Source organism: Pelophylax lessonae (genome assembly GCF_965119305.1).
Source record: "Pelophylax lessonae genome assembly, chromosome: 1".
NCBI classification, from domain to species: domain Eukaryota; kingdom Metazoa; phylum Chordata; class Amphibia; order Anura; family Ranidae; genus Pelophylax; species Pelophylax lessonae.
In genome coordinates, this window is record NC_138768.1 from 737,335,523 (window position 1) to 737,407,611 (window position 72,089).

The window sequence follows — 72,089 nt, forward strand, 5'->3', positions numbered from 1 at the left end:
AAGCATGCTAGCAGTTTCTTAGAAGTATAAAATCGATATTCTGACATTTACCCCTCAAGAGATCTATATAACAGATCGTCTTGGAAGTCCAACCATAGCCAAAACATTTAATGCATTTGTATATTGTGGGAAGGGGTTAGAATCTTTGTCAGGTTTTTAATGCCATGTCCCTGCTGGCGAGTTTCCATCTAAGTTTTTGTGCTGATGACCACATGGTAGGGAAGGGAAGTCATTCCAATGGGGGATATAGACTGCAAAAAATTTGGGTAAACCCGACAATAAAAAAAAACAACAAGTTTTAACTCTTCACCACTCCTTTTGTCTTGGGAAAAAACAAGTTTTGGCTAAAGTCAGCTTTAACCACTTGCCATCCTGGTCAATTGACATTTCTCTCATATATGAAAAAAAAAATCAGTTTTTTGCTGCAGACATAATTCAGATATCTCCACTTAAAGACCAAGATCTCATAAGACGGCCTCCCGGCAGGAAGTGCTTAAATACTTGTCTGCAAGTGTAACAGTTTTATTACGATCCCTTAAAATAAATATGGTATGAAAGCTTTCCTGTGAGCAGGATAATTGTCAAACTTCTCATGATAGAATTCATGACATAAAATAGCAGCCAATGACTGGTTAAACAGCACAAACATAACCACCAGCCACCATGATGTATGACCCAATCCAAACAGAAGAGCGATAGATACATATATCAACAACTCTGCAAAATAATGTGGACAGGACACCCTCTCAAACCAGTCTCCATTGGGCACAACATGGTTCATGGTTACAACTTTTCCTGCAACAAAAACAAACAAACATTAGTAAATTGTGTGCTCCTTTAAAGAAAAAAAAAAAAATGTGTGCTCATCTCCTGCAATCAAGTTTGTCTTAAAGGAAGCATAACATTTCTCTGCAGTCTAATAAAATAAGTGTGCGTCTATCATAAGCACCTGAAGGGGGACCAGGACAAACCTCTGGTAGCACCATCATATTCAGGTCCCTGTAGGTGGGTGCCAAAATACAACTTCTGACACTAATCTATACTAAAAGGGTTAATGATTGATCAGACTGTGGTCCTGTGTATATACTTATGAGTGTAATTATTTATGTGGTAGGAAGTATAAAAATCTAGATGATGCCTGTACATCATCCAGAGATCTTCACTCAAAGTCAATGACGTCATATGATGTCTACCCGGGGGAAGTGGTTGTATCGGACTTGTTCAGGCTAACCAACCAACCTAACTTGCGGATCCCACTGTTGGATTTACTGTAAGTCCTTCTCCAACTGATCTGTCAATGAAGGGGTTACTAAAAGATCATTAAATATGGAATGACTGTTAGAACCTGTAACCTCAGGAGGTATTAGGGGCCTCTGCCCGCACTTTGGAGAAAATTCTGGGGGCCAAGGATAGGCTGAATGAAAGTGCTCTGCACTGGAAATGATGTACACCTGTACCCTTGCTCAATGCCAATGTAGAAATTTCTGTGACTCATCCCTTCTTAAGATATGCAGAAAAGCATCTCACAGATCAAAGGTTGCCATATAACAATTCTGGTGAAGAAAATTTCCGAAAGTGAAAACAGAATCCATTCTGAACCTCTTGTACCAGACTGCTTTAAGGGTTTGAAATTTAGAATAAGGCGAAACCTCCCAAGTTTTTTCACCATGAAAGTAAAATCTTTCCCCTCTTTCTTTTCTTGGAACCATAATTAGCATATCCAGGTCCATTATTCTGAAGCGGAAGAGCCTTGATGACAAACTCTAGAATTGAACCTGCGGTGCCTGGATGTAGCTCTTCGCACCATGCCACCCGAGATGCTGCACAGTGCCCTGTCTGATTCCTTGGCCAATCTCACCTTGCCTCTTGTTTCTGGTGAGCCTTGACCTCTTTGTTCCTCCCATTAACGTCCTGATTTAAGCCATGTCTTTGAACTTTCTTATTGCCAGATTATTGTGCTACCTCTCCAGCCAATATCTTGCTCCTTTGCATACCTACAGCTCTCATCTTCACTACCAATCATTTCAAAACTTTTGGCTTGTTTCTTAAATAGGTGTCCACTTGGTCTTAACCTGTAACAGCTTGATACCATCCTTTGGCTTGTTTACTGACTATGCTTGTGCTTGATCCCTACCCGTTATATCTGCTACTGGACCCCAGCTTGCCTACCTCCTGGTAGGGTGATCCTGAGGACTGCGACATGGTACTAACATGCAGAAAAATTAATAAAGACCGTCAGGAGCTCTGGTAAATACTGTATAGTGCTTAGACCCCCTGCCTTTGATGAGCCCGGGTATTCCACCAGGGTGACCTGCTCGTTTACTTATCCTGCTGGCCAGTGACAGCCTCTCTACTACTATAGCTACTGGTCTCTGAGCCTGACCCTGACACTTGGCTTTATCTGGATGCATTGGAAGATCTGTTGCCATAAATCTTGAGAGTGGCTGGCGATCATACTCCAAAATTGTACCCATGTACTATGTGATCCGGGAAATATTTGGATGGGGATTTCTTTCCACTGTGGGACAAAGTCCTCCAATCTTCCTCCCATGAAGACCAGTCCGTCACTGGGATTTACAGGTTTTGTCAGGAGGGTTAAAGAGAATCCCCGTTTTATCGTCAGCTTCTCCAGAGCGTTCATCTTCTTGTAAAATTATTTTACAAGTCATGTGTCCACAGATAGCAGCCATCTTGGCCATGACGTATCCAATTTAGGGTGTGCCCCTATCCTCAATTGACTAATTCATTTGGAAGGATTGGGAAACAGGGATTTCGGGCACAAGAGTTTTTTTTAAAAAAATTCCTTTTATTCAACAAAAGACTAAATATTTTAAAATCATAGAAAAATACAGGCAGATAATTGTGTATTAAGGACACAGTAAGACCACAAAACAATGGTCTATGTTGTACAATATCTCAGTAAATAGAACTTATAAAAGTAATTTACATACAGTTCAGAGTACAAGATCATTAATAGTCATATAATTCTTGGAAACGTGTTACTTGATATCAGAAGAGAACCGCCGACGGACACCCAAGTAGTATGGTGCCGGTCAGCGGGGTCGACTGAAAGCATAAGTTTAACATTCACCATGTAACATATGACCTTTGCTCGACATGTTTCGCTTTCTTAGACAAAAAAGCTTCATCTGGAGCATATCATTTCTTTTGTCTGTGTGAAAAATAACAGTGTTTAAATAAATTACATATACATGTTACCTTATTTTCAGTATGTTATAATTACAATTGCATATCATTTATCTCTCCTTTTTAATTACATACAATCGTCTTACACATCTCAAATAAGTCCTTCTACTTTTGCAATATCAACACAATATAACATTGGGTCTTAGATTGCATTCAGACACTAGAGGGGTTTAGGGGGAACAATGGAGGCTGCCAATAGTGAGTATATGTGGGGATCCATGCTGTAGTTATAGTATCAGCATATATACCCTGTTTGTATACCTAGTATATGGACAAGAAAATGTATACATACCTGTACATATAGTAATCAGGCACATATCTCAATTTCCATAGAGAATTCTTTAACGAGGAGGACTGTGCGTTTTGGGAAGCTCAGAAAACATAGGCAATGTATAGTGACATAGTAGTGAGGGTAGTCACTCCATGTCTCATATCTGAGTGGATAAGAGCAAAAGAACAAAGTTTCTCAGAATAGTAGGCGTTTTTATTCTATGATATCGCTTTAAGGGAGAGCCCATAAACGTGCTAAACCATAAACTCAAGTGTTCCAAAGTGGTAATTGAGATATGTGCCTGATTACTATATGTACAGGTATGTATACATTTTCTTGTCCATATACTAGGTATACAAACAGGGTATATATGCTGATACTATAACTACAGCATGGATCCCCACATATACTCACTATTGGCAGCCTCCATTGTTCCCCCTAAACCCCTCTAGTGTCTGAATGCAATCTAAGACCCAATGTTATATTGTGTTGATATTGCAAAAGTAGAATGACTTATTTGAGATGTGTAAGACGATTGTATGTAATTAAAAAGGAGAGATAAATGATATGCAATTGTAATTATAACATACTGAAAATAAGGTAACATGTATATGTAATTTATTTAAACACTGTTATTTTTCACACAGACAAAAGAAATGATATGCTCCAGATGAAGCTTTTTTGTCTAAGAAAGCGAAACATGTCGAGCAAAGGTCATATGTTACATGGTGAATGTTAAACTTATGCTTTCAGTCGACCCCGCTGACCGGCACCATACTACTTGGGTGTCCGTCGGCGGTTCTCTTCTGATATCAAGTAACACGTTTCCAAGAATTATATGACTATTAATGATCTTGTACTCTGAACTGTATGTAAATTACTTTTATAAGTTCTATGTACTGAGATATTGTACAACATAGACCATTGTTTTGTGGTCTTACTGTGTCCTTAATACACAATTATCTGCCTGTATTTTTCTATGATTTTAAAATATTTAGTCTTTTGTTGAATAAAAGGAATTTTTTTAAAAAAACTCTTGTGCCCGAAATCCCCGTTTCCCAATCCTTCCAAATGAATCTTCTTGTAAAAGGAAAATACCCCCATTGGTATGGGATTTTATATATATCTATTTATCGGGATGATGGCCACCCACACTGGGTACTAAGTGATAGGTCCTACCAATCTATCTTCTTGTAAAACGTATGTTTTATTTTGAGCTGTCCCTTATCAGCTGAGGTCTATTTGATACAAGATGTGTTCTTTTGTTGTACCACATATTGTTATCTCTTAATAAAGTTTGTAGACAAAAAATAATTCACCAATACAGAGGTTTTAGTAGAAATTTTTACAGCTCCTGCTGAGGCATCATTCATATATCCCACTGCCTGTGGCCCAGGGTGACATGAAGGAGGCTACAAGAATAAACAATTCTCTACAGGAACAAAGGCTACTCAGAGACTGCCCTTACCTGGTGCCTGCCCCCACCAAAGCCTGCTGGAGTGAACCTTCACTCTCCTGCTGCTCCTACCGCTGGCATCCCAATAGCCATTGTTGGGTTGGATTGGAAACCTGCCAAATACATGCACCAACTAAAGCCCTGCTCTTCCCTCTGCACCTACAGATGCTGGGACCATGGGACCTCGGCACTCAGTGATGATGCACATCCTCAGGAAGAGACGCCACTGCATGTTTCGGTTCAGGTCCAACCAGCTGCTGCAAGAATCACCCCACGTGCTGGCAGCAGAAGAGCCGCCAATCCACAGTAGCCCTGTGCATCCAAAAATACCCCCTCTCTCCTGCTCACAGAGTGTGCAAAGCCTGCCTGAAACTTACCGGCCAGAACCCGAAAAATGTCACCATAATCATGCAGCTGATGAGGCTCCCCTGAGAACAAACACTGCCAATGACCCCCACCAAGTACTCATGGGGAAGGTGAACAGGCCACCTCCTACCCGTAAAGAGGAGGGAACTGTTGGCCAGAGAAGAAGGCACAGGGGAACAATCCCTAGATCTATCCCATGCAACGCAGTCTTCACAGGAACCCAAGCAATGGTCCCCTCTCTAAAAGGGTGTTCCACAAATGGCAATGCAACCTCTGCGGTTGGAGGAAAACACAAAAACTGAAGAAATGGAGGCTGGAGAACTTTTGTTTCCTGTTTTTTTGGTGGGAGGAGCTCCATATCTCATGGACGATCCTGGAAGTTGAGGAAATCTCTTCGTCTGCTAGAATGTGCAACTTTTTATTGTACAATCATAGCATCACAGCAAGGGTCACGGGGACCCACATGCATTCAATTCCACTTTAGCAGTGTTTAGAGGAGTTGGTTAACCTAAAATGGATTTAAATTTCTAGCATATTAGTGTACATTGTGATCCCCATAAATTTGGCCATAAATGGATCAAAATTTGGCCAGTTCAGCAGGGACTGGCCAAAATATTGATCATGGTGTGGCAACCCCGTTTGACAGAGGTTGATCATTAGATCAACGTCTATTAAAAACGCACAATATAGAAACATTTTGTTGATCAGAGTCTGCAGAGAAAATATATTAAATACAGTTTTGGGGAAAATCCACTGGGGAATACACGGAAGAGTATCCATTTGTGGCTGGTTAGGATTTGAATGTTAAAAAACTCACCAGATTTATTTTTCCTTAGATTGGCAAGAATGATATGACATCTGTGCTGATGTACTGATGCCCAGATGTACAGTACCAACCCAATGATATGGTACCAATGAACTTGAAAAGCAAGGTCCGAAACAGTGACTAGAAGGGGAAAAAAAAAAAAAAAATTTATGAAATAATAATAAAAAAATTAAATATAAACGGAAAATTTATATCAAATACTTACCGTAATTTTCCTTTCCTGATGGACTCCATGGCAGCATACGTATCGGGTTTGGCCCCGCCTCCAAACCTACCCATAGGACCTCACTCCCATAAATCTTTGCTCCTGTTCAGCACACGTGTTCTGTAACTATCCACAGAAATCCGGGAGGGAACTCCTGCTGCCATGGAGTCCATCAGGAAAGGAAAATTACGGTAAGTATTTGATATAAATTTTCCGTTTTCCTGACAGACTCCATGGCAGCATACGTATCGGGAAATAACTCGCCGTACACACAGGGTGGGCAGGTGCTGAACAGAAAAGTTTAATGCATTTTGTCAAACAGACAGGACTTGCAAACCAAAATTCACAGATGAAAGAGCCGCTGGCTCAACAGAGTAATGGGATAAAAAAGTGTTAATAGAGGACCACGACGCTGCTCTGCAGATGACTTCAGGAGCCACATGTCTGGATACTGCCCAGGAGGTAGAGATGCTCCGCGTCGAATGAGCTGTAACTACTGCTGGAGGGGTCAAGCCCTTAGCCCTATAAGCCCACTGGATGGTCTGGATGATCCAAGAGAAAAAATGGATCTCGTCGAGGCTCTTAAACCTTTGTTTTTTCCATAGAAGGTAACAAAAAGATGTTCTGATTTTCTGAAAGAGGAAGTGGCATCTAAATATTTCTTAATACACTTTCCAACATCCAGCGGATGAACCGAAGATTCTTCCTCTTCCTGTCTAAAGGTCGGTAACACTGTTTCTACGTTTTCATGGAAGACAGAAGTCCTTTTTGGTCTCGCATCCAGCATGGGAATGAGCACCACTGTCAGGAAAAAATGTTAAGAAAGGCTCTTGTGTCCCAAAGGACCCAATTTCCGACACTCTTTTTGCTGAGGTTACAGCTACCAGAAACACTTATCAGTGTAAGCTCTCTTATGGTCAAGGAATCAGACGTGTCTTGAATCTGACCCACCAGGAAATCCAGAACTAGAGGCAGATCCCACTTGGGAAACCTGGGTTTTCTCTGAGGTCTAATTCTCACTGCTCCTTGGAAGAATTGGCGAATTAAGGCATGAGTGGCCCAGGAGATCCCTGTAAAAGCGGAAATAGCCGAGACCTGGACTCTGAGCGAACTCACTGATAGAGGCAAGTCCAATCCTGATTGGAGAAAGCTCAATACTTCCTGGATCTTAATGGAAGATTGAGGATCAGGCCTTGTAGTCAACTGTGCAGAAAATTTTTCCCAGATTCTCTGATAAACTCTGTTCGTTGAGTTTCTTCTAGCACTAAGCAATGTAGAAATCGCCGTTTCTGGACAGCCTAAAGCCTGTAACCTCCTCCTCTCAACATCCAGACCCTGAGATGTAGACGGTCTGGGCACGGATGGAGTACAGACCCCTGGGACAACAGATCCGGTCTGAAGGGTAGCGGGATTGGGTCTCGGACACTGAGTAGCGTCAGAAGGGGAAACCATGGCCTGTTCGGCCAGAAGGGAATCACCGCCACTACCTCCACTGGCTCCGACCTGAGTCTCCGAAGAAACTGTAACACAATCGGAATTGGTGGGAAGGCGTATGCCCTGTGGAATCTCCACTAATCCGAGAGTGCATCCATCCCTGAAGCTTGTGGATCTCTGAATCTTGAATAGTACTTCGGCAGTTTGTGATTGCAGGGGGAGGCGAAGAGGTCTACCTCTGGAGAGAACCCCAATGTTAGGATCCAGTCGAACGTTTCCTTGTGAAGGGACCACTCGTTGTTGTCCAGGTCCACTCTGGACAGGAAGTCTGCTTTGACATTCTGGACTCCTGGAACATAAACCGCTGAAAGATTCGAGAGATTTCTCTGTGCCCAGGACATAATCGGCTCCACTTCCCTCAATAGGGACCAGCTGCGTGTTCCTCCTTGCTTCCTGACGTATGCCACTGCTGAGGTGTTGTCCAGACGCAGCATGACAGGTTGGTCTTTTGTCAGGTGAGAAAATGCCCGAAGAGCTTGGAATGCTGCTCGGAGTTCCAGTATATTGGATACTATTCCTCGAGTGGAAAACTCCCACCTGCCCTGTGCCACCTCCGACAGACAGTGGGCACCCCAGCCTATGTTGCTGGCGTCCGAGGTAACCACTACCCACGGAGCTGGCTTCAGAGAGTGGCAGTTCAGCAGGTGGTCTCTGCACAACCACCAGGGGAGACTCGCTCTCATTGAAGGGGTTAAGAAGATGCGTTGATCCAGATGCCACGTATCCCATTGCTGAAGGAATCCCTTCTGAAAGGGTCTCATCCTCCACAGGGCCCACTTCACCATGGGGACTACTGCGACCATAGTCCCGATCACCTTCAGGCATTGACGTGCCTGAAGATGAGAGGATGAGAGGGCAAAGCGAATCCTGTCTCGAAGTGTCCCTATTTTTTCCTCTGGAAGAGAGATAGTCGCCTTCTCTGTGTCGAACAGAGCGCCCAAGTAGATCAGGGACTGAGTTGGAATTAGGTGACTCTTCTCCTTGTTGAGTAACCAACCAAACTTCTGGAGAGTGGACACGACCTGCTCCAGATGAACTAATAGTTGGTCTCTGTCTTGGGACAACAGGAGAAGATCGTCCAAATAATGGTGAAGATGGATACCTTTCAATCTCAGTAGGGCTACCACGGCCAATAAGATTTTTGAAAAGGTCCGTGGAGATGTTGAGAGCCCGAATGGGAGACAGATAAATTGAAGATGTAATCCTCCCACTTCGAACCGGAGAAACCTTTGAAAATCTTCGTCCACAGGGACATGAAAGTAAGCGTCTTTCAAGTCGATGGACACCATCCAATCTGCCGGCTGGACTGACTGCTGTATGGACAACAGGGTCTCCATTTTGAACCTTTTTTTATGAATTTGTTCAAGAAGGTCAAATCTATTACTGGTCTCCATGATCCGTTCTTCTTTTGGACCAGAAAGAGCGGAGAATATATTCCTTGGCCTCGCTCGGACTCTGGAACGGAGATGACCGCCCCTTGAGCAATGAGAGCTTCGACGTAAGAAAACAAAATCGGACGCCTTCCTTCTAGGCATGGTATGGCAGTAGGCAGGAACCTTGAGCCTGGCCTCTCCTTGAAGACCCACTTGTGGCCTGAGGACACCGTCCTGACAGCCCAGGGGTCCTGAATCGAAGCCGCCCAGACATGCCGGAAGGAGCGTAGACGCGCACCCACCCGACATGTCTGAGCGGGCCCACCTTCAAAAGGACTTAGTGGGCTCACGGTCCCCCGAGGAGACATTCTTTGTCGTCTTCCTGGAAGACTGTCTGGATCTCCAGTTCCGGTTGAACTCCCGACCAGGTCTATAAGAACGAGCTTCCCTGGCCCGGTCAGGAACAAATTTTCTGGTAGGCTGTCCTTTCTTGACGTTGAACTGGCGCCGATCCTGGGGAAGAAACCCAGACTTACCGCCCGTAGCCCGGGTTATGGCCTCGTCAAGTTTATTCCCGAAAAGGGAGGACCCCTCAAAGGGAATACGGCACCAAACTTGCTTTGATGCCGGATCCGCAACCCAAGGGCGGAGCCAAAGAGCTCTCTTAGCTGTGACCGAGGACAGCATAACCCTTGCCAATAGACGGATCAGGTCTATGGAAGCCTCCCCAAGGAACGACGAGCCCAGTCTAAGCTCCTGGATTGGAGCGCTTCTGGCTACGTCCTCCGACACCGATCTGACCGATTCGTCTACCACATCAGCCCAAGACTCCATGGCCTTGGATAGAGCGGCTAAAGCCAGGACTGGCTTGCAGGCCATACCTGCTGTGAGATAGATTCTCTTCAAATCGGAGTCCATCCTTCGGTCCAACGGGTCTTTAAATGAGACCGTATCTTCTAAAGGAAGGGTCACATGCTTGACCAGTCTCATGACTGCTGCGTCAACTAGCGGAGGAGACTCAAGATGTTTCACATCATCCTCCTTGAAGGGATAAAGTTTCGCCATCTTAGATACTAAGGAATTCTTACGTTCCACCTTTCTCCACTCCTCCGAAATAATTTCTCCCAACTCTCCCAGAAAAGGAAAATTAACCCGCTCCTTGTTGAGCTGTTTAAAGTACTTCTTTTGCTTGGGAGGGGGAACAGCTGACTCTTCCCAGTTTAAAGTCTCCCTGACCGCTTTAACTAGGGAAGGCACCAAAGCATATTTGAAACCCAGGCAGGGATCCTCATCTTCAGAGTCGCTACCTGACAAAAGCACTGACTGAAGGCTTGTCTGGGCCGACTCAAAATCTTCCTGTACTTGAAGTGCTACAGGGGAAGGGCTTGGGGAAGCAGTTGCAGTGTCTTGAGAACGACTGACACCCATCTCAGCCAAAGAGTCCTTTACTACTCTCTTAACCAAAGCCTCAATGCGTTGATCAGAGGTATCCCTCTCTCCCGCAGCCTGGGAGAAACATCTGTCACAGAAAATCTTCCTCTCTGGGACACTAGGGCCACAGCCTTTGCAACCTGCTTTGTCAGGTCTCCGTGCGTGGCTGGCTGAAGTGGACGCTTTACGATGATGGGAACCCGAACGGGATTTTCCTGTAGAGTGCTGGTGGCGAGAACTCGAACGTCTTTCACTTCTTTGAGAAGAGTGTCTAGTCTCTGAACGAGGAGGGCTGTAAACAAAGGAAACAAGAAAAAACAAACAGGAAGCTAGGAACACTTGAGTTCCTACCCCCACCCCCTATAACCCACACCCCCACCAAGAAGCCCCCAATATCTGTTAGGGGCGGGCTGACCACCGGAGGGCAAAGTAGCTTCCATTCTGATGCTGACCTACAAGAATGAGCCGGACAGCAATGTCAGAAAACCAGCAAAAGAGGGGGGGGGGGAGAGGGGGGGGGCGCTCCCAAACTGGGGCCAGTACTCACCAAGAACCAGAGGTTAGCAGGCAGAGTGGCAGCGAACAGCAGGCGTCCAAAAACCGATCGGTTGCGGAGTATAGAACGCCCAGTATCAGCAGTGTGTATAAACACAACACTGCTGACAGTTCTGGGGTTTAAATATGGCGCCTGGTGACGTCATCAGCGATCGCCACCGACTCACTGCGCATGCGCCGAGCTCCTACTGCGCATGCGCGAGAGCCAAGCCTCGTTCTTGAGGCGCCGCACATGCGCAGTAGCGTACCGCACCGCCTGCCGGTCAGGAAGTGAACCGCTGACCGGCCCCGGACCACTAGCCACCAGGGAAGGCAGGAAAGACCAGGTAAGAGACGAATACACAAAAACCAGGCAATACATAAGTAATTAAGCATAAAAATAGCTGCCATGGAGTGTTACTCACGAACCGCAGACCACCAGGGATGGATGCACACCGGACTTATCTCTTCAAGGGTACCGGCCACCCGCAGCAGCTGGGCTTTTTGGCCAAGGCTGCTACATCTTCACCCCTACTCCATACCCCGCAGCAGCTGGGGCTTATTGGAGAGCTCCATACCCGACTGGTAGAGCCATCCATCACCCGGAATCCATCTTCAGGTAGGCTATCAGGTAATTCCTTTGGAGGACAAAAAAAGAACACGTGTGCTGAACAGGAGCAAAGATTTATGGGAGTGAGGTCCTATGGGTAGGTTTGGAGGCGGGGCCAAACCCGATACGTATGCTGCCATGGAGTCTGTCAGGAAATTATATATATATATATATATATATATATATATATATATATATATATATATATATATTTAGACTATGCAAATTCTTTCTACAAATACTGTATGCGACAACCAATAGTGCTAACAGAATTTTATTCCAGGACAGCAAATGGAGTATGAAGGATCTGTCAACCAGAAAAAGGAAATCAAAGCTCCAGATGCACAGAATTATATCCCCAGCCATCTTCCCAGACAAGCTCATGGAGAAAATAAACACAAAACTAGAGGCAAGACAACAAACTGGAGGTGTGATCAAGATCTGACAAAGCTGACACACATGTGATAAAAAGCTTAAAGATACACTATTAGCTATGACAGCAGGGTAGTTGTAAATGTTACTAGAATACAGCTGTAGTTATAGAAAGCCATTATCCAAAAGAAAATAGTAACTATAAGCCATAGGCTGCAGACAGAGAAGAAGCATGTGCAGGAATGTCATTTTTCACTTTCTTGGCTTCCTGCTGCAGATTTGTACAAACATTGTGCCCATAATTAATGCTCAAGGTTTACCAAAGGCTGCTGGTTCCAAGTTTGTTTGGAATCATCCGTAACCTCATAAGGGACATTTCCCCTCGCTCCCTGTTCTAGTAATTATGCTGTCACTGGGACAGCAGCTGAGGTGAAATATGATGCAAATGCAAAAAATTGATAGCATCAAGGGGTCATTAAGGGGGTAAAACCTTCCAATCCAGAAGGGGTTAACTACAGTTTTCGCGTAGGTTACATTCCACAATTGAATGGAACAAGTGTTGTACTTCGCTTTGGATCCAGAATTTGATGTGTTATTCACAGTTCTCAGTTTTTCTTTTATAGTTATATGACCTGTATGCTGAATGATGCAATAAAAAGGTATAAATAAAAAAAAAAAAAGTCCCTGAGACACCGCCTACTATTTCAGAACCAGCTCCTATAGCAATGTTGCTGACCACTATATGGCCCCACTAGCTGTGCAAGTCCACTTTGCGCCCACACACACACACACACTAAAGCTGGCCATAGTGTTTTTCAATCAGCCAGCGGACTGATCAACAAAAAAAAAAAAAAAAACAAAAAAAAAGCAAGCAAGGTGGATGGGAAATCCTCCCTGCTTTTCTACTGTATTCTAACAGCAGGGACTCCTCTGCTGTCAGAATATACTGATCAGCACTCAAATTAATATTTGTCAACAGTCCCGCTGAGAGGAGTCAATCATTAGATAAACTGGAACATGGATTGAAATTTGTCCAATCTTTGCGGATCCCACCAAATTTCGATAAACCTAGCTTTACCAGATAGGCTACACTCAGAATGGGAAGAAAAAATGGCCTCATTTTGGGACAGTTAACATATTAACCCACCATGACCTTCTGTGGTGTACAACTGCAGGTCACTACCTGCACTGCTAATTACAGTAGACCTGTACACTGATAAGCCAGTAAAACTAAAGATCAAGCTGCTCTGAAGGAGAAAAAAAAATACAACAGGCACTCACAAGCTTTTAATAGGTGTCTAGCTTATTTTTTTATAACTTTTCATAAGAGGAGCCTCCTTTCTTCATGTGCTGCCATTGTAAAATATAGAGGAAAGTCTGCTTTAGTAACAAAGATGTAACTGTGGAAATATTCACAGTTGCAACATAGAATACCACAACAACAGATTAAGACTTATCTGTCATAGAGGTTCTAAAGGCATTCACTGCATTAAAGCGCAACTCCACTTTCATTGAGAAAAAAAAAAAAAAAAAAAAAAAAAAAAAAACCACAACATTCTTCTTTGGGTGATCTATGTACATTGCAAATTAGAACAACCTTTGTTGCAGATTCCTACCTTTTGTTATTCTAAAGAAATCCCTCTGTGTTTATCTGTGCCTATGTAAGAAAGGGAGTCTAATTGGAATTGGAGTGGTTTCATAATTATCAATCAGCTGTGGCAGCTGCAGAGCTCTAATGAGGAAATCTGCTGGGCCTGCATCCCTTTAGACGTGTTCCTATTGTGAGTAGCTCCACCAATAATGACATTTTTTTGTTGCAGGGGATGCCTGAAATTTACTTGCATCTTAGGCTGGCCATAAATTATACAATTTTCTCACAAATTTCTGTACAATATTCTTGAAATTTACCTTCAACTATGCAGTATAAAGGCCTACCTAATTGGATACAAGTGACAGTGTTTAGCTTTGACCTCATACTATGCGGTTTGTGGTAAATCTAACAGAAAATTGTACATGTATGGCAAGCCTTAGTGCAGACTTCTGGGAAAATCGGTGAGCCAATCAGAAAAGCAGGAAATTAGAAATTATGATTCTGGTGGGTGTTTAGTACACATTCTGTGTACAGACCAACACCAGGTAGCCATATTGCATTGCTTTTTCAAAAAAAGTACAGCGACTGCAGATTGAAAAGGAAAGGTAATTTTTGATAACATTTAAATTGACACTATGACTTGTGTCCCAATTGTATACGCTAGATTATTTTTTCTTTGCCATTTTTTTCCCCCCCACGAAAGTGGAGTTACCCTTTAATCTAAAAATGTTCCATTGGTTATACATCACCTCCTCACCAGTCTAAATACTTACCCGAGTACTATCTCGATCCAGCTTGGTGTCTGTCTGCAGCAGCCCTGCTCTCTGTTCTCCTCACAGGATTCAGTGAGCAGTGACAGCCATTGGCTCCTGCTGTTGATCAAAAAATGGCTCTTTACCATGTGACCGGCTGTGTCCAATCACAGCCGGCCACATGCACGCTGCTCGTGTGTGCCCCCAGGGGCGTGCAGAGCGGCGATCGGGGATGGAGAGTGTCACTCCGACACAGTCCATTCCCGATCAAGGTAAAGAAATTGGCTCTTTACCGCGTGACCGGCTGTGTTCAATCACAGCCGGTCACAGAATGTCAACAAACCGTGGTAACTAGCCGTTACTGGGCTCTCCTCCTCACACACCAATCCGGTGTGAGGAGGAGATTGCATTAACAGCTAGTTACCACCTATAATGCACAGTAAAACACACTGATTGACGCCACCCCCCCCCACACCCCCCAATAAAGAGGACCTGTCACCAGCCCATTAAAGTACCCGAGTACCTGTCCCCAGCCCATCAGGGTACCCGAGGACCTGTCCCCAGCCCATCAGGGTACCCGAGGACCTGTCCCCAGCCCATCAGGGTACCCGAGGACCTGTCCCCAGCCCATCAGGGTACCTGTCTACAGCCCATCAGGGTACCAGAGTACCTTTCTGAAGCCGATCAGTGTACCCAATACCTATCTGCAGCTCTTCAGAGTACCTATCTGCAGCCCATGCCTCGTGTGTGACCATGCGGTGACAAAGTCTCACATATATGTGGTATCGCCATACTCAGAAGGAGGAGTAGCAAAATGTATTTTGGGGTGTAATTATTGCTATGTACATGCTGTGTGTTAGAAATATCCTATAAAGTGACAAAATTATGTAAAAAAATAAATAAGTTTTCATTTTCTTTCGACATTTTCCAAAAACTTGTGGAAAAAATTACATATTCAAAAGACTCATTATGCTTCATAGAATATATACGTTGGGGTGTTTGCTTTCCAAAATGGGGTCATTTGGTGGGAAATGCCATTGTCCTGGTGCTCCAGGGCCTTAAAAAGTGTGATAGGTCGGTAGGAAAGTCGTTTATGCTCCTAAAACACCCGACGATGCTCCTTGCATGTTGGGCCTCTGTATGTGGGCCAGGCTGTGTAAAAGTCGCACACACTTGTGGTATCGCCATACTCCGGAGGAGTAGCAGAATGTATTTTGGGGTGTACATTTTGCTATGTACATGCTATGTGTTAGAAATATCTTGTAAATTGACAATTTTGTGTAAAAAAAAAAAAAAAAAAAAAAAAAAAAAAAAAAAAAAAAAAAAAAAAAAAAAGTATTTCTTAATTTTCCCAAGAATTGTGGGAAAAAAATGACAACTTCAAAAAAACTCACCATGCCTCTTACTAAATACCCTGGAATGTCTACTTTCCAAAAAGGGGCAATTTGGGGGGTATTTGTACTTTCCTGACATTTCAGGGCCTTAAGAAATTAGATAGGCCGTCGGTGATCAATTTTCAAAGATTGGCACCATAGCTTGTAGACTGTATAACTTTCACACAGAATATCCACTAATTTGTGTTATTTTTACCAAAGATATGTAACAGTGTATACTTTGGCCCAAATTTATGAAAAAAAAAAAAAAAAAAATTACTTATTTGCAAAATTTTATAATAGAAAACAACATTTTTTTTTTTTTTCAAAATGTAAGCTTTTTTTTCCAACTTATATATCGCAAAAAATAAAAAACCCATTGGTGATTAAATACCACCAAAAGAAAGCTCCATTTGTGTGAAAAAAAAAAAAAAAAAAAAAAAAAAAAAAAAAGAGAGCACGGAAAGCTGAAAATTGTTCGAGGCAGGAAGGGGCTGAAAGTGCCCTGTATTAACCACTTTAGCCCCGGAGGATTTGGCTGCTCAACGACCAGGCCCCATTTTGCAATTCGGCAATGTGTGGACTTTATGGACAATTGCACGGTTGTGCAACGCTGTACCCAAACAAAATGGACGTCCTTTTTTTCCCCACCACAAACAGAGCTTTTTTTTGGTGGTATTTCATCACCTGTGCGATTTTTATTTTTTGCGCTATAAACCAAAAAAAAAAAAAAAAAAAAAGCGACAATTTTGAAAATTCTCAAAAAAAAAAAAAAAAGTAAAAATCCATTTTTTTTTTAACATTTAAGGCCAATTTGTTTTTTTTCAAAAATAAGTAGCGAAAAACAAATTGGCCTTAAATGTTAAAAAAAAAAAAAAAAAAAAAAAAAAAAGGATTTTTACTTTTTTTTTTTTTGAGAATTTTCAAAATTGTCGCTTTTTTTTTTTTTTTTTCAAAAATATCGCAATAAGCGTATTTTGATTGGTTTGTGAAAAAGTTATTACATTTACTGACTACGGGAAAGATTTATGTCATTTTTATTGTTTTTTTAAACTAGTAATGGTGGCGATCTGCAATTTTTTTTTGCGGGACTGCGACATTGCGGCGGACAGTTCGGACCCCTAACTGGCATTTTTTACACTTTTGGGGGTACCAGTGACATAACTACAGTAATCAGTGCTATAAATATGCACTGTTACTGTCAAAATGACACTGGCAGGGAAGGGGTTAACTTTATTGGTGATAAGGGGTTAAGTGTGACCCTAGGGGCGTGATTCTGTCAGATCATCACAGAGACATTCGATCCTATATAGCAGGATCGCATAGCCTCTGATGATCTAAGGGAGAAGGACAGACGGCTGTGTTTATATTAGCCGTCTGTCCTTCTCTCACTGCTGCGGGAGATCGTGAGTGACCAGCGGCCATCGGAGCCACCGGTCACACGTGCTAGCTCCCCAGGGAACGTGCGGGGGCGTGCCGCCGGCAGCGCACGCTCGCCCCCCACAGGCGCCTGAGCGAGCGAAGTAGGGATACGTCGCTTTGGCCAGCAGCGGCAGGCGGGGTCAAGTGGTTAAAGCAGGAAAAGCACACTGTAGCCCCACCTAGGATCTCCCCTCTCTAACAATCAAGCCTGTATTGGGTGAAAAGTTGGAGAGAGGTGGATGTGATCTGACATCTTCTGGGTATGACTTCCTGCATTCCAATGGTTTTGTTTTATTCTGTACATTGTGTGTGCGCGCAACTGAAAAAAAGTCACAATAACTGGAAACATTAGCATCCTTTTGTTGTTGTGATACTAAAGCCATTTTTATTTTATTTAAATAAACATGTTCTACTTACCTGCTCTGTGCAGTTGGTTTTGCAAAGAGCAGCCCGGATCCTACTCTTCTCAGGTCCCTTGCTGGTGTTCATTCTTCCTGCGAGGTGCCCCAAAAGCAAGCAGGCGCACTTTCAACCCGCGGCTGTGTGTGTCCATTCACACAAACAGTCCATAGTCCCATCGCACACGTTCCTGGAAGGAACTTTAAAAAATACTGGATGCTGTAGCGACCGCCAGCTGGATACTGGAACATGCACAATAATGTAGACATTCGCCAGCACACCAAGGAGCTTCAATTTCATCCAAATGGTTTTTATTTAAAGAAAGATCACATCACAGAACAGTGTACTGCAAGGTTTCGGAGTCATGCAGGACCCCTTCATTAAGCATGTGATGATTTATCACATGCTTGAGGAAGGGGCCCTGCGTGACTCCGTAACGTTGCACTACACTGTTCTGCGATGTGATCTTTTGAAAATAAAAAGCAGTTTGGAGGAAATTGAAGGTCCTTGGTGCGCTAGTGAATATCTACATTATCATTCACACACGGAGGCGCAGTTCGGCCCCACCCCTTCCTGAATTGCTTTTTGGCTGTGATTGACAGCGCCGGGAGCCATTAATCAATTAGAGTGCAATGCCCCGGAGAGGCAAGGCTCTCGTTGACATCGCTGGATTAAGAGGGGGCTCAGGTAAGTAATAGGGGGTCTGATGTTTTTTTTACCTTCAGGCATAGAATACCTGAAGGTAAAAAATCTTGTGCCTTTACAACCACTTTAAGCTCCAAAGTGCAATGCCTTGCAAATCCACCCATTCCCTTACACACTCACCTTTTTTTGGTTCTAACTTGGCGTGATCAAGTAATGTTATCCCGATAAGAAAATAGTAGGCAATTCCAAGACCATATTGAGCCACGTGAATAACCCCACTGGAATAGATGCTGACATACAGGCACTCTTCTAGTCTTCTCAGGCTGTGCAGCCATATCAAGGATAGAGCCAGAAGAGTGGAAACTTCTCCACCTAGATTTCAATACATAAATTGCATTCATTAGAACAATGTTACAGATACAACTTAAATATAAAACAGGATATATTCTGCTGTAATCAGGAGTGGACAAATGCAAAATTCAGAATCTAGCAGATGCTTTTAGGAGTCAAGGACCTGAGATTATAAATAAACAAAGACTGAAAATGTAACACACCAGCTGTACTGTCCTCCATCTGACTCTCGCACATTTCTCATAATACTGTACATTTAATTAATACGTTTTCTAAACTGGCGGTCCAATACCCTTTGAAACATGGACCTGTAAACCAAGCTTGATATATAGACTACATTTTCACAATCATGTGAAGAATGCTTCTGTTGAAGATCCTGGTGAAGGATCTGCAGCCTGTTTTCACATCCCTCTAGCAGTCAGAATTCCCCACAGGACTTTAGAGCCAACAAATTTTGAAGCAGGAAAATGTAGTACAGGCCACAGACACCAGAACTCAGTAGATGAGACCCATCAAGGAATATATAATGACTAACTTACACACAGGGGAAGGTACATTTTCTTTACTTAGTTGATTAGATAGTTTCCTTTTAACACTTTTGCTGCCACAGCCATTTTTGCACACATTTAAAAAAATCTTTAGGCCTGAAGGTTACAGAAACCCCCCTATCATTGCATATTTTCCAAAAGCAAAAACCCTAGAAAATCAAATTGTGGCAGTTACAATTTTTTTTTTTTCTTTTACACATTACTTACTGCAAAGGTCTAGGAAACACAAAATGTCAGTAACAAATACACTAGTTAATTTTAGGGCAAACGCAATAAATTACTATTTTTTTTTTTGTTAAAATATAAAAAGGAGGAGGTTGCACCAAGTAATTAAGATACCCAGCAAGTCAAACCTTAAATTTGCGTGCACTCGTGAATAGGCGACAAACTTCAGTACCCATATTTTCTAGACAATTTAAAAGCCCCCTATACGTCATCAGTTTAGCGTTACAAAGGGGGGGTCTGGTGCTAGAAATACTGCCTCTCACTTCGGCATGCACAGCGATATGTAACATGTGTATCGCAATTAATGTTTTCATGCATAGGCATCCCCAATGCGTTTTTTTTGGTGACAGGTTCTTTTTAAAAGGAGACATCCGGGATCACAAAGACCCTGGATGTCTCCCCTCTGCTCCACAGAATGTAACGCAATACAGATCACATTGCATTACATTCTTTCCCATCAAACACGTCGCTTCCGGGTCAAGAAGAAGGGGAGGAGAGTAGACGAGTGTCAGCTCAGCTCCCTCCCCCCTACCCGGCGGCACACGCTATGCTAGTCTCTGGCCCACAGATGGCTAAGCGGAGCCCGGGGTACATAGCGGATACAAGCGCAAGGAGTTGGGTTGTCACACATTACCGGGGGTGTGGGGAAACAATCAGGAGGCAGGAGTCTGCTAGTCAGATCTACACACACAATTGAACATGTGTAGTTAAATCGGTTATGTCTGATCAGTGTATGTGATATTTATTACTACTTTGAGAACAGGAGACATATAATAAAGGGTTTTTGCAGCCTGGTGACAAAAAACAAAAACAAAAAAAAAACAAACAAACAGAGACCAGCTGAATTTTGATCTGTGCGTGGCTATCTCTGCTTGATCTGTGCGTGGCTATCTCTGCTCTACAGAAGTCAATTGTTTTATCGACGTCTGTCAAAGGGACACTGGAAAGCTGTTAATCAGTGGCTGCAGCAGCTGATCAGTGAAATCTGGCGGGAGCAGCTGTCAGAATAAAGTGTCCCAGGTAGGGGGAGACAGGAGACATATAATAAAGAGTTTTTGCAGCCTGGCGAAACACAGATTGCTAGTTCACATACAGCTGTCACCATTCTGTTAAGCAATACACCTTTATTATGTCTCCTGTCTCCCCCTACCTGGGACACTTTATTCTGAAAGCTGCTCCCGCCAGATTTCACTGATCAGCGGCTGCAGCCACTGATTGACAACAGCTTTCCAGTGTCCCTTTGACAGAAGTCGATAAACCAATTGACTTCTGTAGAGCAGAGATAGCCACGCACAGATCAAAATTCAGCTGGTCTCTGTTAACTGTCAAAATTTCAATTAGTCAATGGCAAGCTTTAGGGCTCTTTTTCACTATGTGTCCGTCAAAACGGACTGTTTATCTCAGCGGGGGATCGATCCGCTAATCCCCGCTGAGTAGGAGGATGACAGCTGTTCTCTGCACTATGTGCAGAGACACAGCTGTCAGTTCCCCATACATCTCTATGGGGGAATCGGATGGGAACGGACCGTCTGTCCTTTCTCATCCATTCCGATGGACGGATGGAAAATAGAAAATAGGGTTTCCATCCATCCAGATTTGACGGATCGGATGTCAGCGGACATGTCTCCGCTGACATCCGATGCTCCATAGGGATGCATTGGGGGGGGGGGGGACCGTTCAGATCTGCCAAAAAAACTGACAGGCAGATCTGAACGGTCTGCCTGTGTGAAAGAGCCCTTAGATGTAGATGGGGTGTGTGTGCTCAGGAAAGCACTACACATACATCTGATCACTCAGTCAGCAGGATCACTTACTATGAGAATGTTTCTGTGATCATAAACTGGAAAGTAACAACTGCAATCACCAGCAAGTTCAAACATTTTCAATTAATTAAACCCTAGCCTAGGAAAAGAATATCCTGCCACATTTGTAGCCCTGGAGACCCAATGCATTGATCATGCTGCAGTGAAAATTCTCATATGCAAACCAAACTAAAATTCACATGCCATGCACAATTAACATAATTATCATTTCTTTGTGGACATTTTATTTCTCACCTGATATTTTTTGTTGTGGCTCCTTGTTAAAGAAATTAAGTAGTGACTGCAGCCACTGTGGTATTTCTACTCCAAACAGCTGTGACTGCACAACTAACCAAAGCAGTGCCCCGTTCCATAAAATGGACAGATAATAAAAGTGTGAGAACCACCTGCAGTTAAAAAAAGGCAAACATTAATACATAGAGGATTATTCCACGCAGCAGATGTACAGGAGAAAAAGAGAAAGAGAAAAAAAAGAGAAAGAGAAAAAAAAGAGAAAGAGAAAAAAAAGAGAAAGAGAAAAAAAAGAGAAAGAGAAAAAAAAGAGAAAGAGAAAAAAAAGAGAAAGAGAAAAAAAAGAGAAAGAGAAAAAAAAGAGAAAGAGAAAAAAAAGAGAAAGAGAAAAAAAAGAGAAAGAGAAAAAAAAGAGAAAGAGAAAAAAAAGAGAAAGAGAAAAAAAAGAGAAAGAGAAAAAAAGAGAAAGAGAAAAAAAAGAGAAAGAGAAAAAAAAGAGAAAGAGAAAAAAAAGAGAAAGAGAAAAAAAAGAGAAAGAGAAAAAAAGAGAAAGAGAAAAAAAAAGAAGAAAGAGAAAAAAAAGAGAAAGAGAAAAAAAAAAAAAGAGAAAGAAAAAGAGAAAGAGAAAAAAAAGAAAAAGAGAAAGAGAAAAAAAAGAAAAGAGAAAGAAAGAGAAAAAAAGAGAAAAAAAGAAAGAGAAAAGAGAAAAGAGAAAAGAGAAAAAGAGAAAAGAGAAAAGAGAAAAGAGAAAAGAGAAAAGAGAAAAGAGAAAAGAGAAAAGAGAAAAAGAGAAAAGAGAAAAGAAAGAAAAGAGAAAGAGAAAGAGAAAGAGAAAGAGAAAGAGAAAGAGAAAGAGAAAGAGAAAGAGAAAGAGAGAGAGAGAGAGAGAGAGAGAGAGAGAGAGAGAGAGAGAGAGAGAGAGAGAGAGAGAGAGAAAGAGAGAGAGAAAGAGAGAGAGAAAGAGAGAGAGAAGAGAAAAGAGAGAGAGAGAGAAAGAGAAAGAGAAAGAGAGAAAAAGAGAGAGAAAGAGAGTGAGACTATAATTGGGCTAAGTGTCCAAGCCCCTATAAAAGTGCTCAGTGCCCAAAGTGTTGTATGCCTTTAAATAAAGCAAAAGTGCACAAAGTGTAATAAAATTTATTTATACAGTGCTGGTGGTGAATTATTCAATGAAAAAATCAAATATATCAGTGTAATTGGTAGTGGGTTAATATTTGTTTCATTCTTTGTAAAATGCGAACGTGCATAAAATGAACATATCAAAAAATTCAAAAAAAAGGAAGAAAAACTGAATTTTTGTAAAATCTTACCTGTAAAATCCCTTTCTCTGAGTCCTCCAACAGTCGTCGCCTCCTCTAAGTCATCACTGTTGGGTATTGTCTTCCTATCCGTAGGAATAGCTAGGCATATAGACTTAGTCCAAAGACAAAAAGGCATTAGCAATATACACACCAATGGGGGCTGTCCCATCTGGTCAATACCCCCCCTGCATCACCACTCCCAACTCAGTTTGGTAGCATAGCAGTAGGTAATAAGAACCCCAAAAGAGGGGCGGGGGCGGCGACTGTCGGAGGACTCAGAGAAAGGAATTTTACAGATAAGATTTTACAAAAATTCAGTTTTCTCTTACATCCTCCGACAGTCGCCGCCTCCTCTAAGTCATCACTGTTGGGATGTCCCAAAGTAGTATAGACATGAGGGGTGGGAGACGCAACCGTAGAAAAGGCAACGCAGTACCCACATCACAGAAAGGAATCTTACATGAACCGTAAGAGAACCAACTGGGCAACAGAAAAAACAATGCTCAACAAGAGCAACAGCCCAGGAAAGCAAATGCCAACAGCCAGGGACCCAGAAAAAAATTCAAGGGTCCATCACGGCACTGCCGCACTGAGAACTTTGCGGCCAAAAGAAGCATCAGCTGATGCCAGAACGTCTACTTGGTAGAACTTGGAAAAGGTGTGCACCGACGACCAAGTCGCCACCTTGCACACCTGGGCCACCGAGGCCCGATGCCAATAGGCTCAGGATGCACTCAAAGACCTGGTAGAGTGCGCCTTAACAGGGAAGGGCGGAACCCGTTCCTTCAAGGCGTAAGCCTGCTCAATGGTCTGTCTGATCCATTTGGCAATAGTTGCTGCGGACGCAGCCATGCCCTTCCGAGATCCCTCAGGAAGGACAAAGAGGGAATCCGTCTTCCGAAAGGATTCCGTAGACAGGTAAACCCTGATCGCCCTGACAACATCCAAGGAATGCAAGGCAATCTCCTTTGGATGTTTAGGCTTCGTACAAAGCGAAGGCAGGACAATGTCCTCATTAAGGTGAAATTCAGAGATCACCTTGGGAAGGAAGGATGGGGGTGGTCGCAAAACCACCTTATCCTTGTGAATTATCAAGTAAGGGGAGCGGGAAGACAACGCCGCCAGCTCCGACACTCTGCGAGCCAAAGTGATCGCCACCAGAAAAGCAACCTTTTGACAGCAGAGGCAACGATATCGCCCTGATGGTTTCATAGGGAGCACGCTGTAACGCAGACAGAACCAAGTTCAAGTCCCATGGAGGTAAAGGCTCCTTCCTGGGAGGAACCAGATGTCGCACACCTTGAATGAAGGTGCGCACCAAGGAATGAGACGCCACAGGGCGTTGGAAAAGGACAGCCAGTGCAGACACCTGGCCCTTTATCGTGGCCAGCGCCAGGTGCTGATCCACACCAGACTGGAGGAAAGCCAAGATTCTTGACACAGAGTAAGAACAAGGGGAGAACCCCCTGGACTCACACCAGGTGAAATAGGCTTTCCAGGTACGGTAATAGATCTTACCAGAGGAGGATTTCCTAGCCTTGATCAGGGTAGGGATAACCTCAGGGGAGAGACCCTTGTCCTTCAAGACATGGGTCTCAACAGCCAGGCCGTTAAAGCAGGATGGAAGATCGTTCCTTGAGACAGGAGATCTTCCCGCAGAGGCAGACGCCACGGAGGCGCCGCTGCCAGGTGAACAACGTCTGCGTACCAGGACCGGCGAGGCCAGTCCGGTGCCACCAGAATCACCATGTGCAGTTCCGAGACCAATCTGCGAAGGAACCGGGATAGTAACTGAATCGGAGGAAAGACGTACATCAGACGATACTGATGCCAAGGGGCCACCAACGCATCCGAGGCGTCTGCCAACGGATCGCCCGTTCTTGCCACCTTTCGATTTAGCCGGGATGCGAACAGATCCACGTCTGGGGATCCCCACCTCACACACAGCATCTGAAAGACCTCCGGGTGTAGGGACCATTCCCCCTGGTCCAGGGTCTGGCGGCTCAGATAGTCGGCCTGCCAATTTTCCACCCCCAGAATGTGAACTGCTGAGATCGCCGGGACATGAGTCTCGGCCCAAGACAGAATGTCGGTCACCTCCCGGGCCGCTCGAGCACTCCTGGTGCCCCCCTGGTGGTTGATGTAAGCCACCGCGGTAGCACTGTCCGTCTATACGCGAACAGGCAGGCCCCGGAGACGGTCCGACCACTGAAAGAGACAGTTTTATCGCTCGTAGTTCCAGCACATTTATCGGGAGGGAGGACTCCTCCTCCGACCAAGTGCCCCTGGCAGACCGGTTGCCCAGGACTCCAGCCCAGCCCGACAGGCTGGCGTCCGTGGTAACCACTGTCCACACCAATGGACGGAAGGACTTGCCTTCCGCCACCGACGGGGACTGGATCCACCATAGAAGAGCCAATCTGGTCTGGCGACTCAAGGAGACATCCAGATCCAAGGACTGAGGTAGTCTGTCCCACCTGGCCAGGATCTCCATCTGGAGAGCCCGCGTGTGGAACTGGGCAAAGGGAATCGCCTCGAAGGCCGACACCATCAACCCCAAGCCCCGCATGCAGGTCCTGAGTGACGAGGACGGATTGTCCCTGAGGGACCTGAGTTCGTCCCGCAAAGTCCGGAGCTTGTCCTCCGGCAAGAACACCTTCGCCTGAGCAGAGTCCAGAACCATTCCCAGATAGGGAAGGCGAAGCGATGGAGACAACGCTGATTTTTGAACGTTGATGGTCCATCCGAACTCCTGGAGCGTCTGTACCGTGATGGACAGATCGCGCACAAGGTCCTGGCTGGCACGCAATCTCAGAAGCAGATCGTCCAGGTACCCCAGGACCGCAATGCCCTGGGCCCGCAGCAGGCCCAGGACCAGCGCCAACACCTTGGTAAACACCCTTGGTGCCGAAGCGAGACCGAAAGGTAACGCCACAAACTGGTAGTGGTCCTCTGCAATAGCAAACCGAAGGTACTGCTGATGACCCTCGAAAATGGGGATGTGCAGGTACGCATCCTACAGATCTATCGAAGCCAGGAATTCTCCTGGACTCAAGGAGGCCACAACCGAACGGAGAGACTCCATTCGAAACTTCCGAACACGCACAAAGCGGTTCAGCGCTTTCAGGTCCAGAATAGGACGCACTTTGCCCTCCTTCCTGGGCACAGTGAACAGATTCCAATAAAACCCCCCGAAACCTGTCACGATGAGGCACCGGGACAATCACTGCCTGAGCAAGCAGGTCCTGCACCGCTTGATGCAAGTCCTGCAGACGCCCCGGAAGCAGATGGAGATTGGAGGGAAAGAATCTGTCCGCCGGCCGGGAAAGGAATTAGATCTTGTAACCTGATCGAACGATTTCCTGAACCCACCTGTCCGATATCCGGAGCAGCCAAGGTTGGAGGAAACCACGCAAACGTCCCCCCACCCCTGAAACGGGTGAGGGCGCCCCTTCAGGCAGAGGCGGATTGTCCCACCGAGCCGGCATTGCCGGCCTTCTGCTTACCCGCCCAGGGCTTCTTCTGGTTGCCCTGAGCCTTGAAAGGCTTGCCCTTGGATTGGTTCCGAAAGGCACGAAAGGGCCCCTGATTGGATCTAGGCGCAGAACCCCGCTTGCCTCTGAAAGACTTGTTCTTCGGGTTCTGGGGTAGCATAGTGCTCTTTCCCCCCGTGACGCCTTTCACCAAGGTGTCCAACGCCTCGCCAAAAAGGCGAGAGCCAGCATAGGGAAAATCAGCAACAGTTTTCCTTGAGGACTGGTGGGCCGACCAGCTCTTCAGCCATATCAGTCGCCGGTTAAGTACCGCAACACTAGAGAGGCGAGCCACCAAGGGGGCCTCATTTAAGGCTGCATCACACAAATACATGACTCCTTGGTGGATCTGATCCACCATTTCCAGCCGGGCAGGCGGCACGTCATCAGACACGAGATTGCCCCCAAGCATCTTAGTCCAATCAGCCACCGCCTGAGCCACCAGAACGGACGCGAAAACGGGTTTGAGCAACGAGCCCGCCACCGTATAGGAATGGCGGGCTAGGGACTCCAACCGCCGGTCCGTGGGATCCCAGAAAATCGGGGTATCCTCCGTAGGAACCAAGGTAGCTATACATGTGTGCCCATAGTAAAGATGGCGGACCGCGCCAAAATGCACCGATGCGGTCGCCGCACAAACGTCTGTACCCCCAACAGTACACCTAGGTGACACAGGGACAGGGACCCCCAGGCAACATACAGATCTGCACAAGCGAACCCCGCAGGGATCGCACAGGGAGTCACACAGGCACAGACACAGGGAACAAACAGCAACACAGAATGCCACCCCAAACAGAGGCCCCACACAGAAAAGTACTTACCTGTACCAGATGGCGTGGGGAGCCTCCATGCACGGAAAACCTCTGTCCTCATCTGACAGGGAGTGCCGTGAGCCAGGGACATGACACTGCAGCACCGCAGACGAGTCCTGTGAGGTAGCCACCTCACGGCTGCATCCCTGTAGCGAACAGGGATGGGTCGTTCGTAATGCCAGGGCGAACCATAGCTGAACGCTCGATGGCGGGCTGGGGGTCCATCTGACCCTTTTGCTCTGGAGAACCAGGGCGGCTAGTCCGAATCCCAGCACCGCATGATCCATCTTCATCCGAAGAGAAGACTAACACTAGAAGCTGACAAAATAAACAGCTAGTAAAGTAAAAGAAAAAACTGATATTTTCAAAGAAAATCAAATAAAAGATTAGGAAGGCTGAGACTGAAGCCCCAGCACAAGGGAAGCCTGACTATTCCTGACGCTAGGCAGATTAAAACTGAGTTGGGAGTGGTGATGCAGGGGGGGTATTGACCAGATGGGACAGCCCCCATGGGTGTGTATATGCTAATGCCTTTTGTCTTTGGACTAAGTCTATATGCCTAGCTATTCCTACGGATAGGAAGACAATACCCAACAGTGATGACTTCGAGGAGGCGGCGACTGTCGGAGGACGTAAGAGAAAAACCCCTTTGAATGAAGTGCTGGGAACAGTGCACGTGAAAGAATAAAGAGGTTTGTAAGTGAATGATGCTGGTGAATTCAGTGCCTATACCCGTGATGTCCACTAGGTATCGCACTCACCCTTCAAAACCCTTCGGTATAGCGTATTGGCTGTTATTGGTAGTCTCCAACAAAGGAGAGGATCTGGGGGGTCCTCTGTCTGTAGTGAGCAGGCTCAGGTGGACCTCCACAAGATGTTCGTACGATCTTAAGATTTGACCCAGAACACTGTGTTAAAAACAGTTTTTTTTACCCCTCTGGGGTCACAGGCAGATGTCACCAAATGGTAAGGAGGTCTCAGACGGATGCACAGGGACAAGGTAACAGCGATGGTGCTGCTTTCACACAGGGCACATAGAGATCACCACAAAAAGCAAAAATAAATCTAATGCTCTCCATACAGATAAGCTGGTAACAGCCGTTTATTAAAATCAATATACTCACAAACAGCCACTTGGGAGACATGCTTGTAACAATGAGATCGCACAGCTGAGAGGATACACCGAGCAGCAGGGAAGGCTCTGCCCCCTATACATGTTACGTCTAAGCCTATTGGGCGCTGACTTCAACAGTAGTAGCCACCTCTGTCAGCAGCTGCCTTCTGTCAGACTGAGTGCTGCACACACGGGCCAAATGTCGGCTGGTTTTCATTGAACTGGTGTCATGTTGAATAATGTTTCGAAAAACTCCAGCTGAACGTTAGCTGGAGTGACGTCATTTACTGAGCATGCGCAGTTCGTCGGATGCATTATCCGACGAGAGACAGAGAGCGGAGGCACTCAAATCTAATGTCAGATTCTGCCTCGCTCTCTGCACTATCTGCGCATGTGCCCAACTGAAATCTATTCTTATTTCAGATTCATATTGGCAAATGGCAGGAATATTGTTGTGATTACAGAACACACAGGTCTGACCAGGACTCAAAGGGGGACACTGACGTAAAGGGGGACTCTGACGGGGGACACACTCGATGACACTGACGGAGACACAGACCAAGGCTGAACGACGGCGGGGGACACAGGCAGTGCTTATTCCTGGGGATTTCACAGCGGCTGTAGCATGAAGATGGGGGTTCTGTAAGTGGGAGGGTAGAATAAGCGGTTAGAGGAGTGGGGGGGGGGGGGCATCATGTTACTATAGATGAAGTCACAGTGGGCGAACTTTGAGGGGCCACAGCTCGGGCCCTGAATGAGTCCAGGGTCCCAAATTTGGCACAAATAGGGGAGGTCCCATCTCTGGTGCAGTATGGCAAGCTTGGAGTTGGCAAGGCCAAAGCATGGGCCCTGAACATGTCCAGGGGGTAGGGGAGGTTTACCGTTACCATCCCAAAAATGTTGGAGTCATTAGCCCAAAATACCTTTGCCAAATTTTTATGGGGTCACTTAGGAGCATATGGCTGCCAGTCAATACCACAAAACGGGGAGTGCTGGGTACCATATTAATCCCCATAGTCTTAGTTATCCGTGAAGTGGGGCTTTGCACTACCTATGTTCTGCAGGATTTGGCCAAAGTCGAGCCATCCCTAAGGCTACGTTCACACCTTGGCGTTGCTAATTACAGGCGTTTTTCAGGCGTTTTTCAGGCGTTTTTATGGGCGTTGTTTGTGCAGGCGTTTTTAGATTGAATAGAAACCAATGGAAAACGCCTGTAATCTGCCCAAAAAGAAGCTCATGTACTTTTTTGAGCATTGGGCGTTTTGCTAACAGCAACAAAACGCTCAGATGTGAACAGGGGCCATTGAAATGAATAGGATTTGTCTTGTTGGGCGTTTTGAGAGCTGATTCTAGAGCAGAAAAACGCCCCAAAACGCCTACATGTGAACGGAGCCTAAGGCAGCCCATGTAAAAATTAAGCATTGGCCACAAAAAATGTGTGTGATTCCTAGAAGTCCTCTAGTATTAGTTTGCCGATTATGGTGCCCTTAACCCCCCGTGGTTTGGGTACCGCAGCACCCTAAATTTATAGTAGCTTGCCCGCAATGTTAAACTTTGGCACGGCCGTAGTCTGGACATTTGAAGGACTGCAGCTCGGGGCCCGAATGTGTCTGGGGGGCCATATTTGGTATTAAGGTAGGGGAGTTCTGCCTTTACCAAACATTTTGGAGCCTCTAGCCCAAAATTTCCTTGTCAACTATTTCCAGGGCAACTTGAGAGTTTGTGGCCCTTGGACCATACTACAGTGCGGGGAATGCTGGGTATTGCAGGAATCCCTGGACTCTTACCTATTCAACAGTACCTGCAGAGCGGGGCTCTGCAGTTCCTGTATTCCATAGTGGTTAGCCAAATCGACCCCTATGCAGGTCCCTGTAATAATTAAGCATTGGCCCCTAAGTATCCTATATTTCTGAGCCAAGTTTGAGGCCCCTAGCCACCAGGGTTCAGGTACCACAAGGCCCATAATTTAAGTCAGCTTGTTGCTGTATGGCAATCTTCGAGTGGGCACAGTTGAAGGGCCCCAGCTCGGGCACCAAACAAGTCCAGGGGACCATATTTGGCATAGTGGTAGGGGAGCTCTTCCTTTACCACTCTTAAATGTTGGAGTAGCTAGCCTGAAATTTTCTGGTCAACTTTTTCAGGGGCCTCTTGGGAGTGTGTGGCCCTTAGGCAGTACTGTGGAGCAGGGACTGCTGGGTACCATATTAATCTCCATATTCTTAGCTATCCAATGGTACCTGCGGAGCAGTGCTGACTGGTACCCATGTTCCACAGTATTCGTGCAAATTGACCCCCATGCTAGTCCTCGTGAAAATTAGCGTGTCCTGGGGGTCATCTAGTATCCCTGTACCAAGTTACCCCCGTGATTTGGGTACAACAGGGCCCAAAGCTTATGGTAGATTGGCTCACTATGCTATTCTATGTCTCAGTCAGGGTTGGGAATTTGAAGGGCCACTGCTCGGGCCCCAAAAGAGTCCAAGCTGTGGCCCCTCAAAACTCCCTACTGCGCCATATATTAACATAGGCTAGGCCAAGCTAGCCTAAATGTAGTGCCCCGCAAACGGATGAGGATCGAACTTGGTACAGGGTTACTAGAGGACCCCCAGGGACCACAAAAATTTTTTGGGGCCAATGCTTGATTTTCATGGGGACCTGCATGGGGGTGGAATTTGCCTGACCACCGCAGGACGCAGGAACCGCAGAGCCCCACTCTGCAAATACTGTTAAATAGCTAAGGGTCCAGAGATTCCTGCAGTACTCACCAATTCCTGCTCCGCAGTAGTGCCCCAGGGCCACACACTTCCAAGGTGCCCCCTAAAAAGTTGACCATAAAATTTCAGGCTAGTGACATCAAAATTGTAGGGGTGGTATAGGAAGACCTTCCCTACCTCTGTGCCAACTTTGGGCCCCTGAACTCATTCAGGGCCCGAACTGTGGTCCCTCAAATTTCAGATTGCTGCTGCACCATAGATTAACATAGCAGGCCAGGCTAGCCTAAATGTAGGGCCCTGTGATGCTGAACCATACGTTTTTGGACAGGGATACTATATGATCCCCAGGGGCCACATACATTTTTTTGGGGCCAATGCTTAATTTTCACAGAGACTTGCATTGGGGTAGACTTTGGCTGGCCACCGCAGAATAGTCAAGGGATTCCTGCAGTGCCGTACGGCCCGGGGGCCACATACACTCAAGGGGCCCTAGAAAAAAAAGTTGTCCAGGAAATTTTTGGGCTAACAAACCCCAAAATGTTTGGGATGGAAAAGGAAGCCCCCCCCCCCTCTGTGCCAAATTTGGGCCCCCCGGACTCATTTGGGGTCCAAGCTGTAGCCCCTCAAATTTCCAGACTAAGACCCTGCCCTTAACATAGCAGGCCAGGTTACTATAAATGTGGGGGCCAAACCATGGGGGTTAAGGGTACCATACTTGGCAAACTTATACTAGAGGACCTCCAGTATCCACACAATTTTTTGGGGGGCAATGCCTAATTTTCACAGGGACTGGCATGGTGATCGTCTTTGGCCAAATACTGCGGAACATAGGTAATGCAAAGCCCCACTTCATGGGTACTATCGGATAGCTAAGACTATAGGGATTAACTACTTGCCCAATGATGGCTACAGTATGGTCAGCCTATTCTGGGAGGGCTTACAGGGACATCCACCCAGAATTGCGCTTCCCGCAGATTGTGGTAAAGGGCCAATGACAGCGGCCCTTGATTGCTCCATTCAATGACTGAGCGATCATTTGTCAACAAACCGCTGCATGTCCGGTTCAGCTCACTCCTCGCAAGCTGTGCACACTGATCGGCACCACCCCTGCCTCATCCATGCCCATCTCTGCCTCATCCATGCCCATCTCTGCCTCATCTGTGCAACATCAGTGTGTCCCCGCCTTCATGCAGCCCTTGTTCCCTGCCGTCAGTGTCATTAAGCGCGTCCCCGTCAGAGTCCTCCTTTACATCTGTGTCCCCATCAGAGTGTCCATTTACATCCAGTGTCCCCGCGTCAAGAGTCCTCCTTAACATCCGGTGTCCCTGTCAGAGTCCCCACCTTTACATCAGTGTCCCCCGTCAGAGTACTCTTCTACATCAGCGTCCCCGTCAGAGTACCACTTTACATCAGAGTCCCCATCATAGTACCCTCTTTACATCAGTGTCCCCATCAGAGTACCCCTTACACCAGTGTCCCCATCAGAGTACCCCTTTAATATGTCCCGGATAAGAGTGCCCCTTTATGAGCCCCCATCAAAGCGGTGTGTTCTGTAATCAAGACAATATTCCCGCCATTTGCCAATATGAATCTAAAATAAGAATAATCCGCCCAATAAGAATAGATTTCTGTATGGAGCATGCGCAGAACATGCAGTGAGCGAGGTAGAATCGGACATTAGATTTGAGTGCCTCTGCTCTCTGTCTCTCGTCGTATAATGCATCCGACGAACTACGCATACTCCGTAAATGACAGATTAGCTGGCATGACGTCATTTACTGAGCATGCGCTGTTTGTCGGATGCATTTTTCGATGGGAGGCATTGTTCGACAGGACATCAGCAAGGTCTGGGGAGGAGGGGTTAAAGAGCAACTGCACTTCTGTTGAGGGGGGGGGGGGGGAACTCCTCTCTGGGTTATGTACATTGCAAGGATTTTAACAAACGTTGCTGCAGATTTGTTTTGTTATTCTGAAGAAATATCTGTTTGTCTGTGTTAATTTACAAAATGATTGTGAATAGGAGTAATTTCATAATTATTATTCAGACAGGAATCGTACTGAATTACTGTTCAAATCACATGTGATTCTTTGCAGTGTGATCTGAGCCATTCATTTTGTATAGCTTAAATCGCACCGCACCCAAGGTGCGGGCACCTTTTTAATCCGCACACACATACGATACGATTTGGCCAATCACCTTTTTCAGCATCAATGCAAATGAGGGTCCTGCCTTGGAGCAGGGGAGGATCTTAGGCAAAGGCAGGTTTCACTACAACAGTATCTAGCTTAAAGAAAACAGGTGGCACTGGCAATGAGTCATTCTGAAAACAAACATATACCACACACGCTACACAGAATTAGAGACTGCGCGGCGCTGCTCGGGCTGCCCTGCCTGATCACAATATACAAGAAAACAAATGTGCTGCCAGTTTATCCTCTGAATTCTACATACACTATTACCAAAAGTATTGGGACGCCTGCCTTTAAACGCACGTGAACATTAATGGCATCCCAGTCTAAAGCCCCATACAAGCGATCAGATTATTGAAAGATCTGTCGTCCGTTTTTTTGTGGCATGCTAGTCTGATGTGGAAAGTGAAGAGGTTTTTTTTCATACAAATTTTCCCATTCGACAGAATTCTACTTCAGAAGTGATGTCATGTGTTGGATTCTTTGTATGTGTTCTTTCGTCTCTGAGCATGCCTAGTCTTGCTCTTAAGATTTTTTTTTTCCCGTCTAAATCTGTACTAATGAGACGAAAATCGGACGTTGTATTACGGACAACAAAAATTTTATAGCCTGCACATCAGGATTTTGTCAGCCAAAAAGTCAGTCGGCTGTCGAAAGCACCATACTAACAATCCGAAAATCGGCAGAACGGTCGTCGGACGAAATTTCCCTTCAGATTTTCTTATCGTGTGTACGGGCCTTTAGTCCGTAGGGTTCAATATTGAGTTGGCCCACCCTTTGCAGCTATAAAAGCTTCAACTCTTCACATTGCAAGGTCCATAAAGACAGGGATGAGCAAGTTTGGAGTGCAGGAACTTGACTGGCCTGCACTGAGTCCTGACCTCAACCCGATAGAACACCTTTGGGATGAATTAGGGCGGAGGCTGCGAGCCAGGCCTTCAACATCAGTGCCTGACCTCACAAATGCGCTTCAGGAAGAGTGGTCAAATATTCCCATAGACACACTGCTAAATCTTATAGACAGCCTTCCCACAAGAGTTAAAGCCATTATAGCTGCAAGGGGTGGGCCAACTCAATATTGAAGCCTACGAACTAAGACTCGGATGCCATTATGTGCATAAAAAGGCAGGTGTCTCAATACTTTTGGTAATAAAGTGTATGTTTCAGTGTGCAGTAAGCTATCCATTTTAGGCTGCAGTGAGGCATGGCCAGGAGAAGTGAGGTGTTGGAGGAAAATACGATGCATGTTCTAATGCATCACACAGTTGCCACCCTTTTTTTGGTAAATTTAGTTGAAGAGTAATGAATGGCATGTTATTCATCAGCGTAGTGCCTTGCACTGCTTTTCTGTGAACTAACTGCAATAAAATGCAGCATGTCTGTATTATATCAAAGCTAACAGCACCTGCAGGCGGCAGTTAGAATGGGGCACATAGAAAACAATTGTTTTCTATGTGCCCTAGGGGCGGCTGACACACTTTTAGTGCAGAAAAAACACCAGTCTACACACTATGTGTTAACCAACTTCTAAAGTGGCATTCAAGCCTAGATCTAACCAAGTTTAAGGTGGGTTTTCCACTGCTGCTCTGCACTTTAGCTGCAGTTTCTTTTAGACTTTCTATTATGTCCTGCATTTCTGACATGTTTTCTGAAAGAGCATCAAAGATGCGGCATGCAGAACTTTTGGTTGGCTTTCAGAAAAACACCAAAAATGCAGGCCATAATAGAAAGAAAGTATATGGGAAACCGCAGCTAACCCACATGAAAACTGCGGGTACACCGGTATACCTGTGCTGTGGCCGCACAGCAGTATAAAACAGCCCTAAAACACCTCCTACCTCCCCCTCTAACCCCAATAATAACCACACTGTAAAAGAAACATGCATACACTTACTTACCAATTCTGAAAGTACTCTGGTCCGGGTACAAGATCTTCCAAGCAGCCAGCTTCAGGGGAAAGAAGCAGGGCCAACAATGAATTGTCTAGACAGTGAGGTCACCCATAGACTTAACACGGGGCACCTGTTGCTAGCTGGCCCTCTTCTCCTCTGAAGCTGGCTGCTGGGAGCCGATCACCTGAGCTACCGGAAAATAAGTACACTATATGCATCTTACTTCTACAGGGTAATTAGTGTAGGACTTAGGGGGCAGAAGCAGTTTTAGGCTTAGTTAGATTTAGGTTGGAATTCCACTTGCATTAAATATAAATATAGATTCACATTGATAAAATTGAGAAAACTGACAACAGCAGTGTGATTTTCAGTGCAACAATCACTGTGTACAGCGGCTATATCAACTTTGCATTATTACAGTTGAGAAATACACAAACTGGGAACTCAATGCAGATATGAATAAAAGGGTGGAGGGGGCGGGGTTTGCATTATTTTACATTCTCCTAAATTGCTTCCTCATTTGGGAAAGGAAAGTAATTTCTCAACACAACTGATTACAACAGACGTAATTTCCAATTTGTTATAGGGCTGGTTTACACCAGCATTTGGGGTGTCAGAAATATATTGATACCTGCAGCAGATTTCAAAACGCACTGGGTGTGCAGACGATGTGGGGAAACGTGCACAGAATGTGGGTCTCCTGTGTTTTGGTGTGAATGCACCTTTTAATGTCTGAGCCAAAGTTGAGCCTTCCTAATCTGTACTATGCCATATCATGTTTTTTTTTTTTTTTCCCCTGGACACCTTTGCTCCTGGCAGGCAAAATGCAGCTTAAAAAAAAGCACCAAAATAAGTGTCTGGCACACATTTAGGGGTTCATTGATTCCACTGGCCAGAATATTAATTACCGTAATTCTGGCCACTAAAATGAATGAATGAATGCTCATAGGCTAAACGCTAGGGTTGCAACCTGTCCCTTTAAAGCTGAACACATATTAATTACCGGTTCTGTGGCTGATCAAGGTGGTAAATAACAGCTTTCTGCCCACGCAATAGCCAAATGACGGCTACATCGCAGCCTTCCTTTGCCAAGAGGGCGTCTATTGACGTCCTCCCATAATCACGGGACTCTGCTGATCACAGATCAGGGTAAAGAGCCAATCAGAGCCGCCCTTTACCACGTGACAAGCTGTGTCCAATGACAGCTGATCACAGATGTAAATACAAGCAAGTTATGGGCTTTCCTTTCCTCATGCAGACAGCATGAGGAAGGGAGAAGAGTCAATAACCAGCTTGTGTTAAAAGGGACATCTGCACGGATTATCAGTCTCCCGATTATCAGTGCAGTCCCACCAGTGCCGCATATCAGTGGAGAAAAATTACGAAAAGTTTTATAAAAACAAAACTATAATTTTTTTTTCCCCCCCTCTAAATTTTCAGTCTTTGTTTAGCAAAAAATTAAAAAAAAAAAAAAAAAAACAGTGGTGATTAAATATTACCAAAAGAAAGCTTTGTGTAAAAAAATGAGCAAAATGTTGTTTGGGTACAGTGTTGCATGACCTAGCAATCATCATTCAAAGTGACAGTTCTGAAAATTGGCCTGGGCAGAAAGGGGTTGAAAGTGCCCAGTAGGCAAGTGGTTAAACTCAGTGCCTTATCTGCAATAAATTAGCCCCAGATCTGGTATATTTAATATATGTTAAAAGTGTAAGTCCACCCTAAAACTAAAATCCCTGCATCTATAGACCTCCGTGATCTAAAGGCCCGTACACACGTACCGATCGTCGGCATACAAACGTCGGCGGACGAAAGATCTGCCGATTGTACGCGTGTTAGTATGGTGCCTCCGACAGCTGTCTGCGCACAATCCGCGGACAAAAGTCTTTCTTGCAAACATGAAAATTTTTGTCTGCGGACACCAGAACGGACGATTGTTCGCCTGTCAGTACAGAATTCGGCCGACAGACCGCAGATTTGCAAGACTGGGCATGCTCAGAAAATAAAAAACACAGGGAAAGTTAAGCATTACATGACATCACTTCTGCAGTCAGCTGAAGTCTGCAGACAAAATTCTTGTGCTGTCCTTGTGCTGTCTTTGCACTTTTCAACAGACACCGACATCCCGGGGAGAAAAGACGAACATTTGTATGACGACGATCTGCGTGTGTGTACGGGGCTTTAGACTAACCGATCTAGCTCTGTAAAGAAATCACTATACATACCTTTTTTGAAGCCGATTCGACCTGGTCTCCAGCAGCGGAAGCTCTGCAGAGGACACAGCCGACAACGGCTGTGAAATGAATAGGAAGGGACGTCACCCACAGACTTACTATGGGGCTTCTGTTGTCAGTTGGGTCCTCTGCCCCCACCTCCACAGCAAAGCCGGAGCTGACAGCTCAGTGTAAGATCGGCTTCAAAAAAGATATGCATGTTGATTTCTTCTTTACAGGGCTAGACAGGTTAGTGTTAGATCGTGGATGTCTGTAGATGCAGGGAATTTAGTGTTAGGCTCCTTTCACACTTTTGCAACTTTGGACATCAAAGTTATACAGACACGTCGTTCCCCATGTTTTCCAATGATACCCATTCATAATAATTAAGTCACAGCAACTTCAAAGTAGTTAAAGCGGTTGTAAACCCGAAAAAAAAAAAAAAAAACCCTGCAAGACAAAGGCATAATGAGCTAGTATGCATCGCATACTAGCTCATTATGTATTACTTACCTTAGAACAAAGCCCCGACACACTGCGGGCACTGCCATGATCCCTTGGCGGCTCCTCCGGGTTTGGCGGCTCTGGCGCTGTGATTGGCCGAAGCCGCCATGACGCCACTCCCGCGCCGGTTTAGGGGATATTAATTGTACCTACAGGTAAGCCTTATTATAGGCTTACCTGTAGGTAAAAGTGCCAAAAAGCAGGATACTACCGCTTTAATGCACTACTTTGGTCTGGCTTTCATGCAACTTGCGGGCCACAGACTTCAATGTTAACCCTCAGAAGTTGCATGAAAGTCATACTTGAATGTTATACAATGCAACTTGTGTGCAATAGTTGTCCATTAAAACTCAAAGCCAAAGTTGTATCCAAGTTGCACTCCAAAGTTGGAGTGCAAGCTTGTATGGGTGCAACTTGGATACAACTTTGGCTTTGACCAGTGATATGGACAACTATTGCACAAAAGTTACATTGTATAACATTCAGGTATGACTTTCATGCAACTTCTGAGGGTTAACATTGAAGTCTATGACCCGCAAGTTGCATGAAAGTCGGACCAAAGTAGTGCATATATGAAAGGGTGTCATTGGAAAACATGGGGAACGACATCTCGTGAAACTCTGATGTCCACAGTTGCACAAGTGTGAAAGGGGCCTGGATGAGGTGGCAACCCTACTAAACACGCCTAACATTCACACACATTTAGGCACGTTCAGCGATTTTTCTTGCCCAAATGCTCTTTTTTTTTTTTTGCTCTGCACAGACACCTAAGCTAACACAGAGGAGAGGGAGAGGAAAAATCCACTAATTGCTTCTAACAGCAGCATCACTTAGTATGCATGGGGCCTAAAGCAGCAGTTTTATAAATGTGAGGAGAAAGGAGCCCCCAGCAGTAATGGAGAGCCTGCACACATACAACTAGAACTGTATGCATCACAATGCAATGAATTAAACCTCCCTCTTCACAGACCATTTTTTTTAGAAATGCAGTAAGGGAGTGTCTTCCCGCCCATTCCCACCAATGAAAATCCTGGACTCCTCCCAGAAGCCTGGATCCGCACCTGGAAGGTAGTTGCTATGGACAACCCTCCGTGTGCCTGTCACGTGACCCCTTCTCACCTCTTAGGCAGATCGAAGCAGTGGAGCCATGCGGGCCGGCCGGTCTTAGTTTTACCATAGCGGATGAGATCCTGGAAGATGGCGCAGAATGGGGAGCTCCGGCGGGCACAGTCCCCCAACACATGGAAGAACAGAGACGCGAGGAAGGCGACATCTAAAAAGAGCCACACAGCAGCGATGACACTCAGCCCTGTGCCTGACAGGAGAAACATGGCCGCCGCTTCACTCACACCCGGCTGCCTGTTTCCACACTACACAAACACATGACCACTCATATTCAACGACTTCCCGATATTACCCGGTGTTGTAAAATTTTGTCGGACCCGTGAAAAAATCGGACCTCGTCACTTCCGGTGATAGAGCATCACAAAACAGCGGATGGGAGTCGTCCGTGCGCATGCGCAGAAGACATTTTTTCGAGGTTTGGCAAAATTATAATAGAGATCGGACAGCTGATTGAGAGGAGGCGGGGCTGAGGTGCGACGGAGGACGGAGGACACATATGCAGAGCTGGTGGAGGAGGCGGGACGGAGGTGCGGCCGTGTAATATATGCAGGACTTTAGCGACTCCTTGTTTTATTATCTTTAGTAATTATCATATTATTTATCCTTAGGATTTCATTACATTTAGTATTTCTTATTTTGTATTATATAAATAGTAAATGTAATGAAATCCTAAGGATAAATAATACGATAATTGCTAAAGATAATAAAACAAGGAGTCGCTACATCTCCCCTGCATTTATTACACGGCCGCACCTCCGTCCCGCCTCCTCTATTCAGCTCTGCAGATGACGCGGCGGTGTCTTCCGTCCCACCTCAGCCCCGCCTCCTCTCATTCAGCTGCCCGCTATGTGTTATAAGTTTACCAAACCAAGATAATGTCTTATGCGCATGCGCACTTGAGACTCCTATCACCGGAAGTGACGAGGTCCGATTTTTTCACGGGTCCGAGAAAATTTTAGAACACCGGGGCACTTCCACATATTAGAAGCCGACTCCTCCCCCCGTCCACATTCTGCAGCTTATAACCTTCCTTCATATCGGAACTAGTTAGCTGTAGCGTGTTCCTTAGCGGAACACATTAATAGGGGCACGCTATTTTACAAGGACCCTCTCTAGGTGAGCCCCTAGTAGGTGCCTGTACGGAATATTGCTTTCTGATTTGATGAAAGTTGATAGGTACCTAACCTTTTGGAACTAAGCAGCTTTTTGCTACCCAAGCCAATTGTGACACTTTTTTTTTTTACTAGAACGTTTGAAACAGTATTGAAAGCAAAGGTCCTGGAGAATTAAATGGTGGTTGCTGCAATTTTATGTGTCACATGATATTTGCACAGTAATTTATCAAATGCAAAGTTTAGGCAAAAAATACACTTTAAAGTGGAGTTCCACCCTATTTTTATACTTACCTCCATCTTCTCGCTCCGGGTCACCTGAAAAAGAAATGGATAATCGCATATTTTTTTTTTTTTTTACTTACCTCTTAGTGAAGAAAATATACTTACCTTACTTCCTTCTTCCTCCTTCCTCGGCCGCGGCCCGTCGTCACTTCCTGGCTCTGCAATGATTCCTGGGAGCTGGACGTCATAGCTCCCAGGAATCATTGCGCCTGCACCGGCCCCGACGTCAGTTCCGGGTCGCGCGCGTCATCCCCTTCTAAACAGCTTCTGGGCATGCCCAGAAGCTGTGGAGGGGTGACGCGCGCGACCCGGAAGTGACGTCGGGGCCGGCGCAGAGCATCGTGGGACCACAGAAGGCGGAAGAAGACGCCGAAGAGGACGCGCTGGCTTCAAGCTGCCCACATCTGAGATGGCAGCGCTGGACAAGACGTTTGCAAGGTAAGTATTTCGTCTTGCAGGTAAGTGCAACCCGGGACAGATCAGAGGCTAGCCATTGTGGAATGCACTAGCCCTGACTGTCCCGGGGGTATTAAAAAAAAAAAAATCCAGGGTGGAACTCCGCTTTAATGGATTTCAGTGCAAACAAACACAATATGATAACAATTGTTGGTAAAATATGAAGGATGATGTTACACTAAGTAAACAGATACCTAATATGTCACGCTTTAAAATTGCTGATGCCCATGGAATGGTGACATACTATAGCACCTAAAAATTGCTTTTAAAGTCTTTTTGCAGGTTACCAGTCTAGAGTAAAACAAGAGGACTGTTGCTAGAATTATTGCTTTCATTCTGACATTCACAACAATACTTAACATGTGTGGAGCAATCTCCGTTTCAGATGGTTGGGGAATCTATATACAAGTTCATTCTAACATACCCCCAGATCTCTCACCTGCCCTCCAAAATTGCTTTACTAGCTGACCGAAGCCAGAAGTGATGAAAACCTCGTCACTTCCAGTTTCATACACCATAGAGACGTTAGGGAATGGCTTCTCCTTTTCTATGGTGAGCTGGCTCGACTGCCCACATCAGTGCTGGGCTACCCAGTGGAACGGGACAGCCTGGGAAAGGAGACAGGACTTCCTTCTGTCACCTGTAAAAATGTCGTATAGCTGCTCAGATCACTTTTACAGAGAAGAGCATCACCAGCACTAGAAAATGATGCAGTTACAGCCATGATCCTAATATAACCGCTTAAACTTGAGGACATACCAGTATGTCCTATTGCAGAAGTGGTTAAAAGTAACCCAAGTAAATCATATGGAAAAAAAAAATAGGTACTTGTTCTTTATTTGGGAGTCACAGCCTCAGTCTTCTATTTAAATATTTCATAACTTATTTATATATTTCATACCTGATTTTTTTTTTCTTTATGTCAGAATGAAAGTTATTTAAATAGGACCTTTTTCCTGCCCCCGTCCCTACTGTATAAACATTTAGGGTCGGTTCACACCAGGGTGCTATGTTCTTGTCATTCATTTCATTGGACTACCAAGTACACAGGAATGCACAAAAAGTACCTCAATCGATTTTCAGAAACATACTAAACCGACTGGTACTGCAGTACCATGTAATTTGATGGCTGCAAAGTACATACGTTTGTTAGATGCATTGATGGGGGCCATTACCCACCCTCATCTAACCAGGGCAGCACATTTCTGCATGTTGTAAACAAGCATTTTCTACACTGCAATTGGTGTAAACTCAATTAGGCCCCTAAACCTGACTGGAGGGACTTTTTTTCAGAGTATAGGCGCAGGTGCTCCCCCCAGTCACCCCTTGTCTCTGCCCCTACCGCTGAGCAATAATAGTTTCCCTCCAGCAACAATAGACCCCCTCAGGAATAACATTTTCCTCCTCAACAGAAATGGATCCCTGCCAGCAACAATAGATTCACCCATCAACTATAAAATCCCACCAGCAACAATAGGTCCCCCCAGCAGACTGCATTAATAGACCCTCCAGCCGCTGACAAAAATATACCCTCCCCCAACAGTAGACCTCCCCAGCAACATAAGACCCCCACCATAACAGTAGATCCCCCAGCAACTCTACACTCCCCAGTGACTGTAGATCCCCCAGTAGCCAACATCAATAGACCTTCCAGCACATGCCAGCACCCCTTGCCAACACATACATTCAATGTTGGAGGTGCCAAAACTGGGTACTACCACATTCCTGCTGAAAAGAAGCCCTGATCATACCCTGCCTTTTCTGCAATGGCCAAGAAAACGCCACCATGATATTGTGCAGGCAAGCGGTCAAATGCTTGACCTCATGGGCTTTATCTCACTTATGACTGTACTGTGAGATGACTATAGTGCAAGATCTTGCAGTTTAGGTATAAGATTTCCTTTAAGGCAATGGTGACGCTGCCTTCCCAGTAGACACTGGTGCAACCGGGGCTATGTCAGCACTGCAGAGATGCAAAATATAAGGGGGGGGGAGGTCCACTTTAAGTATTTCAGGAGGCCAATATTTAATGTACTGAGTATACTAGAGAACATGTCGTCATATTTGTGTTCTGCCTCTGCCTATTACTGTGCATATTACAAACCCATATAATGCCTTGTGGTCCCTCATGCTCATTTCTTTGCTTCTTGAAATTATAATGTAATTTCCTGGCGCCAACATAGCGGCATACACGTGGCAGTAAGCCGCCATAGATTGGCTCTAGGAAAGGTAAATTATGGTAAGTATTTGATTTTTCATTATCATGACCGGTGCTGCAAATTTTCCTCTGGAGGAGACATACAGCTGCCTGTTCCAAATTGAGGTCCCAAATTGAAATTCCTTCCTTAGAAGACCACAAGGGAAACAGAACCACAACAATATTGGCACGGATAAAGGAAAACTCGGGGGACATCGTCATTCACATGTTAGTAGGAGTACCAGTAACACCAAGGGTCTCTTTAACACAAAGGTTAGGACATTCTCTTAACAGAAAGCTGAGGCCCCTTCTTCCTCCAATGAGAAGGGGCCCATTATAATATAAATTGTCCCTGTCAGTCAGAAAACAACAATATTGACTCCAGGATAATAGAAAAGTACAAACAAATATAAAGCAAGTTGGCTGCAAGAGAAGAGGTATTAAATTCACCTCTCTGGTGGCCTATATCTCCTACCACCCCTCCATTCCAGCACTGCATCTCTAAAGCATTCAACGCTTCTGGCAATAGCAGATGCCTGTATTCCCCACTGTTTGCTGTGGCTCTATCCTCGGACCCCCTATATGACTAGAGGACTTTTTTTTGCAGGAGTGGCTGTCCCAGAACCAGTGAGGACATGGCTCGTTTGGCCGGGGGTGAGTGTAGCACCCTCCTAGGTAGGTGCTAGAGAGTAAGTATAGTTTTTGGCTCTGTCTGCCTATCGGAGGAGCAGTAGGCAAATTCTATATTTTTCTCTGCTTAAGAGTCGGTTCACACTGGGGCGGCACGACTCTGTACTACTTCGGGGGCGACTTGTGCATTCCCATGCACCACGACTTCGGAGCGACTTGCATGGACTGACACATAATGGAAGTCTATGCAAGTCGCTCCGAGGTCGCCCCGAAGTAGTACAGGACCCTTTTTCTAAGTCGGAGCGACTTGTGTCGCTCCTATTAGAACGGGTCCTGTAGCAGTCAATGGACCGCGAGGGAGCGTGACTTGTCAGGCTGACAAGTCGCGCCAGTGTGAATTGAGGCTAATAGGGAGCAGGATCTGTGAGTTAGGTCTGCTCAATGTGTGATTCATCTGGTCTAGGGGAGCGTTTCACACTGATCCAATGGGGAGGCACATTGGATAGTGGAGGAATCCTAGTCAATGAGTACACAGGCTTTAATACAGCCCTAGGGATTGGCCCAGACTGCTGTCTCTGTGTAGTATAAAAAGCCAGGAGCACATGTGCTCAAGGTCTTTGGCTGATGAGCAGAGTCCCGGAAGGAGGGTGGCGGCTGCTTCCTCTTCTGCAGTGGTTGGTGTGTGGTCACAGGCAGTCGGCCTGGTGAGCCAGAAGTGTGGAGCTGAACCCAGAGGTCCAGGAGAGCTGACTAAGAGGAGTTGAGAAGCTGAAGAACCTGAAAAGCAGTATCGTGAGTACAGGGGATGGTGTGTAAGGGCTTGACCAGGAAGGGGGCCACACACCGGAGTAGAGTAGTCAGAGGACGGTTGTCAGCTGGTGAATAGAAAGGGGGTACTAGGTGAGTACCCTGAAGATAAGTGCTAAAGAACATTACTTCAGATTCATCTAGTGGCAGGGTGAAGCTGCGGACTTGTCGCATTCTCAGATAGAAGTCCTCAGCATTGTGAATAGTTCAAGTGTTGGAGTATCCCACTCATCCCTTCTCCCGTCCCCATATAAAATAAAACAGCAACCCCTAGACTGTTCATTGACTGAGCCAGAAAGTAAAGTGTTAAGATTCTGCATGCAGTTGCTATCGGTAACCTAGGGGACCCGAAAAAGGTGAGAAATCTAGCCACCCTCAAGGGGGCAGGGCTACATAGGTAAGGAGTGGGTTGGCCAAAATTGTGGAGGGGAGGGCTTCCAGGAGAGGCACAGTGGCATCTGAGATTTGTGGGAGATACAACAGAAAACAAACTGAACAAGAGAGAGGACCATTTTATATATATATATATATATATATATATATAACTAAGGCTAAGGCAAAGAGAACAAAAAAAGAGTTTGTGCTGAAAGTCAGTAGGACAGCAAAGAAAGTACTAAAGCCATGAAGCATAGCAGGGAAGAGAGCTAAAAAAAATTAGAAGTTGATTTAGCACCTGGTGTTGTAGCATGGAAGAGAACTATTGGGTGCAGGCATTACCACAGTCAGAACGAAGTGTCAAAAGTGAATATAGTGGAGGCCTCACAGATATTATATAGGACCCGTTTGACAGAAAAAGACCATTAATATGGAGCCTGGAGGTGGACACGTGAAGTTATGGTAGAGCTTCCGGAACCATACACTCAGCTTTGGAGCTCAAGCCTTCGGTGGTCTTTCATGAGGTCTCACAACTTAACCTAGTAAGCCACACTCATCCTCCTTCCTGAGTGTCATCTTTTTTTAAGTTCTCAGAGCCCAGAACTAGAGAGATTATTCTGACTCCATCTGTAATGGTAATGGTGACTTATCCCTTCCTAAAAATTCTGCCTTGCCTGAATATAGTAGAGACACTCACTGCAGTCTTCAGCTGCACTCCTCAAACATCTGGCATTCACAAATATCTTTATTGCATGCAAAAGAGTTAAGGCAAACAATATGATGTGGTAGAGATATTGGTATTTGCAGTGTTTGAAGGTCATAAGGAACATTTTCAATGTGCGTCTTGAAGGAACAATACAGGAACTCACAATGAGGAAGGAAGGAAGTTACATAATATAAAAGGGATGGGTTACAAAAAATGAGTGCAGTTAATACAATGACAATGAGGCGGCACCATAACCAATTGCCTTAGTGAATTAGCACAGGATATAAACAAAATGGAAAATTGTATCAAATACTTACCGTCATTTTCCTTTCCTGACGCCAATACATGGCAGCATACACATGATATAGCTCCGCCCCTATATCCACCCACAGGACCTGTTTAAATCTATAAAAGCATTACTGACAGCAATCTCCCCATTCTTCGTATTAAGCATAAAAATCAGAGGGAGGGACTGTATGCTGCCATGTATTGGCGTCAGGAAAGGAAAATTACGGTAAGTATTTGATACAATTTTCCTGATGCCAACATGGCAGCATACACATGATAAATGATGAGCTTTGAGAGGGAGGGTTTAATGTTGCAAAGTCAGTCTTTATTTAGACATAGATGCCTGAATAGTTTTTCTCCCAAACTCTACTGTAGTGAGAGCTGCCGGATCCACCCTGTAGTGCTTTAGGAACATGTGGTGGGAAGACTAGCTCGCTGCCCTGCATACTTGTCTCCAGGGACACCCCTGCATGTACTGCCCAGGAAGAAGATACTGCTCTAGTCGAATGAGCTCTTACCACCTCCAGAGGTGCCTTTCTAGCCACTCTATATGCGTCATGAATAGTTCTGACTATCCATGACAATATTGTTCTGGCCGAGGCTTACTCCCCTTTTGGTCTTTCTGAAGGTATGATAAAAGGCCTTTTGATTGTCCGAAGGAGGCAGTGACTTTGGAAATGTCCAGTTCCTGTAAGTTGAACAATAGAAAACCCCTGGGGAGTGGGACTTTAAACGGCAAGAACCAGGACTTGAGTATAAAAATAAATAAATTTTATTACAAATATTGCAAAAAATAGATTGACAAAGATAACATGTATCATAAAAACATGGTCATAACTACGTCTTGGAACCGAGAGAGTCTGAGATGTCTGGACCGGACTAGACGCGTTTCGGTCAAATTGCCTTTCTCGATAGTCCAGGAAACACCAGAGCCGGCGTACTTAATGGCGTGTGACGCTCTATTCAGAGCGCACCGCCATTATCCAAACCGAACAGGGCTGATAAGGTAAGTTTCTTCCTTTCCACCGGACGCCTTTATCTATCTTGGGACACCCGTACTCGCTATGGATACTTTCCATCACCTGCTCCCAGATTTGGGGACGTTTGGGACATACAACTGTACGACTACCTTTTTTACCTGGTGCCCTCCCTTTACTTGCCTTGTACCTGCTCCAATATTCCTCCTCACCACAATCTCTTTTCTTTCTTCCATCTGGATACGTATGGTTCTCACTCACCACAGGATCCATGCTGGGGAATGGTGCTTTTTCCTCTGGTGTTTCTTCCTGTTTTCTTTCTTTTTTCTTCATTCAAATTATTTGCTACCTGATATTTTAAAACATACCAACCTCCCTCACTCTTGACATATTTTGTGCCAATAGGGACCAAGTGCTGGATACGCCCTGCACTATACATATTTGGAGATATCCCCACTCTATTCCAACTCTACAGGTAGCTATTATCATTATTAGATTTATACTATATATACTTTCTTCATCTCTCATCTTATATCCCACCATGAGTACATTCTCATATTTTTATTTTTAATTTGTTTTCTCTCTCTCTCCCCTTTTTCTTTCATTCACCCCAGACGACCTGTGTTTCTGACCCCGTTTTGGAGATCCTCGTGGGAATTTCTGATCGGGGAGCTTTTTCACTGTCACCTGTGAAGTTACTACTTATTTATACTTGAATCTGGTTTATAACCATTTAACTTCCCTTTTGAAGCCCGTACATATACATCATCTCAGGTCCATGTATAGACCCAGCCAATTTGGCATATATTACTTGTGGTCAAGGATACCTGAAGGTTTTTTCCTAACCCGTTAAGATCCATTCACTTGGTCCTCCGTCCTGGAGTCTACAGAGTTTCTGCATATCTGGTATGTAGCCATAGAGGTACCTTTGTTCCTCTCTACATCTAAATACAACAAACACTGTGTAAAATCTGCTATTGCATGTATTAATCATTCTATTGTTAAGCTTATTGAAATTTAACTCCTTGTTTACTATGTTTATCATACTGATTGTTACCTTTCATGCTTCCAGTCTGAGCTCTGTTGTTTCCTGGACTATCGAGAAAGGCAATTTGACCGAAACGCGTCTAGTCCGGTCCAGACATCTCAGACTCTCTCGGTTCCAAGACGTAGTTATGACCATGTTTTTATGATACATGTTATCTTTGTCTTTGTCAATCTATTTTTTGCAATATTTGTAATAAAATGTATTTATTTTTATACTCAAGTCCTGGTTCTTGCCGTTTAAAGTCCCACTCCCCAGGGGTTTTCTATTGTTCAATATTCATTAGGGATGCTGGCAAGACTCCAGGTTAAAACACAGACTGCGAATTAATCTTTTCCGATTATTAGGGTGGCAAATACCCACTTCCCCGCCATATTCGCTCTCTGTGTTTTTATACTTGACTATTGTTCATGAGATAGTGCACAATATTTTCAGTGCAATCATTAGAGTTATCTATCTTAAACGACATTGTCCACTATTTGATAAGTTTTTCTTATCGTGTGCTCGTCTATCTGAAGTACCCAGGGCCCTGGACGCCCCCCCCCCCCTTTCCATCTCTGGTTTCACTGGGGGGACCTCCACGGCCCAGGGTCTATTAGGGTGACGTGATAAAAACCTTCATTCCCCCTCCCTTTATCGAATTATCATCCTCCACTTCAGTTCTAGGCAAACACACATTTTATCTTTTCCTGTTCTTTATCTTGTTTATGCAGCTCCATTGTTGGGGGTGATCATAAATGGGTTAGACATCGTTACAAGCAATCTTCCCTATTATTCCATATTAGTTGATTTTGTCCAACATTAGACTTCCCCAGTGGTATATACCAACAGTTGCCCCTACATTCTAGGGTACCTCTTGATTTTTAATATTGACACCACCCACATACTGGACCTACAGTCCACCATATCTAAACACCTTTGCAATAATTTGTTTTTTTAAACCATTCACTTGACCTCTAGATATACATCATGTTTAGAGGTACAGGTTTTGACAATCTCCTCCTATCTTATAGAGAACACAGCAAAAAAGAAGCTCAGGACACTAAAATTGAATCTCTGATTTTTTAATTAAAAAAAGCGGTAGAAAAGAAAACCAATCTATACCTTCACATCGACAACTTTGAAACAAATAATAGAGAAAATCTTAACCCTTTGGGCCTAAGAGTCCAAATCTTTCCAACTATTGAGGATCTCGATGAAATCTTCAAATCCAAATGGGAGGCAAATCTACAACTATGTTCAAAGAATATGATGTGCCTTCTCATTGAAGAATATCATAAACGGATCAAAGGACTAGACCTTGTCATCGAGAAACTTTATGAACAACTAGAAACACATTTAGATACTCCCAAATTCATAAATCTAGAGAACAATATTAAAAATCAACTAGACAAAAATATCAAACTCAACATTAATAAAAAGGAGCAGAAGCTCTGTAGAGACAGAATAGCCTTTCGTGACAAAAAGGCTTATAAATGGCATCAACGACAAATACAATCCCGCCCTAAAAGACGTGATCTAACCAGAGCCGACTACAATTTAGGTTCGAATTCATCTATAAATTCTTCACTTTCTTCATCATCATTACCAACCCATAACAGGGGCAAACAAGTCAAAAACAAAAGATCCTTTGCCCAAGATGATAATACAAATGCGAGCAAACGCCCCCCAACTCCCTCAGGGCCCCCACCCTTATCTAATTTAACATCTGATACACGACGTTTAGCCCACATCAACCTGCCAGTTAAGAACACATTAGAAACCAAACACATAGCTATCACAGACACTACTCATGCCATGGCGGCGGACAACACGGAGTTTGAAGATCTCTCATGAAACTCCGCCATGCCTAATCATCATACTGACACATCCTCCAGAGATGATAGCGACATCATCAACCTTTCAGATTACATACTTTCACCAGCCCAAACATCTTTGCTGCTAAAAGGTCTCTCTTTTTGCCCCACCACTGACATTGACAAATTCACTTTTAAAAAAGATTTAAACTTATTCGCCCGAAAAATTCTTTTACAAAATCAACATGCTCAGAAATATAACCCTAAGCTATTACAACCAAAAACAAAAAAATTAGAAGTAGAAGCATTAGATACACTAATCGCCCTATTAGAGGAACAAGACGGACTCGACCTAATAGATAGGATTGACTTGGACTCACTACTAAATGAACATCCCCAATCGGGTTCACCAACTCGTTTCCAAAAAAAGTCGGACAAATTTCCTGCTTTAAATAACAATACCAACCTGGCAGCCTTTGTCATGTTGGTATCTCAAGAAATTGAGAAAATCAAACTTTTCCCACAGACCCGAGCCTCTAACCTTAGCCCGGAAGAAAATCAGGCCCTTACCGCTCTCATAAAACAACTACAATTGACCATCAAGCCCTCCAATAAGGGGGGCAATATTGTCATTATGCATAATCAACAATATGCCAATATGTGCTGGAAGATTCTGAATAACTCCAATTGGTATCAAAAAATATCTCGAGTTACCATTGATAAATACTCTATGCTATTGTAGACGATGGATATCTAACAGGCTGTATAGATAAAACTACCTGGGATTATCTCAGAATCAAATTTCCTATCATTCCTACGTTCTACAGCCTGCCCAAAGTCCACAAAAACAGAAACGACCCCCCAGGACGACCCATCGTCTCGGGTAGGGGAAGTATATCAGAGAACTTAAGTAGATATGTGGACAGCAAATTGTACCCATTTGTACAAACTCTCCCTTCCTTCGTAAAGGACACCATACATCTTTTACAGCTTTTGGAGGGCATGTCGATTCCTGCGGATGCCCTGCTGGTGGCCATTGATGTAGAAGCACTATACAGCTCCATCCCCCACCAGCAGGGCATCCGTACGGTCGCACATGCCCTTATACAATCTAATTTGGATCCCCCAGCCACACAAAAATTCATTCTAAAATCACTTGAATACATCCTTACTCGTAATGTATTCTCATTTGATGGTTCCCATTTCCTCCAGGTACAGGGCGTTGCGATGGGGACATGTTGTGCCCCATCATACGCCAACCTGTACCTGGGGGAATGGGAACGCTCTTTCCTCTTGGAGGAACGTTATTCGGAATATACCCAGCACATATTGGCATGGCATAGGTACATCGACGATGTCCTCATCTTCTGGACAGGAAGTAAGGAATTACTTCTGGACTGTGTTCACTCCATGAACAAGAATAATTTCAATCTCACCTTTACTCTAAACTACAATAGTGATTCTATTGATTTCCTTGATATCACAATCAACAAAAACCAACAAGGCAACATCACGACTACTCTATTCAGAAAACCCACCGCTGCTAATACGGTACTCTACGCTACAAGCGCACATCCAGTTCCACTTATTAGGTCCATCCCTTATGGGCAATATTTGCGCCTCAGGCGCAATTGCTCTGAAGACCCCATTTTCAAATCGGAAGCTGACAAACTTAGAACAAGATTGACTATCAGGGGCTACACACAAACCTGCCTCAAAAAGGCATATCGTAGGGCCAGATCCCAACAAAGACAAGATCTCATTTTCAAAAAATCAATTAAAACTTCACGTAACAGTAATCAGATTCAGCATCAGGCACGCATTATAACACCTTATACGAAACAACATGATAGAGCCTACAACATTCTTAACAAATACTGGCACTTACTCACATGTGACCCACATCTTAACCCTTTCGTTACTGACAAACCTGCGATAACTTACCGCAAGGCTAGATCACTCAAGGATAAGCTAGTTAAAAGCGAATATACTGGCGAATTTCGCCAAGATCCTTGTAAACGTTTAGGGACATTTAAGTGTGGGGGGTGCAATGTATGCCAATACATTTGCACTGACCCCAATATACTCCTTCCAAATGGGGCACCTTATAGACCCCTACATTTTTCCAATTGTCAAACGATAGGAGTAGTCTATCTCCTCCTCTGCTGCTGTGGGTGCTTCTACGTCGGGAAGACAAAAAATGAATTTCATAAAACAGCTCAACGACATGTTACATGTATGCGTCAACGCAACCCTGATCTCCCTTTAGGGAGACATGTCTTAAATACACATAGTGGTATTTTTCCACGCTTCTCTTTTGTCATCCTTGACCGAGTGCACCCCAGCAGCAGAGGAGGCGACTGGGATAAAACCCTCTTACAAAGGGAATCCAGATGGATCCATAACCTCAGGGCTACCATTCCACCAGGACTCAATGATAGCATCAGTTTCAAGCCCTTCCTTGAAGGCTTTTCATCAGGGGGCTGGGAACCATGACACAAGTCCTCTACCATTAAGCTCAGTGACAAGAACGAGGTACCATACTGAAATGAAATACTCACTTTATTCCAAAGTCACCTTAATATATGCTTTTAATAAATTTTCCATATAATACACATCAAATTAATTACTATATTATATTGTTAATATTTCTAATGCTAATTTCCAATTTTGTATTTAATCCACATTTTGTGGGACATAATTCCTTTTTCCCCTTCATTTCTATATAGCATTTGCCTCCAAATACTCACCATCTGATGGTAGACAACACAATCAGTTAGTCCCCTGACAATCTTACATGGTCCCATTTTGTCTGAAATTTAAGATCTAACAAACTTGATGAATATATGCATTTTTGATGCTTGTTTATTCTTAGCTTATTTGCATTTTTTCCCCTTTATCTCCTCTTCGTGTCATCCACATTGTGTACCACATCATATATGTGTTATCGTTTACATGCCCAATTTTGCCTTGATCTGTACTCTTTTGTTCTTTGTCTAATAGTACGATCCATCAGGTACTCTGTACAAATTGCCTTCTATTTATTTACAGAATTTGTTCCTTCCATGTAAACACAGAGTTTGCTTTGTTTCGATGTCCTACTATTGCCCCGCCCCTTTAGGTGCAGCTCCGCATTATTCACAGAGTGACGCTCACCCGACCTCACTTCCCCCCGGCGCACAAAGGGGCGGTATTCGCCCCACTACCGGTCACCTGATCCCGCCGCTGGGCGGAGTAACAGGTCCGGATGTTGTGCGCCGGCGTGCCCGGAACGCACATCGCGGCCAACCCATCGTGGGCGGCGATTGTGCGTTCCAGACACGGGGGACCTCCATTGGTCCACACAGGCCCTGGGAGGAGCCGCGACGCAGGCCCCGGCGCATGCGCCGGCGTACTTAATGGCGTGTGACGCTCTATTCAGAGCGCACCGCCATTATCCAAAACGAACAGGGCTGATAAGGTAAGTTTCTTCCTTTCCACCGGACACCTTTATCTATCTTGGGACACCCGTACTCGCTATGGATACTTTCCATCACCTGCTCCCAGATTTGGGGACGTTTGGGACATACAACTGTACGACTACCTTTACCTGGTGCCCTCCCTTTACTTGCCTTGTACCTGCTCCAATATTCCTCCTCACCACAATCTCTTTTCTTTCTTCCATCTGGATACGTATGGTTCTCACTAACCACAGGATCCATGGTGCTTTTTCCTCTGGTGTTTCTTCCTGTTTTCTTTCTTTTTTCTTCATTCAAATTATTTGCTACCTGATATTTTAAAACATACCAACCTCCCTCACTCTTGACATATTTTGTGCCAATAGGGACCAAGTGCTGGATACGCCCAGCACTATACATATTTGGAGATATCCCCACTCTATTCCAACTCTACAGGTAGCTATTATCATTATTAGATTTATACTATACAGTGGGTACGGAAAGTATTCAGACCCCCTTAAATATTTCACTCTTTGTTATATTGCAGCCATTTGCTAAAATCATTTAAGTTCATTCTTCTTCCTCATGAATGTACACATAGCACCCCATACTGACAGAAAAACACAGAATTGTTGACATTGTTGCAGATTTATTAAAAAAGAAAAACTGAAATATCACATGGTCCTAAGTATTCAGACCCTTTGCTGTGACACTCATATATTTAACTCAGGTGCTTTCCATTTCTTCTGATCATCCTTGAGATGGTTCTACACCTTCATTTGAGTCCAGCTGTGTTTGATTATACTGATTGGACTTGATTAGGAAAGCCACACACCTGTCTATATAAGACCTTCCAGATCACAATGCATGTCAGAGCAAATGAGAATCATGAGGTCAAAGGAACTGCCTGAAGATTTCAGAGACAGAATTGTGGCAAGGCACAGATCTGGCCAAGGTTACAAAAAGATTTCTGCTGCACTTAAGGTTCCTAAGAGCACAGTGGCCTCCATAATCCTCAAATGGAAGACGTTTGGGATGACCAGAACCCTTCCTAGAGCTGGCCGTCCGGCCAAACTGAGCTATCGGGGGAGAAGAGCCTTGGTGAGAGAGGTAAAGAAGAACCCAAAGATCACTGTGGCTGAGCTCCTGAGATTCAGTCAGGAGATGGGAGAAAGTTGTAGAAAGTCAACCATCACTGCAGCCCTCCACCAGTCGGGGCTTTATGGCAGAGTGGCCCGACGGAAGACACATGAAAGCCCGCATGGAGTTTGCTAAAAAACACCTGAAGGACTCCAAGATGGTAAGAAATAAGATTCTCTGGTCTGATGAGACCAAAATAGAACTTTTTGGCCTTAATTCTAAGCGGTATGTGTGGAGAAAACCAGGCACTGCTCATCACCTGTCCAATACAGTCCCAACAGTGAAGCATGGTGGTGGCAGTATCATGCTGTGGGGGTGTTTTTCAGCTGCAGGGACAGGACGACTGTTTGCAATCGAGGGAAAGATGAATGTGGCCAAGTACAGGGATATCCTGGACAAAAACTTTCTCCAGAGTGCTCTGGACCTCAGACTGGGCCGAAGGTTTACCTTCCAACAAGACAATGACCCTAAGCACACAGCTAAAATAACGAAGGAGTGGCTTCACAACAACTCCGTGACTGTTCTTGAATGGCCCAACCAAAGCCCTGACTTAAACCCAATTGAGGATCTCTGGAGAGACCTAAAATTGGCTGTCCACCAACGTTTACCATCCAACCTAACAGAACTGGAGAGGATCTGCAAGGAGGAATGGCAGAGGATCCCCAAATCCAGGTGTGAAAGACTTGTTGCATCTTTCCCAAAAAGACTCCTGGCTGTATTAGATCAAAAGGGGGCTTCTACTAAATACTGAGCAAAGGGTCTGAATACTTAGGACCATGTGATATTTAAGTTTTTCTTTTTTAATAAATCTGCAACAATGTCAACAATTCTGTGTTTTTCTGTCAGTATGGGGTGCTATGTGTACATTCATGAGGAAGAAGAATGAACTTAAATGATTTTAGCAAATGGCTGCAATATAACAAAGAGTGAAAAATTTAAGGGGGTCTGAATACTTTCTGTACCCACTGTATATACTTTCTTCATCTCTCATCTTATATCCCACCATGAGTACATTCTCATATTTTTATTTTTAATTTGTTTTCTCTCTCTTTCCCCTTTTTCTTTCATTCACCACAGACGACCTGTGTTTCTGACCCCGTTTTGGAGATCCTCGTGGGAATTTCTGATCGGGGAGCTTTTTCACTGTCACCTGTGAAGTTACTACTTATTTATACTTAAATCTGGTTTATAACCATTTAACTTCCCTTTTGAAGCCCGTACATATACATCATCTCAGGTCCATGTATAGACCCAGCCAATTTGGCATATATTACTTGTGGTCAAGGATACCTGAAGGTTTTTTCCTAACCCGTTAAGATCCATTCACTTGGTCCTCCGTCCTGGAGTCTACAGAGTTTCTGCATATCTGGTATGTAGCCATAGAGGTACCTTTGTTCCTCTCTACATCTAAATACAACAAACACTGTGTAAAATCTGCTATTGCATGTATTAATTATTCTATTGTTAAGCTTATTGAAATTTAACTCCTTGTTTACTATGTTTATCATACTGATTGTTACCTTTCATGCTTCCAGTCTGAGCTCTGGTGTTTCCTGGACTATCGAGAAAGGCAATTTGACCGAAACGCGTCTAGTCCGGTCCAGACATCTCAGATTCTCTCGGTTCCAAGACGTAGTTATGACCATGTTTTTATGATACATGTTATCTTTGTCTCTGTCAATCTATTTTTTGCAATATTTGTAATAAAATGTATTTATTTTTATACTCAAGTCCTGGTTCTTGCCGTTTAAAGTCCCACTCCCCAGGGGTTTTCTATTGTTCAATATTCATTAGGGATGCTGGCAAGACTCCAGGTTAAAACACAGACTCCGAATTAATCAGTTCCTGTAAGTTGGCCTCTGATTCCTCTGGGAATGTTGGAAGTATCTATTCATTAGCAGAGATGTATAGTAACGAAGTAGAACTACTTAAGTACTGTACTTAAGTACCGAAATGCGGTATCTGTACTTTCCTAGAGTAGAATTTTTTTCTCCTACTTCTACTTTTACTTCACTACATTTTTTCGATGATTTAGATACTTCTACTCCGATATTTTTTTTTTGTGCTGCATCGTTACTCATTACTTTTCTCTGCCTTTCCCTTTTTCTTTTTTGTTCGGTTTCCCTCCTTACTGCTCTCTCCTACTCTTTCAATTATCCTCCCTATTCTGCCTTCCCCCCTCCCCTCCCCTTTTCTATAGGAAGGCAAAGGTAAAGATACCCCCCTTTTTCATGGGTACCTGGTCTCTGGCCATTTGGGTAGCGTTGTTCCGCTCCAGGCTTCCGCTGGGCCGGAGTGGAGTGCTCCCACATGCGCCTCTCGGCGCTCTGACATGTGTGGCGGCCTTCGGCCACTCCGCTCCTCCCCTCCTTGTCTCCATTCGCTGACGTCTCAGCGCTGGGAGGCGGGGATTCCGGCGGCCGCGCAGTAGAGGCACGTGCGCATGCGCAGTGCGATCGAGGCACTGGCGGCCATCTTGGTTAAGGGAAACATGGGGGGTCTCTGATGTAAGGGGGGGCTTTGTGTGGGCGGTCTCTGATGTAAGGGGGCTCTGTGTGGGGGGTCTCTGATGTAAGGGGGGCTCTGTGTGGGAGGGCTCTGATGTAAGGGGAGCTCTGTAAGGAGGGGCTCTGATGTAGGGGGAGCTCTGTGGGGGGCTCTATGGGGGGGCTCTGTGGGGATGGTCTCTGATGTAAGGGGGCTCTGTGTTGGGGTCTCTGGATGTAAGGGGGGCTTTGTGTGAGGGGTCTCTAAAGTAAGGGGGCTTTGTGTGGGGGGTCTCTGGTGTAAGGGGGGCTCTGTGTGGGGGGTCTCTGATGTAAAGGGGGCTCTGTGTGGGGGGTCTCTGATGTAAGGGGGCGCTGTGTGGGGGGTCTTTGATGTAAGGGGGCTCTGTGTGGGGGTCTCTGGTGTAAGGGGGCTCTGTGTGGGGGGTCTCTGATGTAAGGGGGCTCTGTGTGGGGGTCTCTGATGTAAGGGGTCTCTGTGTGGGGGGTCTCTGATGTGTGGAGTTCTCTGATGTAAGAGGGCTCTGTGTGTGGGGTCTTTGATGTAAGGGGGGCTCTGTGTGGGGGGTCTCTGATGTAAAGGGGGCTCTTTGTGGGGGCTGGGGGGTCTCTGCTGTAAGGGTGCTCTGTGTGGGGGGTCTCTGATGTAAGTGGGGCCTCTGTGGGGGGTTTCTGTTGTAAGGGGGCTCCGTTGGGGGGTTTCTGTTGTAAGGGGGGCTCCGTTGGGGGGTCTCTGATGTAAGGGGGGTCTCTAATGTAAAGGGGGGCTAAGTTTGTAGTGATCATAAAAAAGAAAAGTCAAATGAAGTGCAAAAAAAGTGCAAGAAAAAATGTGCAGGGCGCTGGTGGGGGCGCCACAGGATCAGCTCGCACAGGGCGCTTGAACACCTTTATGATGTCCCAGTCAGCCATGACCGTATGAGGTTGATATATAGAAAGAGAACCCCAAAATCACCACAGTGTCAACTGCACCAAACCATCACATCTTCTACCCCTTATGCCATAGCTGTTAAAAAAAAAAAAAATTGATGTTCCCCTATGAGGTGAAGCATTGAGGCTACCTTAGGTATGAAGTGATTAAGTGGTCTCAACACCACTCTGTCTGGGAAAAAGGTCATATATGGTCCTGCCATTCCTAGGGCTTAGAACTCTGACATACTGATCACTTTCCCATAATATTACAATGTTACTATAAGAACATTATTTTGCTCTGGTCAAAGTGTGTTAAAAGTGTGTTAAAAAAATCGTAGGAAAAAAAGAAAAAAAAATATAATGAAAAAAACATATATTTTTTTTTGTTTTCCCGTACTGTCACCAGTGAGTGTCCCTGATCACAACCACACCTGTTATATGATGACGCTGTACTGCACTGGTGACAGTGTGTGTGAAAATATATATATATATATATACCCAAAAACATATGTGTTTGTACTGTCCTGACATTTTTGGGCCTTAAAAAAATAAGATAGGCCGTCAGTATATTAGGTTTGATTAATTTTCAGATACTGTATATACCATTGTTTGTGGACTTTATAACTTTCCTACAGACTAAATTATAATAAACACTGATTTGGGTTGTTTTTTTTTTTTTCTTTACCAAAGAAATGAAGCAGAATACACTTAAATTCATGACGAAAGATTATTTATTTGCAAAACTTTATAGAAATAAAGAAAAATGTGGGTTTTTTCAAAATTCTCTGTCTTTTTTTTTTTTATTTAGCAAAAAAAAAAAAAAAAAACTGTGGCAATTAAATACTGCCAAAGGAAAGCTCTATTTATTTGAACAAAATTTAAAAAATGTAGTTTGGGTACAGTGTTGCATGACCGTGAAATTGTCAAAGTGTGACAGCACTGAAAATTGAATGGGCAGGAAGGGCGTAAAAGTGCCCAGTATTGAATTGGTTAATTAACTTTTCCTAATATATTCCCGCAGCCCCCAAGCACATGTACGGTACAAGTTAACATACAAACAGACATTTGCAGGAAACATCTCCATTGGCTATCCTAGCCTGAGGGTTAATGAACACAATGTCCATGATCTAAGTCAAAATGACTGTTCATCCAATTATCATATGCAGTCAGTTGTCAGAAATGGTTGGAAATAAATTATTGCAAATAATAATTTATAATTTGCACCTGCGTGTATGCCTCTTTTTATGCACAAGAGCTTGCAACCTGTATTTTAATAAAGGGTCTACAGGCATTAGGTAGGCAGGTAGATTTTGTTGTCCAATGAACAGGGTGAAATAATCCAGTGTAGTATTTTCATGATACAACTAAATAAAATTACATTAAAGTTTCAGGAAAAGCTAATGAAAAAAAAAAAAAAAATAGATGGAAGTCTTCTAAATTGAGAAACGATCATCATGTCATGTGGCTGGCAGACGATATACATGACGTTAGCTCCTGCGGGCAGAGTTTACCAAGCTTCGCTCACTCTCCTTGGCTTCTGCTCGGCTCACTTACACACCACCCAAAGAAGGTGTGAACTCTAAGGCAGGGCCCATCCCCATCCCAGTCCACTCATACCGCATAGCCAGCAAAAAAAAGGGACAGGCTCCGCCTAGGGGATGTTCCTTCAGTCCTGCAGCATAGAGCCAGGGCAAATAAAAAGCTACTGCTGGGGGAGGGGGATTCATCCCAATCTCTGTCTATCCATGATTGCTTGATGGTAGTAATGTAACAAATTAATGTGCCCTGATGTGCAAACCGCAATGTTGAAATGCCTCAATGTCTTTACAGATTTTTGGGGGGGCAATGTCACAAAAAATGAAGTTGTCCGTGAGTGGATCTAATTTCTAGGACAAGGACACGTCGGGACATTTTTTTAAAAACTATTTTTGAAAACATTTTTTTTTCTGTGTGTCCCATTCACACTGCAATGCGGGGCAGAACTGTGCTGCAGGGTGAGGTGATAGAATAACAAAACAAATTTATTTTTGTTTAAGAGCCGGTTCACACTACTCCGACTTGAGCCCTCAAGTCGCCCCAAGTCGCATGTCATTACAAATTCAATGTAAATGAATAAGAGCCGTCTTAATATGCACTACTGAAGTCGCTCCGACTTCAGAAAAGGTTCCTGTACTACTTCAAGGCGACCTCTATCCGACTTGTGCACATAGACTTCAATGGGAGTCGCCTCTAAGTCGGATCCTTATCTATTTTCAAGCGACTGTGATCAGACTTTCCAGGAAGAAGAAAAAGATTAGCCAGGCATTCCCCACAGACAAAGTCGCCTATCATTCAAGTTTCTTCAAAGTCAAGCTAAAAAGTCGCTCCTTCATGGGGCGACTTTCTGGTCGTGGTAGTGTGAACCGGCTCTTACTGTTTTTCTCCTCTACATTGTGTACATAGTCATTTTAGATAAATTGTATTTGTGTTTTTGAACTGCTGTTTGCTGTGTCTGTATTGTAATTGTTTGTATTGTGTCTGGGTGGGTGCATTGGATATATATCTCCTGTATACAGTATGTCACAAAAGTGAGTACACCCCTCACATTTTTGTAAATATTTTATTTTATCTTTTCCTGTGACAACACTGAAGAAATGACACTTTGCTACAATGAATGAACATCTGTGGGGCATCCTCAAATGGAAGGTGGAGGAGTGCAAGGTCTCTAACAACCACCAGCTCCGTGATGTCATCATGGAGGAGTGGAAGAGGACCAAAGTGGCAACCTGTGAAGCTCTGGTGAACTCCATGCCCAAGAGGGTTAAGGCAGTACTGGAAAATAATGGTCGCCACACAAAATATTGACACATTGGGCCCAATTTCAACATTTTCACTTAGGGGTGTACTTACTTTTGTTGCCAGAGATTTAGACATTAACCACTTAAGCCCCGGAAGATTTTACCCCCTTCCTGACCAGGAGGTATTTTGCGATTCGGCACTGTGTGATTTTAACGGACAATTGCGCGGTCGTGCAACGCTGTACCTAAACGAATGTGACGGCCTTTTTTTCCCCACAAATATAGCTTTCTTTTGGTGGTATTTGATCACCTGTGCGATTTTTTGATCATGCGCTATAATCAAAAAAAGAGCGACAATTTTGCAAAAATAACAATATTTTTCACATTTTTTTTATATGAAATTCCCCCCAAAAAAATGTAAAAATCAAACTTTTTTTACATTTTTGGCCAATTTGTTTTCTGCTACCTATGTTTGGTAAAAAAAAAATCACAATAAGCGTATTTTGATTGGTTTGCGCAAAAGTTATTGCGTTTACTAACTAAGGGAAAGATTTTTATCATTTTTGTTGTTTTTTTTTTAACGAGTAATGGCGGCGATCTGCAATTTTTTTGCGGTACTGCTACATTGCGGCAGACAGATCAGACCCTTGACTGACATTTTTGACACTTTTGGGGGTACCAGTGACATTACTACAGTAATCAGTGCTATACATATGCACTGTTACTGTAAAAATGACACTGGCAGGGAAGGGGTTAACTTTATTAGAGATGCAGTGACTATGTGTGTCCCTAGGGGCATGCTTCTAACTGTGCAGGGATGTGGCTGTGTGTGTAACAGCACAGATCAACGGTCCTACATAGCAGGACCGTTAGATCAGTGCTTTTACACAGGGGAGAATGACAGGGGGCTTTGTTTACATCAGCCGCCTGCCTTTCTCCCTTCACAGCGGACGATCGCGAGTGACCGGCGGACATCGGGTCCGCTGGTCACACGCACGGAGGTGTCCGTGAACGAGCCAAGGTGGGAGCGCGCCTCCGGCGACGCGCGCTCGCCCGCTATTGGCTCCCAGGCTAGTGACGTATATATACGTCACTTTGCCTGGCCGGGGCTGACCGCCGCAGTAAATAGTCGTGCGGCAGTCGGCAACCGGTTAATGGCTGTGTGTTGAGTTATTTTGAGGGGACAGCAAATTTACACTGTTATTCAAGCTGTACACTCACTACTTTACATTGTAGCAAAGTGTAATTTCTTCAGTGTTGTCACATGAAAAGATATAATAAAATATTTACAAAAATGTGAGGGATATACAGTGCCTTGCGAAAGTATTCGGCCCCCTTGAACTTTGCGAACTTTTGCCACATTTCAGGCTTCAAACATAAAGATATAAAACTGTAATTTTTGTGAAGAATCAACAACAAGTTGGGCACAATCATAAAGTGGAACGACATTTATTGGATATTTCAAACTTTGTTAACAAATAAAAAAACTGAAAAATTGGGCGTGCAAAATTATTCAGCCCCTTTACTTTCAGTGCAGCAAACTCTCTCCAGAAGTTCAGTGAAGATCTCTGAATGATCCAATGTTGACCTAAAAGACTAATGATGATAAATAGAATCCACCTGTGTGTAATTAAGTCTCTGTATAAATGCACCTGCACTGTGATAGTCTCAGAGGTCTGTTTAAAGAGCAGAGAGCATCATGAAGAACAAGGAACACACCAGGGAGGTCCGAGATACTGTTTTGGAGAAGTTTAAAGCCGGATTTTGATACAAAAAGATTTCCCAAGCTTTAAACATCACAAGGAGCACTGTGCAAGCGATAATATGGAAGGAATATCAGACCACTGCAAATCTACGAAGACCTGGTCGTCCCTCTAAACTTTCAGCTCATACAAGGAGAAGACTGATCAGAGATGCAGCCAAGAGGCCATGATCACTCTGGATGAACTGCAGAGATCTACAGCTGAGGTGGGAGACTCTGTCCATAGGACAACAATCAGTCGTATACTGCACAAATCTGGCCTTTATGGAAGAGTGGCAAGTAGAAAGCCATTCCTTAAAGATATCCATAAAAAGTGTCGTTTAAAGTTTACCACAAGCCACCTGGGAGACACACCAAACATGTGGAATAAGGTGCTCTGGTCAGATGAAACCAAAATCGAACTTTTTGGCAACAATGCAAAACGTTATGTTTGGCGTAAAAGCAACACAGCTCATCACCCTGAACACACCATCCCCACTGTCAAACATGGTGGTGGCAGCATCATGGTTTGGGCCTGCTTTTCTTCAGCAGGGACAGGGAAGATGGTTAAAATTGATGGTAAGATGGATGGAGCCAAATACTGGACCATTCTGGAAGAAAACCTGATGGAGTCTGCAAAAGACCCGAGACTGGGACAGAGATTTGTCTTCCAACAAGACAATGATCCAAAACATAAAGCAAAATCTACAATGGAATGGTTCACAAATAAACATATCCAGGTTTTAGAATGGCCAAGTCAAAGTCCAGACCTGAATCCAATCGAAAATCTGTGGAAAGAACTGAAAACTGCTGTTCACAAACGCTCTCCATCCAACCTCACTGGGCTTGAGCTGTTTTGCAAGGAGGAATGTGCAAAAATTTCAGTCTCTCGATGTGCAAAACTGATAGAGACATACCCCAAGTGACTTACAGCTGTAATCGCAGCAAAAGGTGGCGCTACAAAGTATTAACTTAAGGGGGCTGAATAATTTTGCACGCCCAATTTTTCAGTTTTTTATTTGTTAAAAAAGTTTGAAATATCCAATAAATTTCATTCCACTTCATGATTGTGCCCCACTTGTTGATTCTTCACAAAAAATTACAGTTTTATATCTTTATGTTTGAAGCCTGAAATGTGGCAAAAGGTCGCAAAGTTCAAGGGGGCCGAATACTTTCGCAAAGCACTGTATATAGGTGCATCTCATAAAATTAGAACATCATCAAAAATTAATTTATTTCAGTAAATCCATTTAAAAAAATGAAACTCATTTTATATAGATGGGTTACACACAGTGAAATATTTCAAGCATTTTTTTACTTTTTATTTTGAGGATTATGGCTTACAGCTAGTGAAAACCCAAAATGTAGTATCTCTGAGAATTAGAATATTACATAAGACCAATAAAAAAAAAAAAAAAAAAGGATTTTTATTACAGAAATGTTGGCTTACTAAAAAGTACGTCCATGTACATTATAGTATGCACTGAATATTTGGTCGGGTCTCCATTTGCATAAATTACTACATTAATGTGTAGTGGCATGGAGGCGATCAGCCTGTGGCACTGCTGAGGTGTTATGGAAGCCCAGATTGGTTTGATAGTTGCTTTCAGCCATCTGCATTTTTTGGTCTGGTGTTTCTCATCTTCCTCTTGACAACACCCCACAGATTCTCTATAAGTTTTAGGTCAGGCGAGTTTGCTGGCCAATCAAGCACAGTGATACCATGATCATGAAACCAGAAACTGGTACTTTTGGGCAGGTGCCAGGTCCTAATGGAAAATTAAATCAGCATCTCTATAAAGCTGGTAAGAAGAGCGAAGTATGAAGTGCTCTAGTAGAGGGCTGCACTGACTTTGGACTTGATAAAACACAGTGGACCAACACCAGCAGAAGACATGGCTCCCAAAATCATCACTGACTTTGGAAACTTCACACTGCACCTCATGCAACTTGGATTCTGTGCCTCTCCACTCTTCCTCCAGACTCTGGGACCTTGATTTCCAAAAAAAATGCAAACTATCCACACTCAGTGATGATTTGCAAAGCCATGTCATCTGGTGTTGGTCCCCTGTGTTTTATCAAGTCCAAAATTAGCACAGACCTCTACCAGGAAATTCTAGAGCACTTCATGCCTCCCTCTGCTGATCAGCTTAATGGAGATGCTGATTTCATTTTAAAGCAGGAATTGGCACCTGCCCACACTGCCAAAAGTACCAATACCTGGTTTAATGATCATGGTATCACTGTGCTTGATTGGCCAGCAAACTCACCTGACCTAAACCCCATAGAGAGAATCTGTGTGGTATTGCCAAGAGTAACATGAGAGACACCAGACCCAACAATGCAGACAAGCTGAAGGCCACTACCAAAGAAACCTGGGCTTCCATAACACCCCAGCAGTGCCATAGGCTGATCGCCTCCATGCTACGCCGCTTTGATGCAGTAATTCATGCAAAAGGAGCCCGGATCAAGTTTTGAGTGCATACTATACTGTATATAGATCACCTTTTTCAGTAAGCCAACATTTCTGTATTAAAAATCCTTTTTCTTTTTTATTGATTCTATGTAATATTCTAATTTTTTGAGGAGCCCTGACCAAGTATTGAGTGCTTACTATACTGTATGTGGACATACTTTTCGGTAATCCAACATTTCTGTATAAAAATCTTTTTTTAATGGGTCCAATGTAGTATTCTAGTTTTCTGAGATACTGAATTTTGTGATTTCCCTAGATGCAAGCCATAATCATCAAAATTAAAAAAAAAAAAAAAATGCTTGAAATATATCACTCCGTGTTTAACACATCTATATAAAATATGAGTTTCACTTTTTTAATTTAAATACTGAAATAAATTAACTTTTTGTTTATAAGATGCACCTGTATATACAACACACATATATATATACATACATACATACATACATACACACAGGGCTCAACAAAACCCGGGTGCCAGATCGCATTTGCAAATAGAATTAGTGACCTGGCGCCTGGGGTGCCCTGCAGAAGGTGCCCTGTCATTTTTGCACGGACTTCCGCGCACGGAGTGCACGGACTTCTGCGCCGTCCGAAAATTAAGGCCCCGTCTTTTTGGCCTTCTGGAGATGAGAGAGGCTTCCAATGGGGAACTGGCGCCCTCTTGTGGTGGCCGGGAGTAATCACTGTTGTAATGACTGTTTCCACTGCCTGTTTGTTCTCAATGCATTACCATCTCTCTGTCCAGTTAGTTACCTTTGACAGGGAGTGTGGTTATTATTATTAATTTAATTTATTTTTTAAATGTAAAAAAAATAAATAATATTTTTTTCTTTTTTTTTTTTAATTATTAAAATTTTTTTTCCCAATTATTAATAAAAAAAAAAAAAAAAAAAAAAAAAAAAAAAATATATATATATATATATATATATATATATATATATATATATATATATATATATATATATATATATATATATATATATATATATATATATATATATATATATATATATATATATATATATATATATATATCTCATTTTTTTTCCCATCGCCATGCCACAGCCGAAGGCCCCTTTCGCACGGGCTGTCTGATCAGGTCCGCCTGTCAGTTTTTCAGGCAGACCCGATCGGACCCTTCGTTCTCTCTATGGAGCAGTAATCTGCCGCCATCTGATCCTGTCCGCCAAAAACAGACGGATGGTGGTTCTATTTTCTATCCATCCTGTGGATCGGATCAGATGGCATCGGATGGAAAGAGACAGACAGTCTGTTTCCATCCAATTGCGCTATAGAGGAGAGTGGGGTTCTAGTCGTATTTATGTGTAAATTTAGTATCCGTTTTATTAAATAAAGCTTGGTTGTTAGTTTAAAAAAAAAAAAAAAAACTGGCTCCTAACTTTTTTAGCTGGCTCCTAGATTTCAGGAAAATTTGTCAAGCCCTGTGTATATATATATATATATATATATATATATATATATATATATATATATATATGTATATGTTCTGCTTCGCGTTATTGAACTGTTGTATAACACTAGTCAGACAGCTTAACAATAATTCAGAAGTCAAGAAACGGGAGACATCAAATCTGTATGTATTCTTTTTTTCTGAATAACTTTGTAAAACTACAACATAAGCATAAACAAAACATATGTGTCAGTACATTATACAGTAGCCTCACTCCATCGGTGGATGTACTTACAGACAATTCCCTCATTAGTTCTGGAATAGATAGGAGCTCTTCTGAATGCTGTCTGCTGTATCAGGAGGTCAGTTGTGAAATGGAGGAAATACAGTTCCAGGTTAAAGGTTACTGCCCTCCCCTCTGAGGGGAATACCTTTTCCTGTCAAGCTCTAGCAAATACACTTCCAGGTTAAAGGTTACAGCCTCTTCCTATGATGGAAAACATTACTTCCTATAAGCTCTGGCGAACAATAACTATAATAACTAACTCTGACCACTAGATGGCAGCAACATCAACAATATTGCAGTATAATCTGTAACAGCACATTACTATGACCAATATGGGCAGAACACTCCCTGTCTGGCATAATTTATTATGTCACTACCCAAACAATTACTGCTATGCAGAAAAAACATAAACAGGTAAATGGAATCCTAGTTAGTCTGAAATCAAAACTATAATTTCAGTTATAGGTCTGAGATAAATTCTGGCAGTCTCATTTTTTACAATCTTGACCTCTACCTTTCTAACCTTGCCATCCCTGCTAGGTAGAACATTGACAATAAGTCCTACGGGCCACTCGTTTCTGCTCTCTTGGCTGTCCTTCAACAGAACAACATCACTCACTTTTACATTTGGGCGATCCTCAGTCCATTTCCTACGGCGTTGCAGGTTTGACAGATACTCTTTTCCAAAAGGTGTCTGCCAAGCATTGTACTTGCTTCCATTGTTTCGCATGGGCTTGAGTTGTACTTATGGTTCCAGATGGAGCAGACAAAGAGTTCACCTTTTGAGTCAACAACATTGCTGGGGTAAGGACCATAGGTGTATCTGGGTCCGAGGACACAGGAACTATAGGCCTGGCATTCATAATAGCTGTCACTTCTGCCATAAAGGTGCTTAAAGTCTCATAGGTCAAGTTAGCAGGTTTGGTTTGTAGCAACATAGCGTCCAAGATTCGCCTGGCAATACCTATAAGTCTCTCCCAGACACCACCCATGTGTGAGGAGTTTGGAGGATTAAAGACCCATGTACATCCTCTGTCTTGGAGAAAGTCTTGCAATTGTGATTCACTGTCACAAATGTTAAGTTCTTTGCAGGCTCCTACAAAGTTTGTTCCTCTGTCAGAACTGAGCAGTTTTGCTGGGCCACGAATTGAGAAGAATCTCCTCAAGTACAGATAGAACCTCCTGGTGGTGTTGCAAATGTACACTAGGACAGTCTTGCTATTGGTGAAGAATTTCACAGCATCAAAGTCAGTGTCTAGTTCATCTGTGATTAGCTCAGACATTTCGACTGCAAGTACAGCAGCACACAACTCTAAACGAGGAATAGTGTGGGCTGGTTTAGGGCTTAATTTGGACTTTCCCATGACAAATCCAACATGACACACATTTTCTGCATCAACTACTTTCAAGTAAGCTACTGCACCTATAGCTGTGGTGGATGAGTCTGAAAAAATACACAGTTCCTTCCTGCAAGCTGATGATAGAGATACGGGCACATAGCATCTGTCTATCTTTAGGTGCTCTAGCGTTTGCAAGGATTCTGTCCATTGAACCCACTCACTTAGTCTCTCCTGTGGAAGCAATGCATCCCATTCACTTTTCCCAGATGACAGTTCCCGAACTAGGACCTTACCTCTTATTGTCACAGGCGATACAAACCCTAGGGGATCATAGAGGCTATTTACGGTAGATAGAATGCCTCTACGTGTAAAAGGCTTTTCCTCTGAGGAAACTCTGAAAACAAAACTATCTGATTCTAGATCCCAACTTAGGCCTAGGCTTTTCTGCAGGGGAAGAGTGTCTGTACCCAGGCAAAGATCTTTAAGGTCTTTAGCTCTGTCTGCTACAGGGAAGGCTTCCATTACTTCTTGGCTGTTGGAAGCAATTTTATGAAGACACAGGTTGGATCCTGCCAGCATTTGCTTTGCTTTACAGAGGATGGAAATTGCATCTTCAGGTGTGCTAGCAGAAGCGAGTCCATCATCTACATAGAAATGTCTCAATACAAAGTGTTTGGCTTCTTGTCCATAGCGCTCTGCATCTTTCTGGGCAGCTTTTTGCATGCAGTATATAGCGACAGAAGGAGATGGGCTATTGCCAAATACGTGCACTTTCATTCTGTACTCGACAATTTCTTTGTCTATATCATTGTCTTTGTACCAGAGAAAACGTAGAAAGTCTCTGTGCGACAAAAACATTTGTCGCACATCTGCTGTGAAAGCAACAGGCTCTTTTCTGAAGCGCATGAGGACACCTAGCAAAGTATTGTTTAGGTCAGGGTCACTCAAAAGTACGTCATTTAAAGAGACTCCTTTATACTCTGCGCTAGAATCAAAAACTATTCTGATTTGGTTAGGTTTGTGTGGATGGTAGACAACAAACATTGGTAGATACCAGTGTTCCCTGTCTGTCTCAAGTGGTTCTGCAACTTCAGCGTGATCGTTGTCTAGCATCCCTTTAATGAATTCAATGAAATCTCTTTTCACCTCTGGCTTTCTCTGCAGTGTTTTGCTGAGTGAATGCAAACGCTTCATGGCTTGTTCCCTGTTATTAGGCAAAACATGTCTGTGTGTGTGAAAGGGGAGAGGGGCCACACAACTATAATCTGCAGGAAGGTCTGATCCTCTATAGAGAGGGCCTGTTTGTCATCATCTTTAGTTTTCTGAAACACTGTAATCCCTAGTGTAACGCTGAGCGCTCCAGTCCCTGCTTCTGGACTGGAGCGCTCGCAGCATTCGTTCCAGATCCACTCACCTGTGCCCGCTCCGGCTCCCTCCTCCGCTCCCCGCTCACATGGTTCCCGGCGCGCGCGCCCCTGCACCATAGGGCGCGGGCGCGCCGGTCGTTTGAAATTTAAGGGGCCTGTGCACCAGTAATTGGTGCCTGGTCCAAACCTCCCTTCCTGTTTCCTGTGACCTGTTTCCTGTGACCTGTTTCCTGTTTCCTGTGACCTGTTTCCTGTTTCCTGTTTCTTATATAAGTGACTTGCCCCTTCCAGCCCTTGCCAGATCTTTGTTGCCTTGTTGCCTTAGTGAAAGCGTTATTTGTGTAATTCTTTGCCTGTTGCCGAACCCTTTGCTAACGACTATCGCCTCTGAACCTGTGCTGCCTGCCCTGACCTTTGCTACGTCTGACTACGCCTCTGCCTGTTCCTTTTGTACTATGCCTATATCAGCAGTCGGTGAGGTTGAGCCGCTACCAGAGGACACGACCTGGTAGTTACCCCCTGCAGCAAGCCCATCCCGCCTTGCGGCGGGCTCTGGTGAAAACCAGTAACTACTTAGAACCGATCCTCCGGTACGGTCCACGCCAATCCCTCACTGACACAGCGGATCCACTCCCTGTGTAATGTTCCGGTACCTTTGGTACCCTAAATTACACTTTCCACAAGTGTATGCGCCCCACCATTTACTTTTGGAAAGGTGCGCATACACCTTTAAGACTGGAGCTGTCATCACCCAGCGCTGGACTAGATGGCTATTTAAATCGCCGGTTCTCACTCACATGTGTTCGTTCAAACACCCTTACCTGGATGCTAACCTTGCTTGAAGCTTCCATGCTTGCAAGCTTACCTCGCTGACGGAACCTCGCTGCGCTGATCCCTGTATCCCGCTACTGGATCATCCGCCTCTCCTGAACCACCCTTCGGCTGTATCGCTAATAGTGCTAAGTACCCCGCAGGGGAATTCTCTATAAACTTATACTAAGCTTACACTATCTAGCTCTGCATAGTAAAGACTGTTTATCACATCTGCATAACTAGATTGCTAGCTCTTGAGACTACTGCTACTTTTCTGCACTGGGTTGATCTCTTTTGTATGTCCACCTGCTATTCTGTCATCTGCTACCATACAACATTGCTAAACCTTCCTGCATCCATCTGCTACTGTCTCACCTTCAAGTGTCTATCACCTACCACCTCCACTCAACCTATCCCTCAACCTTCATCATTGTGTTACCACATACATAAAGTCACTCTAGGAACCAGCTTGCTAATTGTGTGTATTTACTGGCTGAAATAAGACCTTCCACACATGAAGAGTCATTGAGGTTGGGAATGGTATCTCAGCATATCTCTTACATGACTACTGACGTGGAACTATTTCTGCAGCTGAAAATCCACACCATATAAGAAACGCAGGAGCGTTACACCCTGCACCGCTCCTGCTACCAGTCCGGACCCTGACAGTAAGATCCGGCCATGGATCCCGCTGATGTGCCTCTGCCTAGTATCGCGGACCTTACTACAGTTGTGGCCCAGCAGTCACAGCAGATCGCTCAGCAAGGTCAACAGCTGGCACAGTTGACCACCATGCTGCAGCAGCTTCTTCCAGCACAGCAGCAGCCGCCTCCACCGCCTGCATCTGCTTCACCACCGCAGCCTGTGGCCGCCGCCACTTCTAGAGTCCGTCTGTCCATGCCGGCCAAGTATGACGGTGATCCCAAGTTGTGCCGCGGATTCTTATCCCAATGCTCCCTTCACCTGGAGATGTCGGCTGACCAGTTCCCCTCGGAGCGAGCCAAGGTGGTGTGAAAGAATGTGATGAACACTTGTGAATTAAGCAAAATGTCTATTTTTCTATGTGTATTCTTCTCTACATGTATATATATATTTTTCCTGTCTTCCTTACTCAAAATGGCCGTTACTAGATACCTCCCACCCCCCACCACCGAGATGGAATGTGAAAAGAAAGATGGAGCCTTGGCACAGTGCCTTCAAAAGAAGATAACATTCATGAACTCTAAATGGACCACCTTATAACGGACCTGACTAATCAGAAAGCTGCAAATAATCAGTATTATGCTAATATTATTCTTGTGACGTACTAACATATGACACCGCCTACTAACTATATAATATACTGTCCATTAGAAATAAAAGTAGTATCATTTACCTGAACAATGTGTCAGTCTATGATATTCATGTGCATGCACTCTAATTACATATTTAATCAGATCCAGCAGCAAGAAATCTATTTTGAACCTAATTGAGGTTCCATAACCATTACAAATGTCGTCCCAACGTGGAGCTTCAGGTGTACGTCTGCCGAAAAGCCGCGTAGGAGGTTTGGCGACTGGATGAGACAGACCAAGAGGGACTTGCGCACCCCTGAGAGTACGGTAGGTACTTTTACCTTACCACTGTACGACTTGTTTCTGTCTTATCTTAATCGCAGATCTCAGGTGCTTTTCGAAAGATGTTTCAAAAAGGTGGGTAATCCTCACCTGGGGCTGTTTTTATTAACCCGCCGTAAGATTTCTGCTGGCTGTATATTGTTTGTTCAGTGTCTGCCACCCTGGCTGATTGGGACTCTGCAGACTGAAAGACAGACCACCCTGAGTGATTGGGACTCTGCAGACTGAAAGACAGACCACCCTGAGTGATTGGGACTCAAAAGGAGGTTGCCCGACACTAGGGTGGATGTACGTCCTCGAGACGGGTTACTCAGGGGGTTGCAGGTTAACCGCCTGAGGGGTAAACTCAGTTGCAGGAGGTTGCCCGACACTAGGGTGGATGTACGTCCTCGAGACGGGTTACTCAGGGGGTTGCAGGTTAACCGCCTGAGGGGTAAACTCAGTTGCAGGAGGTTGCCCGACACTAGGGTGGCTGTACGTCCTCGGACGGGTTACTCAGGAGGTTGCTGGTCTAAGGCGACCTCTTGAGGGGTAAGCTCAGCTGCACGTGGATACCCGACAGCAGGGGAGGCAGGTGTAATGTCTCAGTGTCTGTCGTTTTGTTTGAAGTGTGTCTCTACAGACTGAAAGGTTGCATTTGTGTCAGTTGTTGAGGTCCCATGACAAGAGAGAGATGACAGGAGTTATGTTTT

At 44.3% G+C, this 72,089-nt stretch overlaps 1 protein-coding gene across 1 annotated transcript; it reads right to left on the bottom strand.

Annotated features, from left to right (window-relative positions):
• Positions 1-422: 422 nt before the first annotated feature.
• SRD5A3 (steroid 5 alpha-reductase 3) lies at positions 423-39,184 on the bottom strand. The gene is made up of 5 exons (XM_082242555.1): positions 38,892-39,184; positions 21,509-21,660; positions 18,508-18,699; positions 6,118-6,246; positions 423-795 (listed from the first exon to the last, which is right to left on the bottom strand). The coding sequence occupies exons 1-5, from the start codon at positions 39,101-39,103 to the stop codon at positions 536-538; spliced, it is 945 nt and encodes a 314-aa protein (XP_082098681.1). The 5' UTR covers positions 39,104-39,184; the 3' UTR covers positions 423-535.
• Positions 39,185-72,089: the final 32,905 nt, after the last annotated feature.

Coding starts and splice junctions, on each gene's coding strand:
- SRD5A3 (XM_082242555.1), bottom strand. CDS start 39,103: ATGTTTCTCCTGTCAGGCACAGGGCTGAGTGTCATCGCTGCTGTGTGG. Junction 21,661..38,891: donor TGCTTCGATCTGCCTAAGAG/GTGAGAAGGGGT, acceptor TTTTAACTGCAG/GTGGTTCTCACACTTTTATT. Junction 796..6,117: donor TCTAAGGAAAAATAAATCTG/GTGAGTTTTTTA, acceptor TTTTTGTTGCAG/GAAAAGTTGTAACCATGAAC.